This window comes from Benincasa hispida, unplaced genomic scaffold (genome assembly GCF_009727055.1).
Source record: "Benincasa hispida cultivar B227 unplaced genomic scaffold, ASM972705v1 Contig261, whole genome shotgun sequence".
NCBI classification, from domain to species: domain Eukaryota; kingdom Viridiplantae; phylum Streptophyta; class Magnoliopsida; order Cucurbitales; family Cucurbitaceae; genus Benincasa; species Benincasa hispida.
The window spans coordinates 12,554-84,642 of NW_024064775.1; the positions used below are offsets into that span (position 1 = coordinate 12,554).

Genomic DNA, 72,089 nt, shown 5'->3' on the forward strand with positions numbered 1-72,089 from the left:
TATAGTATGTTGAGATTTTAGATCTCCCCTTTCAATTCTGTTTTTTTCCAATGTATTAGTATTTCAATTTATCAATTGATTTTAAGTTAGGTCTAGATTATTCTACTGCGTTAGGCCTTTTATCTCTACAATTTACTCTTGGAATCTACCATATATAAATAAGACATGAAAGTGATAGGACTTCAAAGACTGCCTACTGACCTCATGTGTATGAGTGAATTTCGAAATATTTGACATTTTAGAACTTTTACTTATCTCTTAACAACTATTTGATAAGTTTATCCAACAATAATCACTCTGAAGTGTGGAACATTAATTGGTGTGAAGCCACCATTGACCAAGAAAAGATTTTAAGTATAAAACTAGGGTAGTTTGCAAAAATATTTACAAAAAAACAAGTGGAATGAAAATTATTTACAAAAATAAGGCTATTTTTTGCGCTCATTTCGATCTTTTGTAAAGACTGGACCTTGATATGCTCTGCCACGTGGCAGCCCTCAATTCAATGAGTTTGCTTTTACCCATTTCATCTTTATATATATATAACACCCAGTTCAGCAATTTTTTAAAACAAATTGAAATATTATATGTTTTAATCACTACTAAAAAATTTGTCATAAACAAATTGAAATATGCTTTTTTTTAATAAATAAATAAGTATATAAAAGAAAATGAATATTCGAAGTAACCAATTTCAATTCATTATTAACCTTACATTTAAAAATCATTCATGTATTAGTTCTTACGTCGGTAGACTTTTTCAAATATTAGACTAACGAACCGAACAATTAGATTTGAAAAAATTTTAAGACATGTGATATTTGTTTATTTAAAAAAAAAAAGAATAATTGCATATTTCAGGCTGTTTATTACAAATTTTTTAGTAATCTTAAAACAATTATTTTTTAGAACATTATTATTTATGAAATTAGTTATTAAATACATAGAAGTGTTAAGAAAGTGCCAAAAGAATAATTTTAATCTTAACTGTGATAGAGTTTGTATGCAATGGAATTTGAGGAAGCATAGAGGAAAAAGAATCAATGGGCCAGGAGTTGTGTCCAATATGCTTTATTCATTTAAGGTGGAGAGTTAAAAAAAATTGTTGAAATAGGTGTTATATAAAAAATGTGAAACGGATAAAAGCATAACAAAAAAACTACTCTATTTTGGCAAATAGTTTTCAGTCTACTTATTTTTTTGCAAATATTTTTGCAAGCTATCCTAATTTTATACTTAATCCGACAAAGAAATTTCAAACCACTACATCAGTTAACTGTCCTTGCTTTTGACATTGGCTAGTTTTAGAATATGTTTTACTTTAATTTTCAAAATAAATTATTTTAGAATATGTTTTACTTTAATTTTCAAAATAAATTATTTTGAAAAAAAAATTGAAGTGTTTGACTACCATTCAAAATAGTTTTTCAAAAAATTCAAATAAAAGTCTTTTATGAAAAACAATCCAAACATGTCCTTACCGCTTCACATTATATAATAATGTCACTTCTTTAATCAAAGTTTTAATGATGTTCATCCCTTCTTCAAATTTAGACATAATTTATCTTGGATGATTTAAATTCCTCCCTCCCTCTCCCTCATCCTGTTTTCTTAGTGTGATTTAAGTCATTCTCTTGATCCCCCAGCACCCCACAAAAAAAAAAAAAAAAAAAAAAAAAAAAAAAAAAAATTTTACCATGAAGTCATTTTCTTATTAATTCTTCAAAAAAAAAATCCTAGTATTTTATGAGTATCCTTTTATAAATTGTGAAAAAATAGTTACATAATAAGAAAATTATTATTACTTAACCAATAAAAATTAACATCTAAAAACTAAATTTAAGACTTATCAAAAATGCAAATTTTAAAATTTATTAAAAATACATGAACTAAAATTGAACAATTAAAAATACAAAAACTAAACTCAAAGTACATAGACCAAAATGATATGATATTCTAATCTTTTTATTATCTTGCCAGGGAAAGTGAATTGCTGTTACCAAAAAAAAATCTTGTTTAGTTAATTTTATGATAGAAGAATTGTGTTATAATGGAAAATCAAGAGCATATCACAACTTTTAAGAGCTTTCTTAACATTATATTATAATTAAAGAAATGACGTTATTATAACTGAAAAAGTTGAAGAATGATGGCAAATGTTCCTTATAAACCTGAACCGATGAAAATCATTAAAATTATCGATATCCACAGTTAATTTAAATATCATGAATCTATAGAATCCAAAGCCAAAATGAACCTAAGTTAATTGGCATGTACTAAAGTCAACGTCGTTTCAAAGAATATAGATGAATCATTTCAACATTGTCTACAGTCTATCCTAAACAATTGATTTTTATCAAACTTTGTAAAACAATAGTGTCCTTTTACAATACAGGTTTTAATATCCTGTTTTATGTTCATAAAATATGATATTCAAAAAAAGAATGGGAGCAAACTTAACATAAAAACTTGTGATAATAATCGGTACAAGACCAACAATTAAACTTGGTAACATCTTTCAAACATAGGGAGAGTGAACCATGGTAATAAAAAAAAAAATCAAAATCAAGGGTAGAAAAGGAAAAATAACAACAATATTCAAAGAACCTTTTGGTTTATTTCCTTCAACTCTCTTCATCCACAAGAATGTTAGATTTATTGCCAACACCAAGATCCATAAGAGATGTCATATCATCCTCGAGCAATATTGGCACGGGCAAATCCTGAAAATGTAAAACAAGTTCAGTTGCAGATTAACGACAGTAGGAAGTCGTTAGATAGAGATGGCTATTAGTTACTAGTTTGTGCAAGTAATTATGAGATCAAACCTCTTCTTGAAGATACAACTTTAGTCTGATAGATTTTAGTTTGAAAAAGCTTTCACAAAGCATCTTTAACTTGCCAACCTAAAGATCGCAAGAGTCATTATTTAGAGGTGAAACTAGCAACATGAAGCAACAAAATACCATGTTAAAAGTAAGGACAGTAACTGATGTAGTGGGTGGTAATTTCTTTGTCAATGGAGGCTTCTCACCAATTGATGCTCCCACACACTTTAGAGTGATTGCTGGATAAATTTATCAGACAATTATTCAGTGAGGATAAGTAACGGTTCTAAAAATGCCCCGAATTTCAAATTTCAAGTTCACTCATACATATGAGGCCAGAAGACAGTTTCTGAGGTCCAGTAGGTCCGACCGACGCCCTATTATCTTCAATCCCATAAAAATTCTTAAGCTCTTCAAATCTGATGCACTCATATATCAGCATCAACAATGTCAGCAAACAAAAACCTTTATCGGGGGCACAACAGGGGGTAAGTTTGTGCACTTTCTCATTCTTTTTGTTATTCAAAATGTGAAAAGGTGTGCCATATCTCGTAAGCATAAATAAGCCATCAATACCACTGACTCACAGTTTTACTCAGTGCAGTTACCTAGGATGCAGCCTTAATGTTTCCTCAGGATCGCTATCCATATTTGACATAACCATGCGTACGTAGCTGCACGAAAGATGATGGTTAACCAGGATCGCTATCCATATTTGACATATTTGACATAACCATGCACACCAAGTCATATTCCAATATCAAAAAAGAGATTACAATATAACAATAGTTTTTTGAGAGGCTATCTCTCTCCAACAATCCACCCACAATGACTGACTCGCCCAAGATGTGACCTCCCTTCCCACACCCTAACTCCCTCTATTTAATAAAGACTCCCTAGCTAAATACCGCTATATCCTTACAAATATCCTATGAAAATTACCAATATATCCCTACTAGTACTCTCATGGAAGATTATCGCCAAATGGTGATCAAGAATAGGAGAAGTCATGAACTAATGCTGCTTTCTTTTGATTAACAATTTCAGAGATGTATAGAATTACAAGAAAAGGAGGAAACTAATAATACAAATAAAATAAAGAAATAGACAGGCACTCAAAATATTGTTTTTCGTACCGTATTTCAGAGTCTCTTCTTTCACGAGGAGTTACCTAATATATGAGATAAAAGTCTTCCAGTTAACGATAATGTAATGATGAGAAAAGAAAAGGGCTTCAAATGCTTCCAAACAACCTCACTCCCATTTATTATTTGAACTTTGGATAATCGTGCAATTAAAACATATCTGGGAATCCCGCCCTTCGTGGGATCAGCTATTGGATTCTCTGAAAGCCTGATGTCCTTGGAAAAAAAAATGAATAAATAAATCAATGGAGAGAAGTGATTTTTTAACTAAAGCCGGACACAAACAAATAAAGAACTTAAAGTTTCATTTAAAATCTATAATGTGTCTGCCAATGTTATTATTTTTTTAATTCAACTATAACAACTATCTCTTCTTTTCTTTTTCTTTTTCTTTTTTCTCCCCTCTTTTTAGATTGGAAACAAAAATTTCATTGATGTGATGAAATTACACAAGGGAATCCTATCCAATGGATTACAAAAAAATTCTCCCTATCAGTATATATAACAATTATCTCTTGTATTGTAAAAATATATGAATTCACAAGTTAAACCATCCTAAAATCTTACAATCAACTGAGGGAATGAGTTTAAGAAGTCAATAGAAGCCAAATCATCAATATTGTTGCCTCCTGAAGTACATAGAGAAACATAAGTTAGAGAACTAATCAAAACAATCTCTACAGAGACATCAATTGTTAAGGAAACTTAATAATCTACCGAGAAAGAGGCATCGCAAATTTTGGAATAGAAAACAGTCTCCTCGTGATTCAACATCTCCAAATAACTCGTGCAATTCATCTAAGTTAGGATAAAATATAGAGCCCAATTTGTTGTTATTCAACTGAATCTGCTCCAAGCTGATAGCATAGTCAAAAGTTTCAAGGAAATATGGTGAAAAAAAACTAGGGTGTGTTCATCAACAGCCAGTTCTCCAAATAGAAGAACAAAATAATAAAACCACTACCTTGTTAATTGTCCAAGTTTCAATATTTCGTTCCACTCAGCTATACAGTTACTTTCCAGATTCAGAAGTCGCAAAAGATTAAATCCTTGGACCATAGAGGATGATTCAGGCTGAAAATGAGATCACAACAGAAATACTAGTTTAGAAAGAGTGACATAAGTGTGTAGAACTAAGTGCCACACGAGAGAAAAAAAAAAGTGACACATGAGTATAAACGGATTAATTGACTTCATAAATCCTTCTATTATTTAATTAATTTCTGCAACTCACAAGCATTGAAAGACTACTACATCATTTCCATGCTTTTTCCTTTTTCTGATAAGAAACAAGAACTGGAAGGACATCTAAGGGATAGGGAAGACAACCTCCCCAAGAGGCAAATACACGCACACTCCAGTCCCAAGAGGGTAATGAAGAAGGAGATAGTCCATTTCAATTTTTTCCTTTTTCTTTTTTTTTTTCTTTTTTTTTTTTTTTTTTTAATAAGAAACAAGAACTTGAATTAATCATGGAAGGACATCTAAGGGCAAGGGAAGAGAACCCCCCTTTTTAAGAGGCAATTACACACATACTCTAGTCCCAAGAGGGCAATGAAGAAGGAGATGGTTCATGGACTCTCATTCCTTAGACACAAAGTGCACATCAGGGGAGGAACCAATTTGGGATTTTTCTTTGCAATCTATCAGCCGTGTTCAAACTTCTATAGCCGATTATCCAAAGAAAGAAAGTCACTGTCTTTGGAACTTTAAACTTCCAAATTAACTTAATCAATGGAGCTTTCAATCTACTGTTTTTTGTGAAGAGTAGGAAAGTAGATTTGCTAGAGAACACACTGATCAAGTCTACACTCCACCCAATTTTATCTTTACCAACTCCTAAACAATAAGATTCAATTTTTCTAGTGAGCTGACTCCAAGTTTGAAGTTCCTAGTAAAAGACCCCTCTTCTGAGGCCAATATTCCAAGCCTGGTTACTTTTTTTTTTTTTTAAGTAAAAAATCTGCATTTATTGACCCCTAAAAAAATTTGTTGATCAAACCTCATAAAGGAGAAATTTTGGAAACAATGTAGTGAAGTGAGCCAACCGAAATCTACTATTCCCTTGGATTTTTACAGGTATACCAAAAAACAGAGAAAAAGGAGGAAGGCCCTCCATTCCAAGTCTGGTTAATGTCATCCCAACATTCTGTTTTGTGCACTTCGTTTTTAAATAGACTGCATATGCCTCTGGGAAAAAAAAACATTAAACAGGCGTTTCTAACTCACCTGTCACCACAAAAATGGATGTTCAGCAATTTACAGCTTTGAAAATCACAAAATGGAGAAACCTTTCGTTGTTGTCCCCCCCAAACAAGACAACTTTTCATTGATAAAATGAAAGAAGACTAATACTCAAGAGATACAAACTCTACACAGATGTGAAATATAAGTAAATGTGAAATATAAGTAAATACAGTAGTGACATTATAACAAAACCAATTCTGACAACAAAAATGATATAAAGACATAACTAGATGCTCTTTTTGTTGACATGATATAAAGACTACTTTTTATTGCTTTCCATTTTCAACAAGCTTGCAGAAGAGTTTTTCTTACTAAAAGCAACCAATTATTGGTCTAATTACATAGTTGGGGGCTCCATATAGATGAGAAGTCTAGTGATATCTCCTCTATACTCCGTCATCTTAACAAAATCAGTATTGTATTTTAGAACTCAAGGATACAATTGTACGATCTTACTTGAATAGGATCTATACAGGACCAATAGAATAGATCCTATTCAAGGAAGGCATGAAATCAATATTATATATACATAACCAGTATTGTATTGATTGAGTCCTCTATTCTCTTTTGATCTTCACTCCTTTTTATACTACTTACAAGTAACCACCTTCCTACAACGGTTGAGAAACTTGAAGTGTATGTACTAAATATAGGTTAACCACTTGCCTATACTTTAGGCTCACACTTCCCTTTACTAAGAATAGCCCATGGCCAAGTCAATCTTCCTCCATTGTGGGAAAACTTGATTTGCTCACCACTCTATTCTCTTCTCCCACTCCTTAGTGCTTCTTCACAATCAGCACTTAGTCATTCTCCCGTCCTCAAAATGACTAAGGGAGTCTTGGAATCCGAATAGCCCTTTTTATAGCTCAAAGACAACATTCTGCTGCTGCCCATTGTCTGATTCCTGCGTGCCCATGCACAATGCCTTGCCACATTTGCCTAGCGTGCACTACCCAACACCCATGCCAATGCCTTCCCAACACACCCATTGCTATGTCGTGTCTATTTGGTCATGCACATGCCTGTTGTGCCCACCAACACCCATCCCAGTGTGTTGTGCATCCACCCACACCCGTTAGGGTCCAATTGCCCCGACTATTGCTCGCCCGTGTTGGCTGCATGCCAAGCTGTGCCGCCAACAATGCCCCCTGTGGCCATGATCAAGCTCCCGCTCATCACGTGTTGCCAAGGTATGCCCTCTTCATACCCTTTTCGTCTTGAACCTCTGTGTTTTCCTTTCAAAAAACACCCTTGTGACAAACCTCCACCACTTGAGTTGCTCGACGTCGTCGTCGAGTCTGACCTCCATCCTACTCGTCAGATGATCCTTCAAGGCATGTATCCTCCTAAAACTCGTTGTCACATCCTCTCAAGGCATGTATCCTCTTGAACCTTGTTTACAATGATGATACTATACTGAAGAGTTTCTCGTAGGTGGGCACCCATTGTCTGATTCCTACGTGCCCATGCACAATGCCTCGCCACATTTGCCTGGCGTGCACTACCCAGCACCCATGCCAATGCCTTCCCAACACACCCATTGCTATGTCGTGTCTATTTGGTCATCCACGTGCTTGTTGTGCCCACCAACGCCCATCCCCATGTGTTGTGCATCTACCCACACCTATTAGGGTCCAATTTCCCCAACTATTGCCCGCCCGTGTTGACTGCATGCCAAGCTGTGCCGCCAGCAATGCCCCCTGCGGCCATGATCAAGGCTCCCGCTCATCACATGTTGCCAAGGTATACCCTATCTTAAACCTCTGTGTTTTGCCTTTCAAAAAACACCCTTGTGAAAAACCTCCACCACTTGAGTTGCTCGACGTCGTCATCGAGTCTGACCTCCATCCCGCTCGTCAAATGATCCTTCAAGACATGTATCCTCCTAAAACTCGTTGTCACGTCCTCTCATGGCATGTATCCTCTTGAACCTTGTTTACAATGATGATACTATACTGAAGAGTATGTGTTCACAATTAATAGGTAGGAAATTTTCTTTCATGAGCTTGAGCATTCTTGGCCATGTCTTGATTGGTCTCTTCCCAAGGTGGATGCTCCTCCCTTCAATTTGAATGCTACTAGTTTCACCTTCTTCTCCTCCGGAGTATTCATATAATCAAAAAAGTCTTATACGCTTTTGATCCAATCGAGAAACTCTTCCATTTCTAAATTAACATTGAAGTAAGGTAGGTCTATTTCATTATTAACCCAATTTTGTTGTTGATACCCTTAATTTCTTCGAAATATGTGATTCTCGGGTTGATGAAGGGCTTGATGATACAAAAATTCTTCTTCCTCGCTTAAAGAATCCCAATCTTGAAGTATCTTTGGGTCTTGAATCATTCTTTGTTGCGGTAATTAGTGAGCTATGTTCTGAATTTCTTCTTGGTTCCTGCAATGGGATGGGTTTGAGCAATAGGGTGGGTTTGACAATGGGTGGGTTTAATTGTCCTAACCTCAGTTCAATTCTTTCCAACTGGGCTGCCATAGTAGCCATGAGATTTTGGACATTGTCAAGGCCCCTTTCAACCAACAGCAAGCGTTGTGTTGAGGTTCTAGGAGACAAGACCGGCGAAGACTCAACCAAGTCCAGCCTTTATTTCTCCATTCCAGAGGTGGTGCTATTTTGTCATTTTTTTTAAAGCCCTTTCTCGACGGCTCTGATACCAAACGGATAATATTTTATTCAATGATCCCAAAAATGAAAGACAAGAGCAGCTTAAATAGGCAGCCACTGAAAGCAGTTTGCAACTACCCAAGAACAAGAACTAAAGAACTTCCAAGAGGTAAATACAAAGTATTCTCTAGCTGCCATAGTCCCAGAAAACTAAAAGATTATATAAAGATGTACAAGACTAACACAAGAAGTACAAAGAAAGTCAAGAACTTCAAACCTAACTAAAGATGTACATCATATTTTCATTGAATTTGATTAGGGAATAGTAGCAACTTACAAATCTCGCAATTAATTAACACACTTCCTCATTCATACAACCTTTTTAGAGGTAGTTCCTAGAGAGAACCTTTGTTATCGGGTCTAAATATAAATGGATTTCTATTCCCCCTTACCCTCGGTTCTAGTATAAAAGTCCATCCTTTCCCACTTTTCAAGATTTTAGAAGGGTTAGTAAACCAACAATATACAAATGAAATCAATAAAATAATGCAACGTAAATGCAATAAAAGACTAAATTATTATATATCCATCCAACGGCTACAAAATTTAAGGATCTCAAATCAATACCGTTATTGTGCTTATATTATTTCTCATCAAATGTAGTTCTTCAATAGTTGGCAGTGAATGTTTAAGAATTTCAACCTATCATATGAAAGTACACTTCAGATATATTAGGGATATACAAATATTAGGGATATAGAAAGGATATTGAAAGAGAGAGAGAAAAAAAAAAGTATCCCCCTCTCTCAACGATACTAACAACAAACCTCCGTCCAAGTTATTCCAGTGCTGTTTAGAACTAAAATACGAATGTGTTTCAATTGAAGGGGCCCTGAGATATCATGAGATAATGAGTTGTTCGATAAAATGAGGGCTACAAGAGCTTGTAACTGGTCACAAATGATGCTAATATCCTGCAAGAATAGATGGAGTTGACAATAAGACAAATGATTTTCATAACCACCAAACTGCCAACAAAGGTATTACAATTTAAAAAATTAACAGAAGGATGCTTGTTCTTTCTTTCCATCTTTTTATTTCTTGGATGGAAGTAGATTTAAACAATTGTCCAGTTGGATATCAGAACTTCCCAGAGTGCGTGATACAGACCAAACCTCAAAGACATTTAATTAACAATTCACCCTTTGGCCATTGGACAAGGCCACAAGGGCATACATATGTTGGACTGATTGAATTTATAAAACTACATATCAAAAACAAATGGACAACTCTCATCTGTCAAGCGAAAAAAGAACACAATGAGTCCCTACAAAGTCTTCACCCTGAAGCAGTAAACAACTGATCAACCTAACATAAACCAAAGTACTTGCTGAAAAGCAACAAAAGCTCTATGGCAGATTACAAGACTTGTCTCAATTATAACATTGAAAACGGCAATTGCATGTTATAACTGTACATTTACAGCGGGAGTCGCACTAAGAGGGCGAACAGGAATGATTTTCTTCAAATCTTACCTTCCAATCTGATAGCAAATTTCCAGTTAGGTCAAGCTGCTTCAGGTCTGAAATGGAGACATTGCACATGAAACATATATTTCTTTCTTATACGAAACACTTTGTTGATGAATGAAATAATCCAAAGAGGATAATAACAAGAAACACCAGATAGATTCAAAGAAAATCCATACAAAAAAGAACGATAAATCCATAAAAGTAAATGCAGCATAAAAAAATATACAACCAAAATGGAAAATAACAAAGCAGAGGGCCCATAAACAGAAGATTTAAGATGCCAAAGCTCCAAAAAAAACATCGCCGAGTGTTAAAAGATAGAAGGAGACACAAGATTTACATGGAAAACTCTAGAACAGGGAGAAAAAACGACTATACTTTCGCTTATACAAGAGAGAGCCTAGATATAAATAGGCTCCAAAAAACCCTAATATATATAAAAAAAATGCCCTTAAGACTAATACATACAGCCCCTTATTTTCAACTCTCCCCCTCAAGTTGGGGCATAAATATCAACAAAACTCAACTTGTTGACACAAGAATCAAAGCTTTGCCTGAGTAGACCTTTGGTGAGAATGTCAGCAACTTGTTGACTAGAAGGAATGTAAGGAATACATATACTGCCACTATCCAGTTTTTCTTTAATAAAGTGTCTATCGTTCTCCACATGTTTTGTTATATCATGTTGCACAAGATTGTTGACTATACTTATAGCGGCTTTGTTATCACAATAGAGTTTCATAGGAAGATCTCTGTCTTGATGAAGATCGGACAGAACTTCCTTCAACTAGATATCTTCACATATTCCCACACTTATAGCTCTGTATTCTGCTTCAGCACTACTTCTAGCAACCACACCTTGCTTCTTGCTTCTCCACGTGACAAGATTACCCCACACAAACGTACAGTACCCAGAAGTCAACTTTCTGTCTATAACAGATCTTGCCCAATCAGAGTCAGTGTAAGTTTCAATGCATCTTTTGCACTACTTCTAGCAACCACACCTTGCTTCTTGCTTCTCCACGTGACAAGATTAACCCCACACAAACGTACAGTACCCAGAAGTCAACTTTCTGTCTATAACAGATCTTGCCCAATCAGAGTCAGTGTAAGTTTCAATGCATCTTTTGTCAGTTTTCCTAAACGTTAGACCTTTACCTGGAGTAGTTTTTAAATATCTCAGAATCCAATTCACGACTTCCATATGTTCCTCATAAAGAGCCTGCATAAACTGACTAACTACACTGACAGTGTAGGATATATCTGGTCTAGTATGAAATAAGTAAATCAATTTTCCCACTAGACGCTGGTATCTCTCTTTATCAACAGGAACTTTGTCAATAGAATCTCCTAGCTTAGCATTGAATTCTATAGGTGTATCAACAGGTCTACATCCAGTCATACCTGTTTCTTTCAACAAATCAAGTGTGTATTTCCGTTGAGAAACAGAAATCCCCTCTCTTGATCTTGTCACCTCCATTCCAAGGAAATACCTTAGACTTCCAAGGTCCTTAATCTCAAATTCATCAGCCATTTTCTTCTTAAGCTTGATAATCTCAGCGGCATCATCTCCTGACAAAACAATATCATCTACGTACACAATTAGAACAGTAATTTTTCCTGATACTGGCCTTTTTGTGAATAAAGTGTGATCAGAGTGCCCCTGAGTAAAACCTTGGGACTTAACAAAGTTAGTGAGCCTATCAAACCAAGCTCTAGGAGACTGCTTCAAGTCAAATTGAGCTTGAAAACCAGGAGGTGGACTCATATAAACCTCTTCCTCTAGTTCACCATTCAAAAAGGCATTTTTCACATCAAGTTGGTGGAGAAGCCAGTCTCTGTTAGCTACCACTGAAAGAAGGACTCGATTTTTTGTCCATGAAACTTGTTTGGTAGGAAGGACAGTATCATTCGTACCCAGGATAGGTACAGGAAGAAAGTCCGTAGGAACCGAAGATGTTGACCAATTAGTCTCTTCACTAGTGTTCTCCCCCTGAAGAGGACTAATAGGAAAGAAAGGTTTATCCTCAAGGAAAGTAACATCCATAGACACGAAGTACTTCCATGAGGATGGATGAAAACACTTATAACCTCACTGGTGAAGAGGGTACCCAACAAAGACACATTTCTGAGCACGAGAGGTAAATTTAGTGCGGTTAGGACCATGAATATGAACAAAGGCAGTGCACCCAAACACCCGAAGTGGAATATCTAGAATAAGACGCGTGGTTGGGTATGATTCTTTGAAGCATTCAAGAGGAGTTTGGAACCGAAGAACACGAGAAGGCATCCGATGGATAAGATAAGGTGTAGTCAAAACAGCATCTTCCCATAAGTAAGAAGAAAGAGAAGTAGATAGCATGAGGAACCGTGCAACCTCTATTAGGTGGCGATTTTTCCGTCCGGCCACCCCATTCTGTTGAGGAGTATAGGCATAAGAGCTTTGATGAACAATGCCTTTAAAAGTCAGAAACTCATGAAAGGTGTTACTAAAGAACTTGCAACCATTGTCACTACGAAGGATGGCAATTTTTGTGTTAAACTAAGTCTCCTCTGTAGTATAAAATTGTTGAAATAACGATGGCACCTCAGATTTATCACTAAGAAGAAACACCCATGTAAGAGGAGTGTGATCATCAATAAATGTTACAAACCAACGTTTTCCAGAAGATGTGGTGATGTTTGAGGGACCCCAAACATCACTATGGATAAGAGTGAATGGCTGTGAAGGTTTGTAGGGTTGCGATGAAAAGGTAACCCGATGTTGTTTTGCACAAATACACACATCACAAGACAAAAAAGAGATATCAACATTATGAAATAAATGAGGAAATAAATACTTTATATATTGAAAATTTGGGTGACCAAGATGAAATTGTCATAACATATAGTCTTTTTCAAAAGTTGAAAAACAAGAAGATAACAAACTAGTCCTATAACAATTCCTACAGGAAGCATCATCATTAAGGAAATAGAGTCCCCGATTGTGTCGGTAGTGCCAATCGTTATCCCCGAGCTCAAGTCCTGAAAGAAAACATTATCAGGTGAGAAAACAACCTGACAATTCAAATCTCTAGTGATCTTACTGATAGATGGTAAATTGTAAAATATTTTCAGGACATGCAACACATTTTGCAAATTTAAACCCTCAAAAGGAGAAAGATGACCCTTTCCCGCAACAAGAGCAAACGACCCATCTACAATCCAAATTTTCTCATTACTAGCACTCGAACAATACGAGAGAAATTTATCAGACGAGCCAGTTAAATGATCTATAGCTCCTGAATATAGTATCCAGGTTTCTTACCATTGATACTAAGGAGACTAAAGGATGGAGAACTACCTAATTGGACAATAGCACCGACCCAACAACACCAGGGCTATTCTGGTTATTCACCTGAGATTGAGATTGTGAAGCACCATTCGTTGAATCACTCACGAGCGCTCGGCTAGGATTTGACTTATCGTTTGGACTTTGGAGGACGACGTCTGCCATTCGGAGGTCGACCATGTAACTTCCAACACTGATCCTTAGTATGCCAAGGTTTCTTGCAATGTTCACACACTAGAGGTGGTTTACCATTCTGCTTATCACCATTTGACCCAGATGATTTCACACCAAATGCAACAGAGTTGGTGGTAGACACAATAGGGTTGTTCATAGCACTCCATCTATCTTCCTCTAAATGAACCTCGGAGCAAACTTTCATGAGAGAAGGTATCTGCCTCTGTCCCAGTATTCGATTGTGCACTATATCAAACTTGGAATTTAGACTAGCAAGAAAGTCATAAACGCGATCAATTTCCTCAATTTTAGAGTACTGAACTCCACCACACAAACAATCCCAGACAATTTCACGACATAGAACCATCTCCTGCCAGACTAGAGACAGTTTATTGAAATAGAAAGTAACATCCATTGTTCCCTGTTTGCACTCATGAACCTATTTATGCAAGGTGTACAAACGGGATATTCTGCCTCTTAGAGTACAGTTTCTATACTACATCCCAGATATCTCGAGCAGTTGCAACATACATTAAGGGTTTTCCTATCTGTGGTTCCATACTGTTAACCAACAAGGATCGAAGTAAGGAGTCTTCCCCTTTCCAAATGCGCTCTTGTGGATCTCCTGGTCTAGGTCTTGGTATCTCTCCAGTTAAATACCCGAACTTATGACGCCCCTTGAGGGCCATCTTGATGGATTGAGACCAAGAAAAATAATTCTGGTCTTTTAGCTTCTCTCCTGTAATGAAACCTACAAAATTTCCCATAGATCTAGACATAACATTTGTTATAGGTAAAGTAGGAAAGGCGGTTATCGGATTCTTTGAATACATCGGTAGACTGGAAGATAAATCTGAATTTACGGGATTCGATTGGAGATTTGTAGTAGTCCCAAGAGCGGCAATCTGTTGTTGAAGGTTAGCTAATTGTTGTTGGACCACTATTGGAGATAGACCCATCAAACCCGAAGCACCATGGCTGGTTGAAAGAGGTTGCACGTGACTGGTCGTGGCCGACATGGTTGGTTGCTGTCCACCGTGGAAGGATGAAGATTCCCCCGTTTCAAAAGTATGCTTACAGTCGTCAACATTCGTGCGACTCAGGTGGTCGATGCTCAAGTGGCCAGCGCTAGGAAGGTTGGCACTCAAGTAGAGGAGCATCAGCGTGTGTTTGGCGCTTTGGTAGCCGGCGTTAGGGAGGTCGGCACTCGAGTAGAGAAGCGTCCGACTATGTCCGATAGCGGCAGGCGAAACCAATGGCGAGGGGGGCGACAGAGGCAGCATTGACGTCGGGCTGAGGAGAAGCGGCAGCGCCGTCTGGAGGTAGCGATCAACAGCTAGTTGTACAGCAGTGTCGTGGACTGCATCAACGGCGGTAGCGGTGGCTGCACTTGTTTCGGCAATGGTAGTGTCGCTGGTTGCTATTGTTGGTGAAGATTGAGGAACCAACAGTTGATTTTCGTCCACGACGGCTAGGGTTTCGTCACCACACTTTGATACCATGTTAAAAGATAGAAGAATGAGACACAAGATTTACGTGGAAAACCCTAAAACAGGGAGAAAAAACCACGGTAGAGAGCTACTTTTTGTTATTTCTTAACTTGCGCTTATACAAGAAAGAGCCCAGATATAAATAGGCTCCAGAAAACCCTAATACAGAAAAATAGGGCAAAGTAAAAGTACTAAAATGCCCTTAGGGCTAATACATACAGCCCTTATTTTCAACAATAAGAAATAGCCATAAAATCAATTCCTCCAGCCCCAACCAAAAACAATAGCTGTCGAGCCAATAAGAGCAAAAACAATTTGATATGGAATCTTCTCAAAGCAGATCTTCCATAATTGATAGTACTTTCATGAATAATATTGATCTAGGTCAGGTTATGGATCAATCATCAAATGATTTGGATATTCATAATTCTCTCATTCCTCTTTTTTTCTTTGTGGATAAACAGTTGGGATGCTTCCTAGAAAAGGTAGAGTGTAACCAAGTGAGGAATTCCTTTTCTAGAGAGAGAGTAAAGGATTTATCCCTAGATGCTTTAGTGATACTAATTCCATGAAAGGTTTCTATAGAAAAGGTCTTCCTATCAATGGTGAAGGAAGGCGGAGAGTTAGGACACCTCATCATCTCTCCAACAAGCCTAAATGGCCGAAGAAGTACCAGTAGAAATGAGGAAGGAGGCTAGGATGGATGAAGGAGGAGAGATGAGAGAGGAGAGAGGGGAGAGCATTTTGGAGGTCCCACACATGAAACATAGCAACGCTCGACACCACTCCTTTTCCCAAAGATACATGAAGGTTATGAACTATAAATAATGACAGAACAAAAGAACCTGTATCTCCTCTCTAAAAGATTCAGTGTTTCTTTCTATAAATAGTCCAAAGAAAGATCAAACAAAATTCATGAAATGAAGTTTGGCATCAATTTTAAAAGGGTGATCATCAATGATAAAATGCTTCAGCTCCAAATGTCTTCTTTTAATAAAAAGTAAAAAGAACACAGCCTAAAGGCCTCGAAGATGAGAGACCCTGAAGCATAAATCAAAGAGTTAACAACAAAAGGCCTCCAATCTAAATTGTTCATGTAGCGCTGTGTATTATAAAAGGAATTGTGTACAGCAAACCTCCGTTTCAAAAAAAAATGTGTGTAGCAAACCACAAAGAAGGTGCAAATGGTGCATTTTCACCCAAGAAAAAAAAAAGAGTTGTACACTCCACCAAGAAGCTTCAACTCCAAATGTATGATCATAGTCTTTTGGTGCTCTGGTTTAGTACAATGTTTTTTGTTTAAAAAAATGACGAAGAAAAAACGCACAATGGGGCATGTCTGCATATTAACAACATCTTGAAAATGAACAAGCTATTTGAATCAGTTAAGAAGACAAATGTAAACTTCATTGATGTCAAGAGACTTACTTGGCAAGACAGAGCCAATCTGACATGGATTCCCAAGAGAGCTAACGCCCATGTATGATAATGATACACTAGTTAACTCCTCAAAACGACTAAGCTTGTCTTTAATAAGATCTTTACCAACAAATTGAACAGATACACGCTTGTCACTGGCTGAGAGTACATACATTTCATCTGCAAAAGAGCAAATAGCAATGCAAAACAAGCCATTAACAAGAAATTTAGAGGTCGTTAAATTATATTTAAATATACCCAAGGCTCTTATGGAAATATGGACAAGTAGTTAAGTACCAAAACAACTAATTACACATTGAACAAAAGTGCACTTTGTTCTTAGTAAATGTACAATGCTCCAATAAACATTGAAAATAAATTTTGAGTTTAAGCAACAAGATTACACATACGATATACCACAATTAGCCAGCCATGTAAGGAGCAACTAGATAGATATTTATAGCGCAAATACATACCCTCTTCTTCTTTCGTAGAGTCACCTCTGTACCTGAGCTCCAATGCTTGGAGCAGGTTAATGCCAAAACTCAAATTCTGGACACGAACGAAAGAACCAGATCGTTCTAACTTTGCCTGGAAATATCGGACCCCATTAATGGAACCATCATGCTTGCCATTGTTGTCATCCCAGTCCACTCCGACCCAAGTTCCTGAATATCCTTCTAGGGTTCCTACGAAAGCCACAGTTCCAATACGTCGGGGATCACCAACAAAGTGGACTCGTTGACCCAGCCTAAACTCGGACTGAAGCTGAATTGAGCCTTGCATCTTTTCTCCTGTTACATGGAGAAAGAAGAATGTAATAGAATTTGATCGTTACAAGATTAGAATAGTTATTCTAAATATTGGGACAAATAGTTAGGGGTATGAAGTTATTTTACTAACATTATTAGTCTCTAATGGATAATTTCTATTTTATGGGTATGAAGATTTTGATGTTACCTATAACCATAGCACGACCCCAATAATGTGTTAATAATAGTCATGTCAATATCAATCATGTCTCACAAAATCTTAGTTTTTAGAACTCAAGGACACATTTGTACAACCTCTAGAACAGATCTTGTTCAAGAAAGTTCGTCACAAAATCTTAGGTAGCACCAAACCTCTCCATCTTAGTAAATTCTATTATTATAATTAATTTGGATTAGACATTAGTTGATACCTGCCATCTTGGTTTGGAAATTATAGAATGTAATCCCACGAAGTAATTTACTTCGTTCAGGGGAAATGTTACCTAAATTTTTACAGGGCTGCTAAATATCCAAAGTATTTAATAAATACACAGCCAATGCTATACCTCCAAACTTAAATTAGTACCAACGGGTAGGACCAAATTTTGGTGCTGTAAATTTATACCAAAAAGCCTTATAGAATTAGCAAAGGAGTCTTTTTTATTCAAAGTCCACTTCCAACCTAAAATGGACGGTACGAACCTAACAAAACTTTTCTCAAGGTCGCCCTTTCCGTACTTGTAACCAACCAAAGAAAATTTAAAAATAGAAATCACATCCAAGATTTTGATCGAATTGGAGAAAGCTTAAGGGTGATTGTTACCATGAAAACTCACCAAAGAGAACTCAATCCATTGCTGAACAGTTTCCCAAAATGCTCGAAAACTGAGATCGAACGCCGAAACCAGGTGGGTAAATCGACTCAAGGTTAATTGGGTTGAAGAAAACCCAACGTAAACGGCCGTCTACTGCTGTACGGAGCTGATCACTCACGGCGGCAGTGGCAGCGTGGTATGCCGACGGCGGTACAGGTTGCTGTGTGGGGGAGAAAATCGAGGTTAAAAGGGGAAGGAGAACCTGATGTAGAGAGAGAGAACTTCACTTCACTAACCGGCTGGTCGCGATGACGATAGACGACCGGAACGTCCGGCGGCCGGAGTCGAAGATGGGGAAGATGATCGTGAGGAGCGGACGTCAGAGAGATGAAGAGATCGAGCGGGAGAGAGAGAAATTGTTTTCTTTCATTTCTTCGTGCGTGCGGCTGGGAGAGAGAACGAGCAGCAAGTCTTGGAAATTTGAAAATCAATGAAAATATATGTTTGGGCAAACCTCCTAAATTCTATTTTTGAAAACTGGTTTTAGATTAGGGATTTAAATAGAAAAATTTATACAGATGATCCAATTTTTTTTTGTCTAAAATCTCAAGTAACCCATTTTTAAAAAATAATGTTAATTGACCATCGGCTAACATCATCGTCATATCAAATTACATAAATTGCCCTCACCTTTTTGTCTTCTTACCCTTTTACTGAAAACCAACCAAAACTAAAAACTCTTTTAAGCGTAATGGCTTCGTATCGCTCATAAGCTCCGGATGGTTTTGCTGTATTTTGAAATCCATCATTGGGCTTGCAAAAGATTCCACTGCCGCCAACAAATCGAATCTGATCAGTAAGTGATTTCAATATGTACCTTAAAATGTCTTAAACCGATCGGTAATGGGGAAAGGGTGGGTCGTTTTGGGTTTAGAAATACTATGAGCCTATGGTGTTTTTGTTTTGTTTTTTTTTTTTTTTTTTTTTTTTGGTTTTTGATGTGTTCTGTGGTTGAAGACGAGTAAAAAGAGAGAATGTGAGCAAGATAAGTGAGAGTGAAATCAGCAAAAGTGATATTAGAGAGAGCGACGTCGGAAAGGGTGGATCGTTCTGGGGTTTAGAAATACTATGAACCTATGGTTTTTTTTGTTTATTTTTTTGGTTTTCGATGTGTTAAGTGGTTGAAGACGAGTAAAAAGAGAGAATGTGAGCAAGATAAATGAGAGTTACTAGAGAGAGCGATACCAAGGAGCGCGACACTAGGGAGAGTGATACCAGCGAGAGTGGTTCTAGCGAAACTTAACAAAATATTTTTTTACAATTTCTTTCTGAAGGAGATTACTGATTGAATCTTTATTTCATGCAGGAGTGATTTAAGATGTCAACACATTTCAGAATACCTGTAGTCGGCCGATTTCTTGGTCAAGTAATGAGTTCGGCCCACATTGTTAATGCGAACAAGACTATGAAGGAAAAGCTTACCCTAAGGCAGTTAGAGATGTTCAAGAGAACAGTTTTTGGGCGATTTGTAAACATTGACATGGTGTTCAACCGCCCAATTATCCATCATATGTTGTTGAGAGAAGTGAAGAGCACGAGAACTGACTCAATGAGATTCTCTATTGGTGAAAAGTGCTGGGGTTGATGCCCTAAATCTCGTAGGGTCCTACAGTTTGTAAACACTTGTATGAACAAACATTTTTTTTATTTATAATATATGATACTTTATTCACATTGTCTATGAATATATTTGATATTTTAGTTGCATTAACCACAAACCAATAAACTAAGATCCATGGTTATCGTTGTAACTTAAACATGTATATGGAGACATACAAGTGGATCATGTTTTAAGTGATAACCTAAATGGTCTGTAGTATATGGATAAGGAGGGATACCTTATCCTGGTGACACTACAAGTATGACCCGCTTTGTAGGTGTTACAAATGTTGTAAAGTGCTACAAATGATCTGATCCTGATCATTCGTGTATTAGACATGCGAGTGGGAATATTCTATACACGGAGGTTGCAATGATGGGAAAGAACAAGCAGAAAAGTGCAGTGGACCTTAAATGTTTTAAGGACGTTCAGAACATAGAGTACTACAACAGTTTAAACTGGGGTACCATTATTTGGGAGAGGACACTCGATGCCCTAAAGATTGCATTGAATGATAAGAGTAGTTTATACAAGATGAAGGTGAAAGGAAATAAAAATTACGTCGTGAAGTACTCTTTGCATGGATTTTCACAAGCGTTCAGGGTAAATTTGCTTAACATAATAATCGTGTTGTTTGATTTAACATTACTATTGTTCTTCATATATGTTAAATTTTATTTAGGTATGGACGTACGAGATCCTAGCAGCATCGATAGCTGGGAACATTACAGAGTGAAGGAGCAAGGTGGCTTTTCCTCACATATTATGATGGTCATGCTCCCACTCAGTGTCCTTCAAAGTACTTGAGAGAGACATATTCTAGTCTAACAATGTACGTTTACTCTATGCATAATATGTTTATTTGGTTGTTAAATTGACACTAACCATTTTACTGGGTTGTTAATGCAGACAAAGGTTAAAGAGGGTCTTGTCATGACCGACGCTGAGAGGGAGTTTCAGGATACCCCAGTGGACAGACGACCTATATTCGATCTATATGCCAATGATGATAGTGCTGAAAGTGGCAGTAGGTCGAGTAGTGGGGGTAATTCTGAAAGTGACGGTGATGATCATCGTTGAGGTAATAATAATGAATACGAGCATTCTGAGCATAAGGATGCTAAATGTGGAAGGGTAGAGGGAGGGGCATACACACCTAGTGATGATATGTTCAATGATGTGGTGGGGGACGTATGCGATGAGGATGAGTTGAACCCATTTGATGTCCATCTTGCGGATTCCCATAGAGAGCGATCTATAGATGAAGAGTGTCCTGAGTGTGTTGTTTGCAAGGAGGAAGCCAATCTCAAGATTCTATTTATTCATACCTGCGGAGCATTGACAGCTCACTATTGAGGTTGGATGGTCGCATATTGAGTTTAGATAGTCGTGTATCCAAAATTGAGGAAAACATGATAGACATGAAAGGACAATTGTTGGCCATCCTGTCAATGTTGCAGTTTATATGCAAGGTTTGCATTTACTTTCATTTTATGTCTTTACGTGTTCGTGAACTCATCATTTTAATTTACTAATTGAAGGGTTCTACGTTGATTGAGAAGACGACAAGGTCACCCATCCCACATACAGGTGACGATGCCACAATGTTGCTCATTTCATATCGGGATCCCAATACCACTAATGTGACTGCCTCTCATACTCCCATCCCTCCTATAGAGCCTCAAAATACCACCACTACACCTATTCTCATCCCCCCTTTAGAGCCCGATACCATAACATCACTCACTGACGTCCAACCTATAGAGGCCGACATCCCACATATAAAGGCCGACATGTTTGACTTACTCACCATGCCACATACAGAGGCCGACATGTCTAACATCCTAGAAGTCGACACTTCTAATATTGTTACAACGACAAAAAAAGTTACATTGATGAGTAATTTATTTATCAATAATCCTTGTTTATATTTCGTGATTTGAAATTATATTTTTTTTATATTTCTTGATGAGTAATTTTTTATTATCTGTTTATGTAGGAATCTCAAAGAACTACTCGTAAAAGGAAAGGTGTTGATAAATATACACCTCCAACTCAAGTAAAGAAGAAAAGTGTGCATTCTAGGGTACACCTTCTATTTGAAAAGGTTAAGTATCCTCTCTCGGGTGTGCCTACGTCACTATTCAGAGTGATTGTCAGGTACAACGTATCACATGACGTTCCACTTAATATCTATATAGAAATGATGGGCTAGATCACAAATGAGAATACTGATAACGAGGTTTGAGAGAATTCCTTTAAGCCATTATCGAAGCAATTTTCAAGGAATTGATTGAACCGAGTTTATGGATTGAGTGCAATGTAAGTTTCCTAGTCTTGACTTCTTTACAATTGGATATCTTGTACTTTGACTGACATAGTAATTTTTTGTGCAGACCATAAATACTTTATTTCGTTTTATGAAAGAAAAGTTTTATACCTGACCTGACATGTGCATGCACAAGCATCATCTTGCCAATTGTAGTAACGGTGAATTGTGATATATTTTGTTGTGCATAGTCATTTTACTATGATATATTTCGTTACTTAACTTCTCATTTTATTATGTAGAGTCACCTTAGTACTCATAACGGGGTATTTAAATGAATAGAGAATAAGCCGAGATCGGAGGTTGCCCTAGTACAAGAGGATGAAGATATGTACAAGGACTACATCACCGATAAATTCAATGTCAAATGGGCAGATGTGGATTTCGTATATACGACAATGAACATAAGTGAGCATTGGATGATCCTTGCAATGGACATTAACAGAGGTCATATATTCGTGCTTAATTCACTTCCGTCATACACACCAATGACGAAGCTGGGGACTTGGCTGGAGCCATTGACTGTCATAGTACCATCCCTACTTCACTACTGTGACGTGGATCGTTCAAAGCTGGACCTATCCACATCCCGTGTGAAAATCACCTGACCTATGAACTTCAATATACAACATGGGTCACTTGATTGTGGCATTTTTGCAATAAAATTACTAAAACATTTGGTGACTGGTGCTGATCCTTCTATAATCACCCAGGAGAAAATGAGTGAATATAGGATGCAATTAGCGTGTCAATTGTGGGCGAACACTCCGTATTTATTATGTATATAAACATGTATTTTTTATGTATGTAAAACATGTATAAAACAATTTTATCAAAGTTAAAAGTTAAAAGTTCAATATTATACATTTTATCAAAACATATATAATTGAGCTATTGCTCTTTTCATTATATCAATGGTATATAAAACATTATATCAAATTTCAAGGTTCAAAGTTCAAACATTGAGAGAGAGTGAGACTTTGAGAGAGAGCGAGATTTTTAGGGAGAGCAACACTTATGGAGATTGAGAGAGCGAGATTTTGAGAGAGAGCGAAATTATGAAGAAATGGCTGAGAAATGCTCTGTTAAATCCTCGATGCTAGAGACTCAATACTCGATAAGTTTCTGCTCGATACTTGATGGAAATTTCCTTCTATCCTCGATAGTTTTTGTTCTTTTCTCGATGGAACACGATGAGTGTTGATCGATACTCGACTCTACTCGATGAGTATTAATATTTAATCGAAGCAACTCGAAGAGGAAAAACTTCTGACTCGATGCTACTCGATAGAAGAAAATCGATACGCGATTCAACTCGATACTCTGAAATCGATATGATTTGATAACAAGATTGTGTTTTCATGATTTGCAAGAATATTCACTTTCTTTCTCACTTGAAGATTGCTTACAACTTTTTTTTTGCTTACAGAAAAAGTAGAAAGTATGAAAAACTCTTCTTTGTTTTCTGATCAGTGGTATTTATAACACATACCAATAGACTGTTACAAGATAAAAGTTAGTTATAAACTAAACTAGATGAGAGATATTTGAGTCATTTTTGCCATTTTCAGTATGTCGCACAGTTATGGCAGTTATGCTCATAATTCTTACACCTACCTCATTTTATTTGTTTGCGAAATTCTCCTCTGGATGGTATTCTTCTCACTCTTCGTCGCCCGACTTGTGCCACAAACTTTGGAGGAAGGATAGTCTTTTCTACATATCCAGGAGGTCTTTTCCATTCAGATATGTGGCCAAGTGGATTNCTCTGGATGGTATTCTTCTCACTCTTCGTCGCCCGACTTGTGCCACAAACTTTGGAGGAAGGATAGTCTTTTCTACATATCCAGGAGCTCTCTTCCATTTAGATATATGCCCAAATGGATTTATAGGCTCCACATACCTAGTCATTAGAGAGTCCATTGTATAAAATCGACTGCAAGGACTCTGAATGAGTATGTTTCGTTCCTTGGCGACCACAATTACATGCCAACACGGGATACCAAGTGAGTCGAATTCCTTACACATGCATTCCTTCGTGTGAAGATTCATAATACCGTCTAATTGATTATCTCGCACGTGGACTCGATAACAATCAATAGGTTCAACCCGATATCGTCTGCCCTTATCGACCTCACTTGCCAATTGGGTTTCACAATAGTCAGAGTGCAATGTTGTTCGAGATGCCCAGTAATTCCTTCGTTCGTAGAACCACGATTGAAGCATTCCTCTAACATGTTCAATCAAGTATACTATGGGCAATAACCGATACTTTTTAGTTAATGAATTGAAACACTTTGCACTGTTGGACGTCATATTGTCATATCTTCGTTCTATTTAGTAAACATGTGCCCACCTTTGAAGATCGATATCTTCCAAATATTTCGTGACAGCATCGGAGTTCGTCCCATTTTGTCTGAAACTTCGTCATGCAAAATGCCCTTATTGCATCTCTAAATATCCCAACAACCGTACTATCCTTGAAGTTTGTAATAAGATTCTGTTCTATGTGCCACGTGCACAATCCATGAAATGTCGTGGGAAAAAAATGCATGAATAACATTGATGGTAGATACCATCCGATCTGACACAAACACGAAATTGGGTTCTCTGATACTGCATTTCAAATTCGACATAAACTATTTCCATGATCGATCGATTTCATTGTCCACTATTGCATATGTTAGTGGGTATAATTGATTATTCCCGTCCATAGAAACTGCAACCAACATGGTCCCTTTGTACTTTCCTTTCAAGTGCGACCCATCAACAATTATCACAGACTGAAAGCTTGCGAAACCTCTAATACAAGGCCCTAATGCCATAAACATATACCTGAAATGTACATAATTTTCAAGTTTGATCTCAAATAATGTACCCTAATTCTTTATTTTTAACACTTCCTCATAAGCATGTAGTATGAAGTATGAGTATTTTAGAGTACCTCTAGTTAGATCATATGCGGCTTCCCTTGTATACCACGTTTTATCATAACTTATGTTCACGCCATAATCTCTCCTCATATCCTCAACGATATGACAAGGTTTATAAATACATCCTCTGCCTGTAAACTTATCTTTAATCAATTGACCAACAATCGTAGCAGTTGCTTGTCTATGGTCATGATTCAGAATTCTGATGGAACATGTGTGCGAACTACAGTATTTTGTGATCTTGAATATATCAGACCCTTCCATTTTCACTGCATGAAGGCTCCACTTACAAGTCTCCCCAATACATTTGACAGTGAGCAAAGATTTTGTTGACTTCCTGACCCTAAATTCAAAATTTTTGTTGATGGACAAAATAGATAATCACATTTTCAAGTCCTTTTTACTCAAAAATAGTTGACCAACTTCAACATCTGTCCCAAATGAAGAGGTACCAGACATAATCAACTCTCCCCTATGACTTGAAGACAAGATGGTAGAACCACTGAAGCTGCTGTAGAACAACACACATCTCTACGATCACGACCCATTTCATTCAATCTTGTTGGTTGCTCATTAACACCCACTGAAAAACCACAACGTTGCTCTAGATGACCACATTCCATATAATCAAGTCTAGATTATCTCTCATTATCAACAACTGAAGTACCGCCCAATTCTGTATCACCATAATTCATTGAATTCAATCCTGTTGGATTAGTGAGGTCGTTGTCTAGTGATAATGTTGATGGTATAGTGTTGGTAGACAATAGAATATCATCCTCTTCGCGATGAAACTCATATGATTCCTTGTATTGTCTGTCCATAGTCGTATCATCATAACTCACATTTCTAAACCTCATTATAATATTTTCATCCTGATTTGATTTTAGTGTCATAGATAACTGAAGTCTACTAAGCTCTTCTCGGAAAAGAAGGAAGTAAACATCATCATTATTCCTTATGTATTGTGGAGTGGCTTCATATTCAAGCTTATATTTAACTCTCATTATAAGATCAAACTCTGAAGAACTGACATTTGTAACCCTGTAAATGTGAGATTTAAGTTCTTCATACTTCAATGTAACAGGCACAATGATTCCCGTCAACTCTCCACTAATATACAAACTTTCTTTCTTATCCCAATCACCACCATATCGAATAAGGAGACACTTTTCTATCATCCTACAAAGCAAGAGAACATTTGTCATTAAGTTGTACAAGCAATTGAACTATACTCTCGCTTTCTCCCTTAATCTTGCTCTCTCTCTCTTAATCTCGCTCTCTCTTAATCTTGCTTTCTCTCTTACTCTTGCTCTATCTCACTCTCGTTCTATCTCTTGCTCTCTCTCCCAATACAAAATTTCGTAATGTCAATTCCTACCTTTCTAGAAATAACATAGCAAAAACAATGAAACAGACTCAAAATAATGAAACACCATTATGAAAAACCTGTTCCGTTCTGAAAAAGCCTCGTCTTGGAAATCCCCGTTCAAAACTCTGTTCAACAAAATACAATTGAAAGCCAGGGAAGTAATCACCATTGAAATAGAGTTTAGAATTTACAGAAATCCCCATTGTATTGTGTTTAGGTAATATTGATTTGAGGCTTCAGTCGTGAAAATTGTCAAATCATTTGTACATTGACGAGCAATCACATCAAATCAGGGAATTTAAAGCGAGAGCGAGAGTGTTTGACCAGACAAGAGCAAGACTTATAACATGAGGCACTTGTGAGGGCAATTTACATAATTTGGTATGACGATGATGTCGGCAGAGGGTCAATTGACATTATTTTTAAAAAAATAGGTCATTTGACATTTTGGGCCCAAAAAATGGGTCATCCGTATAAATTTCCCATTTAAATGCTATAAAATTTAAAATGTTTCTTAAAATTTAAAAACGATAAACAAGAATAATTATCAAATAAGTTTGTTTTTTTTTCAAAAAATGAGAAATAGAAATAAAAATATTATGAAATGGACCCTAAATTTTTTAATTTGATTTGACTTCCTTATTTCTTACATTTAGGTTCTTTATATGATTTTTTTCAAGGCGGATAGGAAGGTGTTTAAATTTTGGAGCTAGCTATGGAAGCACCTTAGTGTTGAGTGTTTATCTAAAGCTATTGTTATTATCATCATCCCGTGGATCGATTGATTCAATCATAATTTGAGAAAACCATAATTTTACCAAGTTTCCAACATTATTGACATACATTAAAATGGCATGTGACGTGATTATCATAGGTTGGTGGAATTGGTTGGGTTGTATGTTACTTTCGAAGATAGAATTTTGTCCCATTTGAAGGCAGTGACCGATTAAAGCTTTGGAAGGCGTTGCAATCAGAGAGAGCCTGAAATTTCTCTTTAGTCTACAAAAGGAGTCGTCGGTTTCTGTGGTGGTGTCTGAATCCAGTTGGTCAAATATTTTCATTCTCCTTTAATAAAGAGAGTGCAAACCTCTCTAAAATAATGACTATTATTGAAGATATATGAGATTTAGCTCGAAAGAATCTCTAATAAATGTCTCAAATCTATAATTTTTTCAAATTAGCATTGAAATTAGTGGAATAGACCTTCTCCAAAATTTCTATAAAATTGGTTTTTTTTTTTTTTAAGAAAAAAACACACACATTGTGAAATTATATCTTACCTTAGGTTAAAAAAATCTAAAATTTCTCTCATATGTCTCTCACCTCAAATTGAGTGATAATAAGTGGTCGGCTTCCAAAATGTAGATATAAAAAGTTTACACGAAAAAAAAAAAAGAAAAAGAAAAAAAAGACCATCCAATTTGATCAATTGAACTCAAAGTTTTGGCCTCTCAAAATTTAAACTTAAATTGCTTTGATTTTTGCATGAGTATTTAAAGGTCAAGATTGTTTAACATTCTACTCATTATAAGCATGAGTTGTAAAGAACAAGAAGGAATATATATATATATAATGAATAAACATTTAACTACAACGAAAAGGTGTAATCATATTTTTGAGAAAGAGAATTCTTCTTTCATAAGTTTAATATTATCCTTAACCTTTCATAAACGTTTCACTATCACTAAAGTAGATATCGGAAATAGTGTGAGTAATGTTTAAGGATATGTTTGAAAGTGATTTTAAACTGATAAAAATCACTTTTGTTATGCTTAAAATCACTCCAGAATACACATCTAAACAATTAAAATTAATTCATATTTAATTTGACACTTTTAGATGCACTTTTCAAACTATTAAAATCGACTTTAAATTATTAAGTTCATGTTTGGGAATGATTTTGAAATTGTTAAAAATCAATCCAAAACATGCATTTAATCACCCAAAATTAATGTAGTATTTAATTTTACGTTTTAAATGCCATTTTCATATCACCAAAATTAGTTTTTAATCATTAAAAGCATGTTTCACAGTGAATTTGACTATTTTAAAATCAGTCCCAATCATGCTACAAAAAGTACTTTTTTTAGTAATTTTAAAAATGACAAAAGTAATTTTAATTATTTTAGAATCACTCTCAAACATGTACAAAGCCATGACTATTATAATATAGGGAAGAAATCTTGAGAGAAAATTGTCAGAAATAACACTATCAAGTTTTCACTTTTCAAAACTAGCACGCTTTTTTAAAACTCATTAAACTAGTTTTTTTTCGTTCGGGCGAGATCAATCACTCAGATTTAGTTAAGAAATTAACTTTTTCTAAGTTACTAATTAGAAATTAATTTTTTCTAACTTATTATTATTTTAGCCTTCTCGGTCAAATTTGTGGCAATACTCAAGATTCTACTAATTCTTTCAAATCTTATACCAATTCTTATATCTTTTCAAATTTTCTCCAAATTCGATAATTTTTACCAAATCTTATATCAAAATTTTACATATATTTTCAAAATTCCAAATGATCTTACCAATTATGATTTTTCAGATGGATATCAAGTACATGGTGATTTTTTAATTTTCTAAAAAATCAAAGTTTGCAAATAAAAAAAATTGAGAAAATATAAAGAGTTAATTTGCTCGAGATTTTACCAAGAAAACCAAAATATACAGAATCTTGGTGTAAATGTTACCTGAGATACACCAAGATTCTTTATATCTCCCAAATCTTACATAATTTTTGGCAAAATTGGTTCATTAGATCGAAATATCAGAAAAATTATGATAACTTTAGAAAAATGGATAGAATCTTGGTGTTAATTATCTACCCGAAATTTCATCGAAAAAGCCTATAATAATCAATAAGTTAGATTTTTTTTTTTTTTTTTTTTTATGTAAATCTCAATGGTCGATCTCGTACGAGATAGATCGAGAAAAACTATTGTTAAAAATTTTTAAAAAATGTACTAGTTTTGAAAGATTGAAAATTTGAGAATACTAATTTTTACCATTTCCGAGAATCTTGAGAGTGAAGAATAAATGAGATGCGTGGGAAGGAAGGAATAGGTGGGTGGCAATAATGATTATATTTGTTCCAATAATAATCATTTTGATCACAACTTTATTTTAATTTCTCTACAATTAATTCTTCCTTTATATTCAAATTCAACGCACAAGCTTTGTCCATCGTCTTCTCCGATTCCACTGTTCATCTTCATCCCCCATTTCCATTTCCATGGAGGTTTGATATTCTGAAACTAATCTTGTGTCTTTTTGTTTTCTTATTTTTGTTAATTATACTGCATGGATTTAATATTCGGCCACCGTTTTAATTGGTGTTGAATTTGACGAATAGGTTGTTGATTTAAAGGTTTGCTTGCATTGCAAGTCATGCGAAAATTCGATTCGGAAAACTCTTTGCAAAATCAAAGGTTGGATTTCTTTTTCTGATTTACTATTATTTTCACTCGATTTCTATATTTAAAATCAACTCAAAATCACTTAATAAAATTCTTCTCGTCAAAAGCCTATAAAGTTAGTAAAAAAATTTATGACATTATTCTTCCTAAATACAAATTTAGAAAAATGGGACACAACTAAAAACACCCATTATTAATAATAATAATAGAAAAAAGGGCAAGTATTCATTTGATTTTAGTCTATCTTCATAATATTTCATTAATCCCTATATTTGAAGAGAAAGTTGTACATAAAAGATTACGAAAAGCATTCGTATTAATGAAAAATGCTACTATTCATTTGATTCCATAATGTTATATTAATTGAAAAATTTAAAGAGTGAAAGTAACCAAATTATAACATGTGGTTTAAATTGATTTACTTAGGAAAGTTTAGAATTTCTATCCATAAAATGATTAGTTTAAGTATTTGAGTGGTATATAACTATCTAATTTTAGAGGTTTAATTTAAGTAGTTGAGATGTTCGGGTGGTGTTGCAATTTTTACCTCATATTTAATTTTTGATTTAAATTAAGTTTGATTAGTGCACAAATATTGACAATTGAATATGTCATTCAAAACTCAAAAAATTTAACAAAAATCTAACTTTTATGTCAAAAATTGCTTATAAAGGTAAAGTTTCCCTATTCTAAAGCAATTTATGCTATAATCATGAATGAAAGATTAATGAGAAGCATTAGAATAACTTTTTAAGCACCATTTAAGTCCTAAAACAAGACACATTATAAGAAAGAATGAAAATTTTAGAAGTTTAAAAGGCATTAATAAAATAGATTGATTTGAGTATAAAATGATATGAACAAATAGGAGTAAAATGTGTGGAAACGAATAGAGCTCTAAACAAGATCACAGTGTTGGGTTACGTGGATCGTAAGATAGTCATCAAAGAGGTACGAAAGACGGGTAGAAAGGCTGAGGTGTTGGCATCGTCGTCATGCCACCGCCCCTCAACACCACGCCGGAGGAGTGGACGAGCAGCAACTGCTTTCAAATGCATAATGCCATCTTGTTTTGTCTTAAAAGTTTCTAGCTAGGGTAAATATATGATCTTGTCTTTGATGTTTATATCAATTTGCATTTAAACGTCACAATTAATTCCTTAGTGTATTTTTTTTAATTCAAGTTTTTTTTTTTTTTTTTTTTTTTTTTTTTTTTTTTTTTTTAATATTTCAATCATATATGAAGTTGGATCATCTCTGCCATCTTGATCAAAAATACATGCGATTAAGTTATGCTCTAATAGATTAAATAATAAAATGATTATTAATAATGTGTATTTAAAATGTGTTTTCTTTTACCATTAAAGTTGTTACTTGTTAGTGGTTGGTATTATGACGTTTTTTTTTTCTTTTTTTATAATGGATTTATTTTCTATAGGTGCATATCATTTTAAGCCAAATATGTTAATACTATTAGGGGGAGTTTGGCATGAATGTTCAGCATCCTAAAGTAGTGTGGTAGATTTTGGGGAGTTGTGTAGCTTGAGTTTGGTTACAGGTTTATGTAGCCGGATGTTTGAATGATTTACTATATGTTCGACGGTTTTTGAGAACTATTGATGGCAAAAAAAAAAAAAAAAAAAAAATGTCAATATTATTTTACGTTGACATTCAAAAAGTGTCAACAAAGAGACTATAGTTATACGGTTTTTTTATATAATTGATGGCAAAAGAAGTCAATAAGTACTTTTAGTTTACTTTTTGTGGTTGTCATTGAAACCGTCTTTGTTTACATTTTTCAATACATGACCTTTGCTTTGTTGATATTTTTTGGCCGTTGACTATAATCTTCGTTGACGTTTTTGGGAAGTCAACAAAAGCCAAAATATATATAATCTTGTCTTTAATGTTTATGTAGCAACCCGGCTCCCTAGGACTTAAACTAGGCCATTACTATAGACATGCATGCATACAATTCAAATTGACATCTTTTGATGACTTAATAAAACCAAATAAATAGCATAAAATAGCTAACTTTATTAAAACTAAATAACTGAAATTCATTTTCCAGAGTATCCTTTAAACCCATAAAACATACTAGAAAATTCTTTTTAAAAACTCTAAAGCACAAATACCAAAACTTTGAGTTCAAACATTAAGACTAGAAATTTTAAAACATAAAATCCTGAAAACATGAGCAGAAGCATATGACTGGTACCCCCAGTGGCTCGATCACGGATTCCGCTTGTCATTTGTCGGTGTGTTCTTACCCTTACCTGAAAAATAAACATGAGAAAGAATGAGTATAAAATACTCAGTAAGTAATCTCATTATCGAAGTCAGGCTAAGCATATATGTCCTCTAGATACCACTCTCTAGTAGGACGTGCATAAACCTCTACTTTTCATGAGATGGTTAACTAATGGTTAGTTGAACTCACTCTTCTACCGTAGATTAGGTATACCCACAAACCTCTGATGAAGTCGCAAAGGATATCCCTGAAGGAACTCGTGTAAAGAGAACCTTGAGCAGAAGCGGATCGACCAAATTCCATTAATTATCTAATACTAAATTTACAGTAAACGTACAAATAGATATACATTTAAATAAACTACAACATGCTTTTACAAGAAATAAGTTCAAGAAATATCACCTTTGAAGAACCTTTCTTCACGAATCCCTCTTGAAGGCCTTCTGACACACCTATAATGGAGTCCTTGTTATTCTCAAGGTAAGAACCCAGGAATGGTGGGTTCTGACTATTTTGATTTAGAAGGAAAGTTTAGGTGGAGGAGGAAGAAGATTGAGACCTTTTCACACACAACTCAAAAATACATCACTCTTCTGTTAAACTATCTCAATCATTCAACAACATCAACGTAGAAGAAGAAGAAAAACTGTTTTTCTTTTATTCTCCTCTTGCCAAATTGAATAACCACCGCACTAAAGTGGATGGGAGAAAAGATGGGAAGGGAGTTATAACTCCCGTTCTTATTATTAAAAATAATAATAATATAATATAAATATATATGATAACTAACTTATCATACTATATTTATATTAAATTATATATTATATCAAATATAACATATAACCTATAGTTTTAATATTGTATCACATACAATATAAACTATAGTTTCTTTTCTCTGTTATATGACATTTAATATAAATCATATTTATATTAAATTTAACAACTATGAATCATATTCATAGAAAATATATTTGAATCTCATTCAAATATTTATTTTCTCCCATTAAACTGTAATGTATCAAATACATGACAATTATATCATATATAATTGAAACAATTTAATTGTATCATATATAATTAAATCCCTCTATTAATTTGAACAATTCAAATTAACCAATTGAAGGAACTCTTAAACAAAAGAACCGTTGAGCGAAGATCGTTCCAAACCCATTGTGAAAGAACCAAGCATTTACAAACAAACCACAACAGTTATGCATCTTCGAGTAAATTACAACATGCTTTCAAGTTAAATACAAAGGGAATCAAGTGGCATGCCTTTGAAGAACTATTCTTCGAGTATTCTCTATCACGAGCAAAGGGGATCAACAGCACTCCAACGTCCAAGAAAACTCGATCACGAGCATGAACGCAACGAACAACCAGTGCAAATCACAATCTGTCATATCCTCGAACACAATCGAGTAGGACTCGATCCTTGACCTTCGAACAGCAACACTCGATACTACCAAGAGGCTACCTTGCTATTCTTGGTGTGAGAATCTAAGAGGTGTGGGCTCTGTGTTGATTTGGTAGAGTGAAGGAGGAATTCAACGATCGAGTAAACGACCGAGTACATGGGAGAAAAGCTAAGTTTATCGTATAGACTAGGTACTCGATCGTCTAGCAAACTCGATGCTTAAGGCTTGATCGTTCACTCTCTCAATGGCTTCCGTATAGCATTTTTCTTCTCACGATTGGAAATGCCTTCGATAATGAAAAATGAAAATGTTTTTCATTTTTATCCACCAGTTATCAAAACTGATAAAAACTTCTCATTTGAAATGGTTAAAGGAGAAAATAATTAGCCACCAAACAATTATCTCATAATTGTTTTCTTGTAAATAACTATAATAACTAATTTATCATATTATATTTATAACCTATAGTTTCAATATCACATCATATGTAATATTTAAACCATAGTTTTTTTTCCTCTTTTATGACATTTGATATAAATCATATTTATATTAATTACTTCAATTAATGTATTAAATACATCAATCAGTTATATCATATATAATTGAATTAATTGAATTATATCATATATAATCAAATTCCCTCTTGTTAATTTGAACACTTCAAACTAACCCAAAAACTGATTCTCAACTTGAATCCATTGAACTACCAAGGGGACCTTTTGGACCTGTAGCTTGAAGCTCCAATGGTACGTGAATAACTGAATAAACTCTTTAATCACGATATCCACCATTCGTTAACTGCCGGGCATTCCACTAAAGATTGACAGCTGCACTCTTCGCACTACAGATATATTTCTGTGTCAATTGGATATAACCAATCAACAATACGATGACCCTTCACAAATCGCTCGTAAGTAAAGTTGGGCCAATTTATCGTTTTTCCCCTATATTTACATCTAACTTCTTAAGTACTATTGATTCTTCTAATGAACAATATATCATAGTCCTACTATGAGTGAACACTTCTCGGACCATGAGAAGGTGTGGTGCCACATTGTTCAAGCCTTGGAATCAACCCTTAAGGGAGCAATTTATCTACTTACCCATGTTTTAGGGAAGGAGTGAATTCTGTCTTGTGTAGCTGAGTTCCCAGCTCCCTAATCAGATGAATCCCTAAAGTGGTAGGTTTGAGTCGACGATCTGGCCACTCGCACCCATGTAAATCAAAGGACCGCCCTTATAGGCAGGAGTTCCTAACTCACTCAAGATGAAGGTCATGTTACCTATGGTCATCCTAGTGAAATGAAAGTCTCTATCATGAACGACGTTATATAATGAGACTAAATATTTCGTGGTCCGGTCTTATACAAACTCCTTTGTATATGATACCCCTGCTCGCATGTCTCCACATGAATGACCAGGATCAGATCATTTGTAGCACTTTACAACACTTGTAACATCTACAAAGCGGGTCGTATCCGTAGTGTCACCAGGATAAGGTTTCCCTCCTTTATCCATATACTACAGATCATTTAGGTTATCACTTAAGGCACGATCCACTTGTATGTCTCCACATACATGCTTAAGTTACAATGATAACCAGAGATCTTAGTTTATTGGTTTATGGTTAATGCAACTAAAATATCTCATATTTCATAGACAGTAGTGAATAAAATATCTCATATTATTACATCACAAATGTTTGTTCATACACGTGTTTATAAACTACAGGACCCTACGAGATTTAGGGCATCAACTCCAACAACCCCCCATTTGTCCTAAAGTTAGTGGGGAGTACAAGATAAGTACAAGTATAAAACAATAAATTAGGACACTAAGGCCTAGTACAAAATCTCCCACTTGCCCTAATCCAGTCGCGGTCAATCCCGTAGACCCATGCTCTGCAGGTGACCTTCAAACATTGTAGTCATGAGAGCCTTCATAAAAGGATCAGCAACGTTGTGCTTCGAAGCTATCTTCGTCACTATCACATTCCATCGATGCACAATCTCGTGGATGAGATGGTATTTCCACTCTATATGCTTGCCACACTTGCAACTCCTAGGCTCCCTGGAATTCGCCACAGCACCACTATTAACACAATAAAGGGTGATGGGCCTAGACATGTTTGGAAAAACTTCTAGTCAGTCTGGAACTTCCTGAGCCAAACGACCTTCTTAGAAGCTTTACAGGTCGCTATATATTCAGCTTCCATAGTGGAGTCAGCAATGCACCCCTGCTTAGTGCTTCTCCATACTACAGCTCCTCCTAAGAGTGAACACTGACCCTGAAGTGGATTTTCGAGAATCATTATGAGTCTAAAAATTAGATTCTATGTATCCTATATGGATCAAATCCTTAGATCCGTACACAAGCATGTAGTTCTTCGTCTCCGAAGATACTTTAGGATGTTCTTGACGGTAGTCCAATGACCCTACTCTAGATTAAACTGATATCTACTAACTATCCCCACAACGCAACAAATGTCAGGTTTAGTACATAACATCGCGTACATCAAACTGCCAATGACAGATGCACAGGGGACCCGTCTCATTTCCTCAACCCCTTGAGGTGTCTTAGGACACTGTTCCTTAGACAATGTAACTCCATGCCAAAAAGGTAGTAGACCCCTTTTGCAGTTCCGCATTGAGTACTTGATCAACATCTTGTCAATGTACAATGCCTGAGACAGTGCTAGCACTTTGTTCTTTCAATCTCAAAAGATCTGAATCCCAAGAACAAACCGAGCCTCTCCCAAATCTTTCATTTGGAATTAGGTCGCTAACCAGTTCTTAACTGAATTGAGTAAACCTACGTCATTCCCAATGAGTAGGATATCATCTACATATAACACTAGGAAAACTACTAAACTGTTGATGATTTTCTTGAAGACACAAGGCTCATCAACATTTTAGTCAAAGCCATAAGATTTGATCACTGAATCAAACCTTATGTTCTAAGATCGAGATGCCTGTTTCAGCCCATAAATGGACCAATTCAGCTTGCAAACCTTTTGCTCTTGACCTTGGACTATGAATCCCTCAGGTTGCACCATATAAATGGTCTCCTCAAGATTACTATTCAAAAAGGCAGTCTTGACATCCATTAGCCATATCTCATAGTCATAATATGAGGCAATTGATAAGATGATGCAGATAGACTTCAACATGGCAACAGGTAAGAAAGTCTCCTTATAGTCAACTCCCTCCACCTGGGTATAACCTTTTGCCACAAGTCTAGCCTTAAAAGTTTGTACCTTCCCATCAGCACCCCGTTTCCTCTTGTAGATCCATTTACAACCTATAGGTTTAACACCATCAGGTTGATCTACAAGATCCCATACTGAGTTAAAGTACGTAGATCCATGGCTTTGACCCACTCATCTCTGTCAACATCCTCCATTGCTTTCTTATAAGGCAATAGATCCTCAATCTCACCATCGGTTACCATAGCCAGGATTTCAGTGAAACCCATATAGCGAATAGGTGGGTTCACAACCCTCCCACTACGTCGAGGTTCCCTCAACACTTGAGGTGGAGTTGACCTACTAGATGAACTCCCATCAACAACTCTTGTTGATGTAGCAGGCTCTTCAACAACTCTTGTTGAAGTTTCAGTAGTTTTATTGGAAAGCTCACGCAACACGATTTTAGTTGTTAGACTGTGCTCCCTTATATGATCCTCCTCAAGGAAGGTAGCGTTTTTCGATACAAACTCCTTGTTATCCTTAGGATCATAAAGTAACCCACTCGTGTCCATTTGGGGTAGCCTACAAATAGGCACAACCTCGACGTGGTTCCAGTTTCTTAGGATTAGCCTCAAGCACATGTGTTGGGCAACCCTAGATGCGGAAGTGACACAAACTAGTTTTATGCCTGTTCCACAACTACAAAGGTATTCTAGAAACACTCTTGGAAGAAACACAGTTGAGGATATAAGCTGCAGTCTCTACTACAAAACCCCAAAACGAGTTCGGTAAGGAAGCGTAACTCATCATCGATCGAACCATGTCCAACAGGGTTCTGTTTCTCCTCTCTGATACATCATTCTACTGAGGTGTACCAGGTGCGAGAGTTGGAAAACGATTCCATATTTTATCATATAGTTCTGGAACTCAGAATCCAAAAACTCCCTACCCTAATCAGATCGAAGTGTTTTAATCCATTTATCTAATGCGTTTTCAACTTCAGCCTTGAACTCTTTGAATTTTTCAAAGGATTATGACTTATGTTGCATTAAATAAACATACCCATATCTCGAATAATCATCAGTAAAAGTGATGAAATACTCATAGCCTCCTCTGGCTCACACATTCATTGGACCATAAAGGTCTGAATGCATTAACTCTAGAGGCTCTTTGGCTCGATAACCTTTTCCAGTAAACGGTCTTTTAGTCATCTTGCCTTCAAGGCATGACTTGCACACAGGTAAATAATTTTCCTCTAACTCATTTAGAAGTCCATTCTTCACCAACCTCTCAATCCTATTGAGATTGATGTACCCTAATCAAAGGTGCCAAAGTTGGGCATTTTCTTTATGAGAAACTTTAAGTCGTTTATTTTGAGTTACGAAAGTTTTAAACATCTGTATGTTATGGATGGAATTTGTTGCTAACGACCTTAGCACATACAAATTATTATCCAGTTTAGCTGAACATATCTCAACACCATCTTTCAGAATAAACACTTTATTCACCAAAAAGTTGAGAGTATATTTACATACAATCAAGCACTTTACAAAATTCAAGTTCCTCTTTAACTTGGGTACTACATATACATCATTCAAAATGATAAACCTATTATGTGAAGTCAACTAGAGGCTTTCCACTACCACAACTGAGACAATGTGCCCGGTGCCAACTCGCATCGTCATCTCACTAGCCTCAAGCTGCTGCCAGGATCTAATTCCTTGAAAAGAAGAACAAACATGATTAGTGGCCCCAGAGTCTATAATCCAGGAAGAATCATCATTCTCCATTAAACAAGTGTCCAAAACCAGTAAATCACATTTACCTTGTTTGGCCTTGGCCTTAGCCTTCTTCCTTTCCTATAACCAGTGTGGACAGTTCCGCTTCCAGTGCCAATCTTGGTTGCAATGGAAACATTATCCTTTCTCAACCGATGCTGGTCACTTACCTGTTGTACGGCAGGTTGTGGGTTAGTCAGTGCCTTCCCCTTTCTCTTACTATCCTTCTTCTTCTTCTTGTTAGTGTTGGAAGTAGAAGGTGTAGACTTAATTCCTAAAGTCGAACCCCGATGGAACTTCTTAGATGATGAAGCAACATTGCCTTACCAACCTTTTTCTCCTTACTTTTCAGTAAGGATTGGAATGTCGTAACTCGTTGAGGAGAGTTGTAAGGGTGTAATCAACTTTGTTCAGAATAATATTGCTGACAAAGTGGAGGAAGCTTTCTGGCAATGTGTGCAGAATAAAGCTAACTTGGTTGCCCTCATCAATGCAAGCCCCATTCATCTCGGCCACATTAAAGTAGACCATCATGTTCAGAACATGTTCTCGAACAGATGTATCCTCTTCCATTTTGGAGTTGAAGATGCACTTAAGAGCTTCATGCTTAAGCTGCCCGGACGGTTGTTCAAAAATTCCCCTTAGGGACTCCATGATCTCACGAGAAAAGACCATGGGCTCATGCTTCTTGGCCAAGACGTTGTTCAGGCTGGCCAACTTCCCTTGTTTACTGAAGACCAAGGGGGATCTCGTTGGCTGACGAAATGGGAAAGGTGCACTCTTGGAAAGAGCTTCGCGGTCGGGTGAAACACATAATGCATATACGGAAACGAAGTGTCCTTCAAGACCGAGAGACGAAGGCGACACTTAACATTTCTTCCAATCTTTCCATGTCATCTATGTTATTCGGTCCATCGAAGCTTGGAACATAGAGGAGAAATCATCTGTATCTGTTATAGGGACACCCTTTGAGGTGTAGCACCTAGTTAAGACAAACCGAGTCTTCGTCACAACACAAATGGAATTCAAAGGAGAGATATAGAATAGAAACCAAGACGCGGTGCTCTATGGTTTTTGTTTTAGCCTGGTAATCACTGTAGGCATTTATCAAAAGGATATCTTCTATGTTCTATGAGAGTCTTCTATAGATATAGCTTGTATAGTATTCTAATCTTTATAGATTCATTTCATTACGTCCCTCCCCGGGCACTAGTTTCATTCCCGAGGCTTCGATAAACATTGGTTTAATGCTACATTCAGTGTGTACTTCCCACCTACATATAGGACATATAGAAAAAGAGGAACAATGGTCCAATCTAACAGCAAATCGGTTATTACCTTGTTACGTGAGGAATCTCCTCTCGCTAAAAGAAACGAACTTGCCCACTTAGTAACATCTCCTTTTTCCTGGGGGAGCTCGGGCCTTCTTGTTCACCCATGTCCATTTCTCATATGCCTCTCTAACATTTTGAGCGACGGTTTGAGTTGGAATAGGAGAACACTCCTCCGTAAGGACGAATCGGAGGTCATCGATGATTAGTATGGTGTTTATCGTGTATTTCTAACTAGTGTAGTTTTCACCAGTCAGTTTGTCGGTAGATAATAGAGCTATAGTGGCGGTTGCCATTTTAAAGTTGCTAAAAAACATGAACAAACTCTATTTGCATTACCACTTTTAACACCAATTTTAGGTTTTAGAAAAACAGTTTTAATATATCCTAAGTGAAAAGACATCTATTTTGCAATGATGCCTCAGCGAGGCAAGACAAAAGTCACTGTTGGGATGATCAAATGTCCTTTCACTGGGATGAAACATTCTCAACCAGTAGATAAAAACAACTCTTGTAACTGACTCTAACAGTCACCTTTTTTCAGTCTAGAATTTGTTAACCTTTAATAATTCCACATAAGTGTAACCCCTCATTTAGGCCCTAGAGTCCCGCCCTACTGCACCCACCATAGGGAAAAAGCAGATTAGGACAATAGACTAAAGCAACCCTATGCTTTTTAGGAGATCAGATAAAGAGTTGTGCAAAACTGCCATCCTTTATAGGGACACTCCCAGGGTGCCTTGAGACGATGCACGAAAACGTTATCCAACCTAATGAGAGAGACCGTGGGATATGTTGTCACACTCCTGCTCCCACTTACTATGAACATTCTCTCCATTCACCTTGGTATTGACCTACCAAAACACCAACCTTTAGAGGGATACTCCCAGGGTGCCTCAAAACCGAGGATAGATCTCACGATGTGAACTTTAGGGAGAAGCGTGTAGAGGTTTAAGTGAAGTATCATATACCCCAAGTATCTCCCACTGAATGTTTTACCTAGGGATTCATTAACTTAGACAATCCGACTACTTATTTTATTTAAGTGTGAGTTTCATTTGCTCAAAAAACAACCCTTTCTTTTGATAATTAAACAAGTTTGAATCAAGTCCCATTAAACACTTTAATAGACTATCATCAAATTTGCATGCATACAACAAATCTATCTAATTCACCTTTCCAGGTAGGTTCCCAGGTAGAGGTATTCCATTTTCGTGAGCTTAAATACCCCAGCCTAGACAGAACCTGCCTTAGACAAAAGGTCCCTTATAGATAGATTTGGTACATATTTAATCTTTTATTAGTTAATTTAATCCTATTAAACCGATTAAAAGATTAAACTTACGTTTCCAATCTCATTAGAATCGTGATCTTAGGTCTATCTCAATCAAATTTTAAAACTCTTTTAAAACATGATTCAAGCTTAAGTTTGCATGCATGTTCTTATTGATTTTAGTTCTAATTTCCAATATCACTCTTATAAAAGGAAACAGCTAAAACCATCCACATTGCTAAGCTAGACTAGGTATTTATAACTTATAAATTAACCTATGTGTCATGCTTCATGCAATGTTCATTCATTACTATATATAACTCTTATATAATTAAGTAATGAACCAAGCATACATGCTCTCATACACCCTTATACTATAACACTTATAATATAAAGATGATGCATGAATATGCTTAATGTATGCATAAATATAACTCTTATATTATATGATGCATGAGCATGCTTTAATGTAAATTAATCATGCAAGCTACTATATTATAACTCATATAATATATAGATGATGCATGAAAAAAATGCATAACCTATGGTGGGATTTAAAACTATATGGCATACTTTATGACATATAATTTAAACATACATCATATGTACATTCAACAAAATTAATGGACCGGGATGATTAGCCTTAAGAATTGGAAATTAAAAACTAACTATTACATAAACCATCAAGTCAATTGGTTCAAACATGCGAACCGGTCTTGAACTGTCCTGGCAAAGCCTCGCTTCCTGATCATGTACCTTTTCCTTGTGATCGTTGAGTAACGTTGGTCGAGTAACCATGATCGTGTAGCATGGATTGGTGCCTTTGACTATGTGATGAAGCATGAAGGCTACTCGATCGTGCAGTGCACCGAGTATCACACATGCCTAAATGATCAAGTAGACGACAACTATGTGATGAAGCATGATCATCTAAACGATCGAGGAGTAAACGTCGAGTATCACATACCGAGTGATCGAGTAGCCAGTGACTATGCGATGAGCATACTGGCCTACTTGACCATTTCGTGTGTGCCTTACCATGCAACGAGTATCCCATACTTAGCAATTGTTTACCCCCCATCGTTTACAAGATAGAGTAGCCAACGCAACACGATCGAGTAAACTCTTTACTCGATCACGTAGTATTAACAACGGGTAGAAATGCACGTTATTACAACGCAAATAAGTAAAACAATGAGAGAATGCGACGGTAAAAATATACAAAATCATGTCCAAAAGTGGTAAATTGAGAATATTGCAATCGCATGCGCCCATCACATAAAAGCAACTAATTTACTTATTTTGTGCAGGAAAAATGCGTTGATCTGGTGACTTACCTTCATTTTGGCTTGCCCCCACGGGTGTCATGCAGACATCCAACTACAGGTAAGTGCCTTTCATAACTTAACTCTTATCAATATGGGTTTTCCCATTGTGTTGACAGTGGAGTTTGTTATTTTCAAAAATCTTCTTCATTTTTTTTTATAAAAATGATCACAATATAATGAACAAAATTCTCCGAGACCGCTGTCACCCCCAAACTTAGAGGTTGGTAGCGTTCTCACCGCAAGCTAGAAACAAACTCAACAGGAATGCGGTAATAAATGTTTGAGCAAGGGTTTGCACATAATAAAAATCAGATTGTCAAAATTTGAAGAAGCTATAGTAAAGAGCGCCTTGCGATGCCGAGTTAACAGATGCGATGTACCATTCTCGATGCATCGCAAAGGAACGTAATCAGACAAGGAGAATTTCAAAAGGATAATGCATAAGAGATAACAAGAAATGAACCTCAAGTAGAATAACGCATGCGACAATGTGTTGGAATTTATGCAATCGAAGCCATGCGTTGAGGGATGGAGGGAATTCTTCCATTGTAATTGCGCACCGAGGAGAGTTATTATCGCACCTACAAGGAGCAAACGCACCACAACCAAGGAAGCAGTCGTATATCCAAAATAACAATAATCAAATAAATAAAGTTAACTAGGAAAGCAAAGTAAAGATAGAGCAGAAGACATCCCTGGAGAAATTGGAGTGAAGCCATTGCAAGGAGTCTTCCATGCAGGAGATTGATCTCAACTTCTTAGGTTGAAACTCATTGTCCTGACCATTGGAGGTTCCAGCGATTGTTGGACACATATTGGCTGACATGCGCCTAAGATTGCTTCCAGCTCATGCGATAGATAGCCTTTCTATCTCGGGGTCAACATTGACTTTCGAGGAATCGCCTTCATTCAATTATTGTTTGCAACTTGGTCACACAAGCTACAATACACCTGAGACTAAAAAGGGTGCCTACAAAAACACAAAACTTAACAAACTATTAGCTGCCATGTCCCCGACAACGGCGCCAAAACTTGTTGAGGAAAATGGGTGAACGCAATTATGTGCGTTGCATGTCTTAAGCTATGCGTTTATGCCCATGTGTCGGAGGTCATGCGTTGGAATGGAAAATATGCGCTAATCTAGTAAGCAATGACCATGCGTTCCTATCACAAGTTTTCTTGCCTTCTCGCCAAGTATAACGAGAACGCAAGTTTCTCGGGTAATCTAAGGTCGAACATAGGGACTTGTCACTCAATAATGCCTGTGAAGTAATGCATTTGAGGCGATGAATAAAAGTGAAAAGAAGAAGTTTAATGGATTACACACTACTCCTACACCTAACTAAACAGATTGAGCAATGGAAGATTTGTGATGAGAATTGGTAGATACACAATAACTGTTAACGTATATTAATATTTATTATCTTAAATCACTCGAGTAATCCCAGCTCATCACATTAACGCAACGCACACCTCTCGGTGGGCAGACTTCTACTGGATGTCCCTCTCCACATTGGGCGCAATTCATTGCGGCCACGTGAGTCAACGTATTAACTTGCGCTGATCCTTGCGAGAGAGTTTTCTGTTGGTTAGCCATCGTCTGGAGGAGTGCTGTCTCTTATACACATCTAGATGTGTATAAGAGACAGTTCTTGTTCTAGACCTCTTACCTCGAGCCCGATATCAATCCACTCATCAGAATGTCGCAAGATGCGATCCAATATCTGTCTCTTATACACATCTAGATGTGTATAAGAGACAGCAATAGAATGTCGCAAGATGCGATCCAATATGTTCTTTGCTTCCGTATATGACTTGTTCATTAATCCTCCTTCTGCGGAGGCATCAACAACTGCTTGCATTGATTGGTCTAAGCCATTGTAAAATATTTCCATCAGAATACTATCGGGAATTTTGATATGCAGACAGTTCTTCACTAACTGTCAGAATCGCACCCAAGCGGTGCTCAAGGTTTCATAACCCTTTTGTTCAAAATTCAACACATCCCTCCGTCTCATTGCATTGATGGCTGGAGGAAAGAATCTGTCCATGAACATATCAACCAACTGCTTCCATGCATTAATCTCATCTGGCTCTAACGCTTGAGCCCAAATTTTTGCTTCATCCCATAGTGTGTATGGGAACAAATATAGTTTAAGCCCTTCTTGAGTTACACCAGGCATGGAAAATGTGCTGCACATGTCTACAAAATTTGTCAAATGAGCGTGTGGGTCTTCCCCTTGTAATCCTTCAAATTGTCCCACATTCTGAATCATCTGCAGCGTAATAGGTTTTATCTCAAAGCTTACATTCTCCTCAACCATGGGTCTTGAAATTCCTGGTGAGAAATTATAAAAATCCGGCGCCGCATAATCCCTCATAGGGATATTATGGTTAGTAGCAAGAAAAACTGGATCTTGCAATGGCAAATTTCCCCTTTGGTTTCCTACAGGTGCCACATTCTCATTGCCCATGCTTCTTCACCAATTAATTTGGCCCTGATGAACCATTGCGTTAATAATACACTTGATCTCTGGGTCCGCTTTGAATTACTAAATCATTCCAGCACTCATAAGCTGTCAGACTACTCTCCACATTGAACAGTCAGCACAAAGAGATCTGTCCTGCACATATCACAAAAATATTCAACACTAACCGTTAACCAGTCCCCGGAATCGGCGCCATAAACTTGATGAATGCATTATTAATGCGATGCTTAGATGATGTGCTACAAGTTCATGTTGCCATAAACTTATTGCCATGAATTGAGATATACAATGCAAGCATGGTTCAAGTCCAAAGATATACAACGATGACCTGACTTGATTCAATTTATGCGATACTACTCTAGATATGCGTTATTAATGGATGTTCTTGTAGTATGCTGTGCGTTGTCACAAGTTTCCTTGCATTGGAACCAAGTATAATTCCACCACAAGTTTCTCGGTGTGATCCGAGGTCGAACACAGGGACTGATTGAGGTTATTGCATTATGTTTAGTGTGTATACCTCTCGGTGATCGGCCGCGTACCCACATTTCCGTGGTGAAACAAAGACGAACGTAATGAACGTAAGGTTACTTCCTTGTCTGGAAGTACTACTCGCTTTAGTTAACGCATTCTTCTAACCTTCTCTCGATAGATCAGAATGACATCTTCACTTCTGCTCTCATAGGTGAAGATTCCGTCTAGCATGCCTTAGCTAAAAGCATTTATCTCTTTAACCCAGATTAAGTTACTCGTTTAATCCATATTAACTATCAAGGGATTAAGAAGACTTTATGAAGAAAATGATGAACGGAGGAACGAAAATAGACAGAGAAGGGAATATAGAAATGATCGAGACATTCAATATTTCTATTCAGCGTCTGATACATGATTTGTGAATGAAGAGATAAAGAAGATGAAATACAATGATGAATAGAGTTAGAAACAAATACAAATAAGCGCCAACGTCTTGGCGCCGATCTGGATGGAGATTTGCTTGCCGGTGTGGATGGATCATGCGGAAGGATGAGCTTCCCTCTCAGGCTTGCTTAACCAGTAGCAGGGATCTGAGTATAGAGCTTCGCGGCGGGAATCTGGCAGAATAGCACTGAGACTCACCTTTCGGCCTTGTCTCTTCTTTTCTCGGATTTCTTCCGATTAGTACTCAGCTCAGCCTCTCTCTCAATAATCTAGCATCAATTAGCCTCATATCAAGTATATTTTTCTCTGAATTCTATGGGGGTATTTATAGGTGAAAATCTTTGACTCTTGGCTGGTGGACCCCACTTTTTGTTATGGAAATTTCGAAGATGGTGGGATAATTATTCCTTCTGTTATTCAATCAGACCGTCAAATCTGCACAATCATTGGTTGTACACGTGTCACAATCCTCCGCGTTTGCGTTGCTCAGCTGCATATTTCGATCAGGTGCTCGCATGTGGTGTTGTTTTTATTACCGCATGCGGTTGAAATTCAGCTCTTGATCTACTGTCGCATTGCGTTGATTGTCTCTTCATTATTGATTGACGGGCGCAATGTGACAGAGATGCGTTAGTCAGTTCGTCTTGAGCCTTGATCGCAAGCGGTGACTTGATTTCCTGCAAAACATAGTAGAAATCTCCTTTTCTTCCATCTTAATGATGTGGGTGTAATTGCAATAATTCATAACAATTGTATTTCTAAGCTAATTTTCATACAATCGATGCATATTTACTCACTTTTGGCCGCAATATCTAGATACGGCGGCATAAATAACTTGTATTTCTATAAGTTATCAAATGGCTGACAGCTACATTCTTCGCACTAGAGATAGATTTCTGTGTCCATTGGATATAACCAATCAACAATACGATGACCTTTCACAAATCGCTCATAAGTAAACCTGGGCCAGTTTACCGTTTTGCCCCTGTAGTTACATCTGACTCCTTAAGTACCGCTGATTCCTCTAATGAACAATATATCATAGTCCCACTATGAGTGAACACTTCTCAAGCCATGAGAAGGTGTGATGCCATATTATTTAAGCCCCGGAATCAGCCCTTAAGGTAGCAATTTATCTACTTAACCATGCTTCGGGCAAGGAGTGAATTTTGTCTTGTGTAGTTGAGTTCCCAGCTCCCCAATTAGACGAATCCCCAAAGTTATAGGTTTGAGTCGGCGATCTGGCCACTCGCACCCATGCAAATCAAAGAACCGCCCTCATCGGTAGGAGTTCCCAACTCATTCAGGATTAAGGTCATGTTACCTATGGGCTGTTGGGGATGATGCCCAAAACACTCGTTAGGTCCTGTAGTTTGTAAACACAGTTTTGAACAATTGCTTATGATGTAATAATATATGATATTTTCTTCACTTTTGTCTATGGAACATTGGATGTTTTATTTGTTTTACCAAAAACCAATAAACTAAGATTCTTGGTTGTTGTTGTAACTTGAGCATGTATGTGAAGACAAACAGGTGGATCAAGTTTTAAGTGATAACCGAAATGGTCTGTAGTATATGAATATAGAAGGGAAGTTATTTAGAGTGTTACGCTTGAGTATTTAGGCTGCCAAGTTAATTGGGGTCCGAAGGAGCTAAGGTTGCGTTGGTGAAACATTGGAGCCAGCCCGAACGCACAGCCAGCCAACGCATCCAGCACACAGCGTGCACGCCTTGCGCCTTGCAGCGCTGCGTCCGTCCATCAGCGCGCCTCGCACCAATGTATCACGCACGTCAGCCCAACACAATAGCCTACCGTGCGACGCATCACGCACGCCCAACGCAGTAGCCACCATGCGATGCATCACGCACGCTCAACGCATCAGCCCACTGTGTGACACAACACACCCACCCTGCACACAGTCAAACGCCCAGCTGCCTGCCACAGTTCAAATAACCTCTAAAGGGGTTGATTTTAGGATTTTGGCTAAGTTTGGAGTGAGGTAAGCTGGTACTTTCATTATATAATGGTATTTTGGCTATTTTAGCATTATTTATTGATATAACAAGTGTTAATTTAGGAATTTTCATTGATATGGAGGAACTCTCAGGAAGGTATTCTCAAAGTGGTTTTAGTAGAAAATCTTGCTTAGGTGAGTGGTTATTTAGTTTTATGCAGTGATGTGTGAATAAATGCATGGGTAAATACAAGATGCATGCTTATAATGTTACGTTACTTGCCATGATATTGTCTATGTTATTTCTATGGAAACTAAGATTATACCCGAAATACATAAGTTAGCATGCTTAAAAAGGGTACTTGGAGGGAAAAATATAGTCGGCCTCGGTTGGCGGGAAATAATAGTCGGTGACGACCGACGGGAAATATAGTCAAGATACCTAAGCATGACTAGCGGGAAAGAATTGTCGATGTGCACATTGGCGGGGAAAGCGGGTTATAGGAAAGTTTCCATAAAAAGTTAATATGATTATGTATGATGGGAACATGCCAAGTATAGCATAGGACTGGAGAATAATGATTGAATGAAATTACACATGTTCATGCATAGATTATATTGAAATTGTGATCATGTGATTGACTTCCCAAAAATATGTTTTGTAAAGTGATTGTTATTTTAAAAAGCACCACTCACTGGGCTTATTAGCTCACACTCTTTCAAATGTTTTCTTCTATTTTCCCTCCCCCCCCCCCCCCCCCTCCAGGTTGCAAAGCAGAGCGTTCAGGTAGGAGTCTACAACCACTAAAACACCAGACTTGGTAATTTCTCAGGGCACGACTTGGATCATGTAATAGAAGAGTATAGGAAATTGAGCTATATGTATGAAATTTAGATAGATTACTGTAAACATGTTTAAGGTTTTTAATAGATAAAGATGGAAATTTAAATTAAAAATGTTGTCTTGGAATGCTACTACTACATCTTCATGCTCTCTTCCAAGTCTTGGGCTAAGGCTAGGGAGGGGGTGTGACATCGCCAACTCAAACCTACCACTTTAGGGATTTGTCTGATTTTGGAGCTGGGAACTCACTATACAAGATAGGAATTCACTCCTTCCCCGAACCAGGGGTAAGTAAATAGATTGCTCCCTTAAGGGCTGATCTCGGGGCTTGAACAATGTGGCACCACACACCTTCTCATAGCCCGAGAGGTGTTCATACATATAGTAGAACTATGTTGTTGTATTTTCATTAGAGGGATCAGTGGTACTTAAGGAGTTAGATGTAACTTCAGGGGCAAAACGGTAAATTGGCCCAACTGTACTTACGAGCATCTTTGAATGGTTATCATACGTTTGATTGGTTATATCTGATGGACACCAAAATTATATCTGGGGTGAGAAGAGTGCAGCTGTCGGTCTTTAATGGAATGCCTCGTTAACGAATGGTGGATCTCTGTGGCTAAAGAGTTTAGTCGGGTCTATTCACATACCGTTGGAGCTTCGAGCCATAAGTCTATAAGTTCCCCTTGGTAGCTCAAAGGATTCAAGTTGAGAATCAGTTTTTGGGTCAGTTTGAAGTGTTCAAATTAACAAGAAGGAGTTAGATTATATATGATATGATTGAATTGGTCAATTATATATAATATATTTGACATGATGTATGAGATACATTAATTGGAGGAAAATGATATAAATATGATTTATATTTAGTGGAGGAGAAAAAGACTATGGTTCATATGTTGCATTTGATGTGATATTCAATCATAGTTTATAAATATAATATGATTATATTTATTTTTTAATTTAAACAATTATAAGATAATTGTTGCCCGACCTTTTCTCCTTAACTGAATGAGTTAGTGGGAAGTTGCTTTCAATTTTCGTAACTGAAGGATAAAATGAAAATGGTTTTTATTTTAAAAAGGATCAGACATTCGCTCACCGGATAGTGTATACTACCTATCGCATAGCAAATCGAGAGCCTACACGACAGCTCAACGTTTCTAAACGATTGTATACACACGCGCGGTTAACTAAACGATCGCATAGGTTTTACTAAACGATTGTCTAGCTTTTTCCTAAACGATCATGTGCTTGAGTATTTATTAAACGATCGTCTATACGATCTCGCCCCTTTTACTACACGATTGTGTACCTCTACCTAAACGATCAAACATCATCTATATGATAGACACCCGATATCTCCCACTTGCTTGGTCGTGGTAAACAATTGTGCTTTCCTCCTTTCTTCTACTAAATCCAACAGAGCCCATACCTCCTGGATTCTCACTTTGAGAAAACCGAGGGTTCCAACTGGTGGTGTCTTCCTTGCTGTCGAGTTCGTTAGGAGTCCGTTTGTGGGTAGACGATTTGGTGGATGATTGCTTGGACGATCTCAGTGAGAGTGAGAGGAGCAGTCCTTGGATGAGAACGAGTTTTGAGGCAAAGAAGGGTTCTTCAACTGGTATGTATTCTGTTCTCTTTGTTGACTAAAGTTTCAAAGCATGCATGTAATTTGTTGTTTAATGCATATCTAGCCTGTTTGATTGTGACTATGGTAATTCTATCACAATGAGTTTGAAACGACTTTGCTTTCGCTCAGAGGCATTCATTGATAAGAGTTCCTTCAATTGGTATCCGAACCAGGTTTTGATATTCCAAATTCATTGATGCAAAGAATTGCATTTAATTTCTCGGTGGGTAAAAGCATGTCTACATTCTGTTTAAACATTAAATAGTTTTGTGGATGTGGATTAAGGAGTTTCTGGGATGAAGCCTCTGATTGTTTAAATTCTTTTACATTTGAAGTTAATTGTAAGGGCCTCTGCATTTTGAGCATATTAACTTGCTATTGAGTCTGTACATTCAAAGTGTTTGAGTCGTTGAGTTGTTCGTGCTGAGGCTTCAATGCAAGGAGTTGCTGTTCTTCGAGGATGAAGATGACCAAGTGTTGGGCGGGTCATGTAAACGATGGGGTAAACGATCGTTGAATATCGAATATTCGGGAGCAGGTTGACGCGCGCGCACTAGACGATCGTGTAGCTCAGCAAGCTTCATCGCTTAGTTTCTGGCTACACGATTGCAGAGTAAAATGTTTTCTTAAGCACTTGTTATGTGATTGTCTAGACGATCGTGCTTCATAGCAACGTTGTCGCTTAACCGATCGTTTAAATTGCGCGTGTAATGTCTTGTGCGCTAAACGATTGGGTACCTCATGCTTCATCGCATAGTTATTGGTACTCGATCGTAGCTAAATGATCGTGTATACCTGATGATGGGCAAAAATGCACGTCATTATACGCCTTTTATTTAGAATTATGAAAGTTGTTAAGTAGAATATATGGCGATTATGTTAGGAATTCATGAGAAAACGAGTTTGCGTTATTATGTGTTCAATTATTTATTTTTGTAGCAACTGCAGAAAGCGATCGCATGCACGGAAGCCAGGCTATTGATAACTTGTAGAAATACAAGTTCTTTATAATATTTTATTTAGATATTGCAGCTAAAAGAGAGAAAAGTTGCATCAAATGTATGAAAATTTGCTAAGAAACGCAAGAATTATAAATTGTCATAAATACACCCACTAACACCATTGCGATGGTAGAAAAGGATATTTCCAATCTGTTTTGCAGGAAATCAAGTCACCGCTTGCGTTCGTGGCTCAAAGCTAAAATGAACAACGCATCTCCGTTGCATTGCACTCATCAATCAATAATAAAGAGACGATCAATGCAATGATGTCGCATGCGACAGTCGATCCAGAGCTTAACTTCAACCACATGCGGTAATAAAAAAACAACACCGCATGCGGGCAAACGATCGAAGATGCAAAAGAGCAATGCAATTGCGGAGGATTCAGACGCGGGTACAACTGACCGTTGTGCATTTCTGACGGGATTGATTGTGTAACAAAAGGAATATTCATTCCACCATTTTAGGAACTGCCTTAATAATAAATTTGGGTCCACACTGCAAAGAGTCAAAGCTGAGCCTATAAATAGCCTCTGCAATTCCATTGTAAGATATACTTGATACGAGCTTAATTTGATACTTGTATATTGAGAGAGAGACTGGCCTGAGTGCTGATTGGAGTAGATCCGGGAAGAATTAAGAGACAAGGCCGAGAGGTAAATCTTAGGGCAAATCCTTTCAATCCCTGTTGTTGAAGCTCTATACCGAGGTCACTTCTACCGGACGAGCAAGCCTGAGAGGGAAGCTCTTCTCTCCATCCACTCCACATGCCGGCAAGCAAATCCACCGTCCAGATCTGTGTCAAGATGTTGGCACTCATCTGTATTTGTTTCTATCTCTTTATCATCAATTGTATTCATCTTCTTAATCTCTATCATTCACACCATGTATCAGATGCTAAATCTTAGTATTGAATGTCATGATCATTTCCATCTCTATCTTTCTATCTATTTTCGTTCTTCCATAATTCACCTTCTCCACGATGTTTTCTTAATCCCTTGGTAATTAACATGAATCTAACAAGTAAATTAATCTGTGCTAAAGAAATAAATATGTTTAGCTAAAGCATGCTAGATGGCATCTTCACCTGTGATAGCAGAAGTGAATATGCCATTCCGCCTGTCGAGAGAAGGTTGGAAGAATGCGTTAACTAAAGCGAGAAGTACTTCCAGAGATGGAAGCAACCTTGCGTTCATTACGTTCATCCCTGTTTCACCACAGAGATGTAGGAACGCGACCGATCATCGAAAGGTGTACGCCAAGGGAAAGCAGAACCTTAGTTATATCTTTAACACAATTAACGAACTTACGATGTTTGTACTAATTATCCTTTCTATTTCTGATTCATACATAAAGACTTGCCATTGCATAACACGATCCTTTGTATAAACTTCACAGTCGGTCTCAGACTCAGTATCATGTATCAATATCTTGTATCTTGTATCATAATAGCTTAGGTTTACTTTTCTTGCACTTTATTTTATTATCGCAACTTTATCTTACCGCATAATTTTACTTTACTGTACTTTAAATTCATGTACAAACCACTCTCTTTTATTAATTGTAAAACCGGTCGCATATATCACGAACATAATGCATTAACCCAAACAATCCCTGTGTTCGACCTCGGATCTCTCCGAGCAACTTGCGTTGGAATTATACTTGGTTTCAGTGCAAGGAAACTTGTGACAACGCATAGCATACTACAAGCATTTCATTAGTAACGCATACATCTAGAAGTAGTATTGCATAAAGTGTGCATGAGCAATCACATAGTAGAACATACATTTTCCCATTACAAGTTTTTGGCAACATGAGCTTGTAGCGCATTATCATGCATGCACATTACGCACTTCAATTTCTGCTTGTCAAGCTTATGGCACCGTTGCCGGGGATTGGTAATGGTTATTGTTGAGTACGTTTGTGATATTTTGCAGGACAGATCTCTTTGTACTGACTGTTTATCACGAAGAGCAGTCTGACGGTTTATGAGTACTGGATGATCCAGAAATTCTAAGCTGACCCAGAGATCAGGAGTATTTTTCGCGCAGGAGCACATCAGAACCAGATTAAGCACCGGAATTTCAAGACCTACGGTTGCGGAGAATGCAAGGTTTGAGAAATGTGCAATGCATTCTCCACACCTGGTGTGACTCTCGAAGGAATTAGATTGCATATCTTCCCGTACATATTGCGGGACGAGGCAAGGAAGGAATAATGTCCTTGACGACATTGTTCAAGCAGGATTGACCGCTTACGGGGATGCTATTGCGGTAGTTCTGAAAACTTCTCCCAATCAGCATCCCTATATCTATGTTTAATTGCTTCTTTTACAGCTTTCATTTACTACTTTCTAAATTGTGTTATTTACCGCTTATTAGAATTAGCCTTTAATGCTTTCTGTATTTACCTTCAATTTAATTCATTAGTGTATTTCCATGTTTGTATGCTTTAGTAGCGCTGTTCTTAAAATTTTTGTGAATGACTGGATGAAATATTGAACACCGAAAAGTCTTTTCGATTTGCATTATTGATGAATTAAAAAAATAAAAATAAAAGTTTGTATGTAACGCGATGATGGGTGCATTTTGTGATAACACGATACACCTTGCATCCATTATACCCAAATGCATCGAGCTGAGGGGTGTGTTGTGCGCGTATGTATTCTTTGCCCGTCCTTAGCGAAAATGCACTATGTTGAGGTAGTGTTGCGCTGGTAGAAATACCGTGCGCCTGTCCTCCAGAAATGCGTTGAGTTAGGGGGTGTGTTGCAGGGATACATGCGTTGTTACCTCTGCAAATATGCATTTGTGTTAATGGAAGCACGGTGTTAATTTTTAATCGTGACCCGTCTGAATCAAATACAAAAGATAACTTCACTTATTATTTTTCTATGTATAGAAACTAAATTCTTTGATTCTTTGTACAGGCAAAAATTTCTGTATTGCGATATTTGTGATTATTTGTATACTTAGTTAAGTTTCAATACAATTGAGTAGCAATTCTCTCTATATGCCTTTTCCTCTTCTTTATCATCCTTTGTCAATATTAGCGATATTCCTGGTCTTTTATTTTTGCGTTATTCATTGTGCTGTCATGATGTATAATATGCATACACTTAGTAACATTTCCTATACTTTGTATTTTCTGACTAACACTTAGTTAATTCGTAGCTTAGCAATGCTTTACCTTTTATCTTTCAAAATTCTGCTCAAACCTTCTTTTCAAAATTTTGTCTAAGTGTTTGTCTATTCTGTCCAAACAACGCAATGAGGACCTTGCGCATCTCTAAATTTGGGGGTGGGGAAGGTCCGTGCAGATGAGATCAAGATTATGCGATCATTAAGAAAATGCATTCCCAACCTGATAAGAGTTAGTTGTGAAAGGAACCTGCTCGTAGTTGGATGTTCGCATGACACCCGTGGGAGCAAGCTAAAACAAAGGTGGGTTTCCAAGAACGACGCAATATGAAAAGAGAAAAATGAATAAAAGAAAAATAAAAGAATACAAGAGACAACTCCTCTAAAAATCAAGAGTTAAAGTTGAGAGTGGCACACAACTATAGTTGGATGTTCGCATGACACCCGTGGGAACAAACCAAAACGAAGGGTGTAACCATGATCAACGGTCTCTAATAAATGACGCAAATTTGACCACCGCATCCGGACGCATCAAGTTGTTTTGACAAGAAGAGGTAAACATTCTTTTTAAAAACTAGAAAAGATTTTTTTAGCAGAAATTTGTTGTATAGAAGAATAAAGTAGGGTTTTATTAGGAACTAGCAAGGATAGAAGGAAAGTGCGTTGTCAAGTAATGTTGTCTAAGTGGAGCATTCGGAGCAACCAATCGACGCAAAATTTAGGATAGGAATTGAGCATTATTGCCTTAGTAGAAGATATGCTTGAAGACAAGCATATATCTAAATTTGGGGGTGTGATAACTTGTAGAAATACAAGTTATTTATACTGTTTTATTTAGATATTGCGGCTAAAAGAGAGAAAAGTTGCTTCGTAAATACACCCATTAACACCATTGCGATGGTAGAAAAGGATGTTTACAATCTGTTTTGCAGGAAATCAAGTCACCGCTTGCATTCGTGGCTCAAAGTTAAATTGAACAATGCATCTCTGTCGCATTGCGCTCGTTAATCAATAATGAAGAGGCGATCAACGCAATGACGACGCATGTGACAGTCGATCCGGAGCTTAACTTCAACCGCACGCGGTAATAAAAAAACAACACCGCATGCGGGCAAACGATCGAAGATGCAAAAGAGCAACGCAATTACTTTACTGCACTTTAAATTCATGTACAAACCACTCTCTTTTATTAATTGTAAAACCGGTCGCAAATATCACGAACGTAATGCATTAACCCAAACAATCCCTGTGTTCGACCTCGGATCTCTTCGAGAAATTGTATTGGAATTATTCTTGGTTTCAGTGCAAGGAAACTTGTGACAACGCATAGCATACTACAAGCATTCCATTAGTAACGCATACATCTAGAAGTAGTATTGCATAAAGTGTGCATGAGCAATCACATAACAGAACATACATTTTCCCGTTACAAGTTTATGGCAACATGAGCTTGTAACGCATTATCATGCATGCACATTACGCACTTCAATTTCTGCTTGTCATTTATCGCAAAGAAGACCGCATGCGGGGATATCTCCATCACAGAGGCGAACGCATACGTTTGACGTATGGATGATACGACCATTAACTGCATGCGTCCATCGCATAGAAGTTTCGACCGTCAAGCAAATGCGGTCATCACAGAGAGATTGCGGCTACAAAATAATAACCATAATAGAGGGATGATCACAAGGATGGTGGAATGCAAACATGAACGCATACCTCGGGAGTATCAAAAGATGATGTTGACATTTCACCTACCATGCCGTTAGTAGCAGAGATTCAGAAAAGGACCATTATGCCGCGAGTGTCAGATTCAGAGTAGGTCCATAAATGCTGTCGGCGATCAAGCTCTATAAATAGAAGCCGTTGAGTAGAATTTCAAATCATCCAAGTTTCTACCCTCGGGTGGATGCTTGTGATCCAGACCAAAGCATGAGAAGATAGCTTGAGAGTTCTTCATCCCCTTAACCATTCCAAGTGACGATCGAATCCTTTGCCGGAGTTAGAGATCGAAAGAGTCTAATCCACCGCCCATCCATTGCACCACCGGCAGCCGTGACACATATCTGTTGGTAGCAAGACATTCTTCCAACTAGTCCTCCATTTCTCTTTTTTCCTTGTATTGTATTACATTTTGGCTTAAGGAATTAATACTTTTTGTGATCAATGCATTTCTATATTTTCCTTCGATTCCATCTCCATCTTCATTTACTTAGCATCCTTAACTTTCATTACATCATTAAGTAAGACTGCTAGAATATCGCATACTTATTCATGTGACATAGGAATATGAAGCATGTAGCAAACCACTGGGAGATGTGCGTTGCGTGAGTGTTGTGAGAAAACCTTATTTGCTTAGTGTGAAACTGTAGCAACGCTTGTCTATAAGCGGACACAATGCTTGTCTATGAGTAGAATCAACAGCAACTAACTGGCTGTGAGGGTAAGTGATTGGTCGCATTAAGCAATGTAAGCAAGTGTTCATTAGGGATAGGAATAATCTTATGTCAGCCAGGTTTATGCGATTACCTTGTCTTATGAGCGCATCATTCATGATTTAGGCATACTTGGGAGAGTAGTCTAAAAACCAAATCTAAGTCTCGGGAGAGTGAATTGGATCGCATAAGCAAGAATGGGGAACTTAGAAATAAGCTCTATTTGCTACTACACAACGTATGCACCCTTTAAGTAGGATATGGTGGTATACAATCATCTCACTTACGTGTGAGAGCATGTGAGTGGAATATAGAGGCTTAGAAATAGGCTTCTCGACACTATCACATATACATCGCATGTGTCTACATCAAGTGTGTATAGCATGATCGCATAACATACGTTGGTTAGGGTTGCCCTTGCGATCAAGCTTAGTGTTGCAATTAAGACATCCTCACCTTTTCATCTATTTTTCAATGCATTTTACTATGCGTTAATAGTTGTCGTGTCTCTATCTCTCATTCATACTTCCGCCACTTAATCTGTTAGTTAGGAGTAGGAGTTGTTCATAGCGCATAACCCTCATCATTCTTTTATTTCTTCGCTACAAACACATCACCGCATAACATTTAGCTATAAGTCCCTGAGTTCGACCTCGGATCACCCGAGAAACTTGCGTTCTTTTTATACTTGGCTAGAGCGCAAGAAAACTTGTAACAGGAACGCATGGTCATTTCATATAAGATCAACGCATACATTCCATTCCACCGCATGACCACCGATGCATGAGAACCAACGCATAACCTATACATGCATCGCATAATTGCGTTCACTAATTTACGTCATCAATACCCGACCGCGTTTACTAAACGATGGGGATCTTCGCCCGGGCGGTTCAAGACTCGGTTTGCCTGTGAATCGATTTGCTCGATGGAAAATGTAATAGATAGAGTTTTTTTTTTCGGTTTTGAGGCGGTTCATCCCGGCCCATTAATCTTTGTGAATGTACATAGGATGTATGTTTATTTATATGTCATATGGTATGCCATATAGAAGAAATCTCACCTTATGTTATGCATTGGTCATGAATCATCTCTTTATTGTAAGTGTTATGATTTAGAGACACATGATTTAAATTACATAAGAGCATGCTCATGCATCATATAATATAAGAGTTATATTTATGCATGCATAAAGCATATACATGCATCATCTTTATATTATAAGTGTTATAGTATAAGGGCGTATGGAGGCATGTTTGTTTGGTTTGTTACATGTATATAAAAGTTATGTATAGTAATGAACGGACAAGCATGATACATAGGTTAAATTTATAAGTGTTATAAATACCTAGTTGTGTGGCAACGTGTATGGTTTTAGTTGTGTTTCTTTTATAAGGGTTATAAGGAAATTAGAACTAAAATATATAAGAAAGACATACATGCGAACTTAGGCTTGAATCATGGTTTTAAAAGTGTTTTAAATCTTGGTGGAGATAGACCTAAGATCACGGTTCTAATATGATTAACAACCGAGGCTTTAATCTTTTAATCAGTTTAATAGGATTAAATTGACTAATAAAAGGTTAAAGTGTAGCAAATCTATCTATAAGGGACCTTTTGTCTAAGGCGGATTCTATCTAGGCTGGGGTATTTAAGGTGACGGAAATGGAACAACACTACCTGGGAACCTACCTAGAAAGGTGAATTAGATAGATTTGATGCATGCATGCAAATTTGAGGACAGTCTATTAAATAGTTTAATGTGACTGCTTGAACTTGTTTAATTTCAAAGAAAAGAGTTGTTTAGCAGATTAAACGGACTTAGATTAAAATCAGTAGCTGGATGGTCTAAGTTAATGAACCCCTAGGTAGAACATTCAGTGGGAGGTACTTAGGGTATCTGATGCTTCATTTAAACTTCTTGCGTTTCTCCCTTAATTGTTCATACCGTGAAATCTATCCTCGACCTCGTGGCACCCTGGGAGTGTCCCTCTAAAGGATGGTGTTTGGGTAGGTCAATATCAAGGTGAATGGAGAAAATGTTCATAGTAAGTTGGAGCGGGACGTGGGACAACATATTCCACGGTCTCTCTCGTTAGGTTGAATAAAGTTTCCATGCATCACCTCGAGGCACCCTGGGAGTGTCCCCCTATAGGATGGCAGTTTTGCACGTTTCTTTATTTTATCTCCTGTATAGGATAAGGTCGTTTAGTCTCTTGGGCGCGTTAGGGTGCGATTCTAGGGCCGAAAATGAGGGGTTACACTTACGCAAAATTGTTAAGGGCCAACAGTTCTAGACCGAATGATTGGTGACTGTTAGGTGTAGTTCCAAGAGTTGGTTCTACCTAATGGTTGAGAGTGTCTCATCCCAGTGAAGGGGCATCTGATCACCCCACCGGTGACATTTGTCCTGCCTTGCTGGGGCATCATTGCGAAATAAAAGTCTTTTCACTTAGGGTACCTGGAAACTATTTTGCTAAAACTAAAATTGGTGTTAAAATGTGGTTAAAGCTTGGACTTATTAAGTTTGTTCGTTTTTCAGCAACGTTTTAAATGGCTACCGCCAAAATAGCTCTACTTAGCGCTGACAAACTAACTGGTGAGAATTACGCTAGTTGGAAACACACGATCACAACAATGCTTATCATCGATGATCTCAGATTCTTCCTTATGGGGGAGTGTCCTCCTATTCCACCTCCTAACACTGTTCGAAATGTTCAGGAGGCTTATGAGCATTGGACACGGGCGAATGAGAAGGCCCGGGCCTATATCTTGGCCAGTCTTAACAACGTTTTGGCCAAGAAGCATGAGCCCATGGTCTCAACGCATGAGATCATGGAGTCCCTGCGGGGGATGTTCGAAAAACTATCTGGACAGCTCAAGCACGAGGCTCTTAAATGCATCTTCAACTCCAAAATGGAGGAAGGCACCTCTGTTCGTGAACATGTGCTTAACATGATTGTCCACTTCAATGTGGCGGAGATGAATGGGTCTCGGATCGATGAGGGCAACCAGGTTAGCATAATCAGCCCTTAAGGGAGTAATTATCTACTTACCCCTGCTTCGAGGAAGGAATTCCATCTTGTGTAGCTGTATTCCAAACTCTCCAATCAGACGAATCCCCAAAATGGTATGCTTGTTGAGTCGGCGATCTGGCCATCTCACCCATACAAATCAAAGAATTGCCCTCATAGGCAGGAGTTCACAACTCACTCAGGATTAAAATCATGTTATCTATGGTCATCCTAGTGAAATGAAAGTCTTTATTATGAACAACGTTATATAATGAGACTAAACATTTTGTGGTCCGGTCTTATACAAACTCCTTTATATAAAATATCCCCACTCGCATGTCTAATACATGAATGATCAGGATCAGATCATTTGTAGCATTTTACAACAATTGTAACATCTACAAAATGGGCTATACTCGTAGTGTCATCAGGATAAGGTACCCAGTCTTATCCATATACTACAAACCATTTAGGTTATCACTTAAATATGATCCACCAGTATGTCTCCACATACATGTTTAAGTTACAACGATAACCTTGGATGTTAGTTTATTGGTTTATGGTTAATACAACTAAAATATCACATATTTCATAGAAAAAGTGAATAAAATATCAAATATTATTAATCACTTCTAAGTTTGTTATACGATGTTTATAAACTATAGGACCCTACGAGATTTAGGGCATCAACCCCAACAATCTCCCACTTGTCCTAAAGTGAGTGGGGTGTACAAGATAATAAAATACAAGTACACAAAACAATAAACTAGGGCATAACATGCCCAGTACAAGATCTCCCACTTGCCTTAGCCCAGCCGTGGTCTGCCCATATACCCATACTCTGCAGGTGACACTCAAACACTACGGCCATGAGGGCCTTTGTAAATGGATCAGTAACGTTGTGCTCCAAAGCTATCTTCGTGACAATCGCATCCCCTCAATGCACAATCTCCCGGATGAGATGATACTTCCGCTCTATGTGCTTGCTGTGCTTATGAATCCTAGGCTCACGGGAATTAGCCGCAACACCACTATTATCACAATAAAGTGTGATGGACTTTGACATATCTGGAACAACTTTCAGATCAGTCAGGAAGTTCCTTAGCCAAACGGCCTTTTTAGCAGCTTAACAAGCTGTTACATACTCAGCCTCCATGGTGGATTCCACGGTGCACCCCTGCTTGGTGCTTCGCCATACTACAGCCCATCCGTTAGAAGTGAACACTGATCCTGAAGTGGATTTTCGAGAATCCCTATCAGTCTGAAAATCAGAGTCTGTGTATCCTATAAGAATCAAATCTTTAAACCATACACAAGCATGTAGTCCCTTATTCTCCGTAGATACTTGAGGATGTTCTTAATGGCTGTCTAGTGATCATATCTTGGATTAGACTGATATCTACTGACTATCCCCACTACGTAGCAAATGTTAAGTCTAGTACATATCATCGCATACATCAACCTCTTTAGGTGTCTTAGGACACTATTCCTTAGACAAAGTAACTCCATGCCTGGAAGGTAATAGGCCCTTCTTGGAGTTCTGTATCGAATATTTGATTGTCATCTTGTCAATATACGATGCATGAGATAGTGCTAGTATTTTGTTCTTTCAATCTCGAAAGATCTGAATACCAAGAACAAACTAAGCCTCTCCCAAATATTTCATTTGGAATTGGGTCGTTAGCCAGTTCTTAACTGTAGTCAGTAAGCCTACTATTGGGATTGGTGTCCTAATTCTCCCAGGGTCTTGTTGTTTGTATTGATACACATTGTTTGATGAATAAAATAAGTGTTATTTCATTCTAGCATTTGCTCATATCCAATAAACAAAGCTCCTTGGTTATCTTATGTGAACTTAAGCATGTATATGTGATATACAAGTGGATCATGCCTTAAGTGATAACCTAAATAGGTCTGTAGTATAAGGATTAAGGTGGGATACCTGATCCTGGTGACACTATGGATACAGCCCACTTTGTAGAGGTTTGCAAGTGTTGTAAACTACTACAGATAGTAGATCTTGACCATTCATGTGAAGATGTGTGAGCGGGGGTGTCCTATACAAAGAGTTTGTATAAGACCTGGACCACGAGATGACTAGACTCTGTATATAACACCGTTGATACTAGAGACTTACATCTCACCTAAACGACCATAGGTGACACGACCTCAATCCTGAGTGTTTTGGGAACTCCTGCCTTTGAGGGCGGTCCTTTGATTAGTATGGGTGAGAGTGGCCAGATTGCCAACTCAACATGCTTACCTTTTTAGGGACTTGTCTGATTTGGGAGCTGGGAACTCAATCCACAATATGGAATTCACTCATTCCCCGAAGCAGGGATAAGTATAAAGATTGCTCCATTAAGGACTGATTCCGGGGCTTGAACATAGTGGCCATAACTTCTCTTTGGAAGAGAGGACTCAGTCATAGTAGGACTATGACTTATGTTCATTAGAGGAATCAGTGGTACTTAAGGAGTTAGATGTAACTACATAGGCATAACGGTTATTGGCCCAACTGTACTTATGAGCAATCTGTGGAGGGTTGTTGCACTGCTGATTGGTTAAGATGGACACATAATATATCTGTGGTAAGGAGAGTTTAGTTGTTGGTCCTTAACGGAGTGCCTGGCAGTTAACGGATGGTGGATCCCATGACTAAAGAGTTTAGACAGTTATTCACGTACCATTGGAGCTTCGAGCTATAGGTCCATAAGGTCCCCTTGGTAGCTCAATGGATTTAGTTGAGGATTAGTTCTTGGTGTTGATTTGAAATGTTCAAATTGACAAGAGGTAATTCGATTATATGATATGATTGGTATGATGTATGAGATACATCTATTGGAGGATTAATGTAAATGAGATTTACATTAAGTGCCATGGAATAGAAAAAGAACAATGATTTATATGTTTTATGAGATGAAATATTAAAACTATAGGTTATAAATATAGTATGATAAGTTGGTTATCAATTATATTTATAATAATATTAATTATTGGATAATTAAATCTTTTTCTCTAATAACCAATTGAGTGGGAGGTTATTGGTGGTTTCATTGTAATCGTGAGATAAAAGAAAAATTGTTTTCCTAATTTTAGTAAGGTTGAAAATTTGATTTTTGAGATTTTCTCTCTTGTAAAAAGAATCTCACGGAAGTTGTCAAGTAAACACGGATTTACTTAGCGATAGCTTGACTAAGGTAAATGATCGTGTAGTGTTTTGTAAGCAACATACACGGAACTAAGCGATGAGCTAAACGATTGCTTAGCTTTTGCTAGACGATCGCTTAGCTTTTGCTAAACGATTGGGCATTGACCTATACGATAGGTTCAGTCTTCTCCCACTTTCTCAATCGTTTACACGATTGTTGATTCCTCATTCTTCTACCTAAAACCAAGTCCAAACAGAGCCCACCCTCTGGATTCTCACACCGAGAATACCAAGGTAACTTTCTTGGTGGTGTCATACTCAACTCGACGCCGGCGAGGTTCTATGGAGGTCGTTCGTGCTGTTGAGGTGTTCGTGATCGAGGCGATCACTGAGGACGAGTGTGCGGTGTTCGTGCTGTGTAGCAGCCATGTTGTTCAAGCGTTCAAGGTTGCTGTGTTTGAGCATTCATGATCAAGGAGCTTGGTGCTGGAGAGTCTACAAACATGCATAGAGTTGCTCCTTGATTCTTTGTTGTATCATGCTGTAATTTCTATAATGAATGCATAACAACATGTTTCTGCTTTTGACTGTAATTGTAATGTTCATACATGATTGTAATTTGGAATGATCTTTTTCGCTGCTCATGGAAATCCTCGTGATCGATTTCCTTCAATCAATGACAGAGCCCATAGGACGTGTTGATGATCTTCTACATACAACACTAGGAAAAGTACTGAACTGTTGATGATCTTCTTGTAGACACAAGACTCATCAACGTTCTGATCAAAGCCATAAGATTTAATCGCAGTATCAAACCTTATATTCCAAGATCGAGATGCCTTTTTCAGTCCATAAATGGACCGATTAAGCCTATAAACCTTTTGTTCTTGATCTTGGTCTATGAATCCCTCGGGATGCACCATATAAATGGTCTCATTAAGATTTCCATTCAGAAAAGCAGTCTTGATATCCATTTGCCATATCTCATAGTCATAATATGATGCAATGGTTAGGAGGATCCAAATAGACTCAACATGGCAACAGGCGAGAAAGTCTCCTCATAGTTGACTCCCTCTACCTGGGTATAACCCTTTGCCACCAGTCTAGCCTTGAAGGTTTGCACCTTCCCATCAGCACCTCGTTTCCTCTTGTAGATCCATTTACAACTTATAAGTTTAACCCCATCAGGTTGATTTACAAGATCCCAAACTGAATTGAAGTACAAATTCTATTTCGAGATCCATGGCTTTGATCCATTCATCTTTGTCAACATCCTTCATTGCCTTCTTATAAGACAATGGATCCTCAACCTTGCCATCAACTACAATAGCTGAGATTTCAGTTAAACCCATATAGCAAATGGGTGGGTTCGCAACCCTCCCATTACGTCGAGGTTGCTTCAATAGTTAAGGTGGATTTGACTTACTAGATGAACCTACTTTAACAACTCTTGTTGAGGTACCAGGCTCTTCAATAACTCTTGTTGAAGATTCAGTAGTTTCTTTGGAAAGCTCATTCAACACAATTTTACTCCTAGGTCTATGCTCCCTTATGTGGTTCTCCTAAAAAAAAAGTAGCATTTGTCGATACAAAGACTTTGTTTTCTTTAGGATCATAGAAATAACCACCTCTCATTCCCTTGGGGTAGCCTACTAATAGGCATAACCTCAAACGTGGCTCCAGTTTCTTAGGATTAGCCTCAAACACATGTGATGGGCAACCCAGATTCTGAAATGACGTAAACTAGCTTTATGATCATTTCATAACTCAAAAGGTAAACAAGACGAAATTCACTCTTTCCCTGAAGCAGAGGTAAGTAGATAAATTGCTCCCTTAAGGGCTGATTCCGGGTCTTGAAAATAATGGCCACACCCTCTCTTGGGAAGAGAAGACTCAGTCATAGTGGGACTATGACTTATTATTCATTAGAGGAATCAATGGAATTTAAGGAGTTAGATGTAACTATAGGGGCAAAACGGTAAATTGGCCAAGCTGTACTTACGAGAGATTTGTGAAGGGTTATCGGACTGTTGATTGGTTATATCCAATGGACACGAAAATATATCTGTAATGCGAAGAGTACAACTGTCGGTCTTTAGTGGAGTGCCCCGCAGTTAACGGATGGTAGATATCGTGATTAAAGAGTTTAGTCAGCTACTCACCTATTGTTGAAGCTTGAAGCTACAGATCCATAAGGTCTCTTTGGTAGCTCAATGGGTTCAAGTTGAGAATCAGATTTTGGGTTAGTTTGAAGTGTTTAAATTAACAAGAGGAAATTTGATTATATATGATATAATTAAATTGATTCAATTATATATGACATAATTGATATAACGTATTCGATACATTATTTGAATGGAGGAATTAATACAAATGTGATTTATATTAAATGCCATAAAATAGAAAAATAACTATGGTTTATATGTTGCATATGAGGAAATATTAAAACTATAGGTTATAAATATAATATGATAAGTTAGTTATTGTATTTATTTATAATTATTAATTATATGATAATTAATAATTCTTTTTCTCAATAACCGACTTGAGTGGGTGGGTATTTGTGATTTTATGGTAACCATGAGATAAAAAGGAAAAATTGTTTTTCAAATTCATCAAGTGCAAATTCAATCGGATGTATCTCATAAAATCACTATCGAGTAAAAACTAGTTTTACTAAATGATAGAATTAGAGCCTAAATGATCAAGCGTCGAGTTACTATACGATAGTACTCGCTACTACACGATCAAGTAGCAAGTCTATACGATAGGCTTCTTCTTCTACACGATCGTTTGATCGTATACTCGATCGTCTACTCGATCGTTTACCTCCTCCATCCCTCTATACAAAATCATACAGAGCCCACAACTCTTGAATTCTTACACCGAGAATATCAAGGTACTCTTGTGGTGGTGTCTTATTCTATTCGAGGATGGAGGATCGAGTTCTACTTGCTGGTGATCGAGGATCTTCCAGTTGCTCGTTGAGATCGAGTTCTGATTGTTGCGTTCGAGTTTTTGTTTGGACGTGTTGGAGACTAATCGAGGGAAATATGTGAAGAAGGAGTTCTTCAAAGGTATTATACTCGATCCCTTTGTATTTACTTTGAAGAAACATTTTGTAATTTAGTCTTTATGCATAACTGTTTCTGTTTGATTGTGAATGTGTGTGTTCTTTCTCAATGGAGTTTGGAACGATCCACTTCCGCTTACTCGTTCTCTAGTTTTAGAGTTCCTTCAATTGGTAGCATCCACATACAGCACAAGGAAAGCTACTGAATTGTTGATGATTTTCTTGTAAACACACGACTCATCAACATTCTGATCAAAGCAATAAGATTTGATCGTAGTATCAAATTTTATATTCCAAGATCTAGATGCTTGTTTTAGTCCATAAATAGACCGATTAAGTTTGAAAACCTTTTGTTCTGATGTTGTTTAATGAATCCTTCTGGTTGTACCATGTAGATGGTCTCCTTAAGATTACCATTCAAAAAGGTAGTCTTGACACCCATTTGCCATATCTCATAATCATAAAATGTGGCTATAGACAGGAGAATCCTGACAGATTTTAACATGACAACAGGTGAGAAAGTTTCTTCAAAGCCCACTCCCTCAACCTGGGTATAATCCTTTGCCACAAGCCTAGCCTTAAAGATTTGTACTTTTCCATCTACACATCTTTTTCTCTTATAGATCCATTTACAACCTATAGGTTTTACCCATCAGGTTTATCTATAAGCTCCCTGACAGAATTGAAGTACATAGACTCCATTTCTTGATTCATGGCTTTGATCCATTCATCTTTGTCAACATCTTCCATTGCTTGCTTATAAGACAACGAATCCTTAACTCCATCATCAGATATGATGCTTTAGGCTTCTGTTAAACCCATGTAGCATACTGGTGGGTTCATAACCCTCCCACTACGTCGAGGCAATATCAACTCTTGAGATGGTTGACTAGATGAACTGACATTAATAACTCTTGTTGATCTATCAATCTGTTCAACAACTCTTGTTGAAATCTTAGTAGTCTCATTAGAAATCTCATTTAAAACAAGCTTACTTTGTGGCTTATGATCCCTTATGTGGTCTTCTTCTAACAAGGTAGCGTTTGTCGATACGAACACTTTATTTTCACTTGGATCATAGAAGTATCCACCTTTCATTTCTTTGGGGTAATCAACAAATAGAAATACTTTTGAACGAGGTTCCAACTTTTTAGGGTTAGCCACAAGCACATGGGCTGGACATCCCCAAATTCTGAAGTGGCATAAACGACCTTTACAGCCTCTCCAAAACTCAAAAGGTGTTTTAGAAACACTCTTTAAGAGAAAATTGTTCAAAATGTAAACTACAGTCTCTACTGCATATCCTCAAACGAGTCTAGAAGATGAGCATAACTCATCATAGACATAACCATGTCTAATAGGGTTATATTTCTCCTTTCTGATACACCATTCTGCTGAGGCATACCTAGGGCTAAGAGTTGAGACGTGATTCCATGTTCTATTATATAGTTCTGGAATTCTAAGTCCATATACTCTCCACCACGTTCAGATCATAGTGTTTTTATTTTTTTACCTAACAAGTTTTCAACTTTAGTCTTATACTCCTTGAACTTTTCAAGAACATCAGACTTATGTTGCATTAGGTATAGATACACATATCTAAAATAATCATCTATGAAAGAGATGAAATATTCATACTCATCTCGTGCTCTCACACTTATCGGACCACAGAGGTCTGAATGTATAAGCTCCAAGGTTTCCTTGGCTCTATAATCTTTTTAAGTAAAAGGTCGTTTGGTCATTTTACCTTCAAGGCAAGATTCACATACTGGCAAAGAGTTTTCTTCTAAACCATTTAGAAGTCCACATTTCACCAACTTCTCGATCCTATTGAGATTGATGTGACCTAACCTTAGATGCCAAAGATGGGCATTTTCTTTAGAAGAAACTCTTGGTCTTTTTACAGTTGTTGCTATTTTGAACATTTTAGTATTAAATAAGGCTTTTATGACTAACGACCTTAGCACATACAAGTTATTTTCCATTGAACTAAAACCTATCTCTATACCATTCTTAAAAATAAACACTTCATTCTCATAAAAGGAGATGGAATAATTTTGTTCAATCAGACAAGAAACTAAAATTAAGTTCCTCTTGATATGGGGAACTACAGAAACATTATCCAGTAATAGATACCGTTTCTTGTCCAAAAATAACTTAAGCCAGCCTAAAGCAACAGTTGAAACGGCCTCACCAATACCGGCTCTAAGAGTCAACTCTCCAGCTACTTATTGTTTCTAGGAACTAAATCCTTGATGGGAAGAACACACGTAGTTAGTAGCCCCTGAATCAATTATCTAGGCAGAATCATCATTCTCTACCAAACACGTCTCTAAGACAGATAAATCACATTGATCGTCTTCAGATTTTTTCCTTTTATGGAGAGTAGTGGGATCAGTATTAGAACTTATATTATAAACTCCAATTCCATTTAGAAGAACAATTCTCGTCGATGAACTTCATCAGAATCAGCAACAATTGCTTTCTCTGTTAGTCCCTTGACATTCAATAAGGACTGGAGATTATCTTGAAAACTGACACCATTAGTTCCATTGTCATCAATCCCATTTTTCTTAAAAGGTAAGAACTTATGTTCAAACTATTCTTGCAACGAGTCCATGATCTCATGTGCAATTAGCATGTTCTCAACCCTTTTGGCCAATGCATCAGGTATGCTTGCCAAAATGTGAAGTCGGACCATGGAATTAGCTTTCATCCACACTTCATATGCATTACGAACATTTCGCGGTGCATCAGGGTTGGGACTTGAGGACACTCCTTAAACATGACAAAATCGAAGTCATTTACCACGAAATATGTTTTAATAGACTATTTCCAACGCATGTAATTAAAACCGGTCAAAGTAGAAAAGGCAACTAATGGAAAATAAAACATTAATATGTTGCTGAAAAAACAAACATATTGATCTACGTTAGATTTTAGCATTACTCTTTTAAAACAAATCCAATTAGGTTTAGCAAAATGTAAATGAACCTCGTATAATATCTAGTTTTGCAATGACTCTTTAGTGGTTTAGGACAAAAGCCACCGAAGAGTAGTCAATTTATCCATCTACTGAATTGAGACACTTTCAACTGATCATTACACCAGAATAACTCTTATTCCTATAAAGAACAACCATCATTGATTTCGTCAAGAAATTATTAACTTGCTTAACAATTTCCCGTAAGTTTGACTCTTCATTTTAGATCCTTGAGTTCCGCCTCAAGCAGCCAACCGAAGGGAAAAACCGATTGGAGCAAAAACTAAAGCAACCCTATCCATTTCTGGAGTTTGCCTTGATATTGATCAATTGCACAAACCATCCGAAGGGGGATGCGCCTAGGGCGCCTCGAGGCCGTGCAAGAAGGTCTCACAGTGCAAACCAATGAAAAAGACTGCAGGACATGTTGACACACATCCTTCTCCTACTTACTATAAATACTCTCTCCATTCACCTTGATATTGACCCATGCAAACACCACCTGAAGGGGGACGCTCCTAGGGCGCCACAAGGCCAAGCATGAATCTCAGGGTATAAACATTAAGGGAGAAACGTGAGTGGAATTAGCATATCATATATATCTTTTCCTCCCACTGAGTATTTTAATAATCTAGGTTTTAATTTACTTAGAAAAATATGGCTAATTATTTTTACTAAGTGACTGTTTAAGTTTGCCCAAAAGTAACACTTACTTTGGAAAGTTAAACAACTTTGATCAACATTCATTAAACACTTTAACGAATATTAATCAACTGTTGCATGCTTGTAGCAAATCTATCTAATTCACCTTTCTAGGTAGGTTCTCAAGTAGGGATGTTCCGTTTCTGTTAGCTTAAATACCCTAATCTAGCCAGAACCCACATTAGACAAAATGTCCCTTATAGATAGATTTGTTATAAATTTAATCTTTTATTCAAATCATTTTAATCCTAATAAACTGATTTAAAAGATTAAACTTAGGTATCTAATCTCATTAGAACCGTGATCTTAGGTCTATCTCAATCAAATTTTAAAACTTTTTTTAAAAAATGATTTTACCTAAGTTTGCATGCAACTCTTTCTTATTGATTTTAATTCTAATTTCATTAATATAACTCTTATAAAGAATGAAACCATTAAAATCAACCCCATTGCTAATCTAGACAACTATAAGGCATTTATAACTTTTATAAATAAACCTAAGTGTCATGCTTCATGCAATGTTCATTCATTACTAATTTATATAACTTTTATATAACAAGTAATGAACTAAGCTGTAACGACCCGAGTTTAGGAGGGGTATATGAATGAATCGATATCACATCTAAATGAGAGGGATCCTGAGGACATGAAAGTATGGTTAAGAAAGGCTTAAAAGAATTGAAAGCTACTATCGATACCAACAAGGTGCACCTTCCTTTTTGGTGACTCAATCATAGGAACTCCAAAGTTAAGCGTGCTTAAATTGGAGCAATCCTATGTTTGGTGACCTCTTGTATGCATGCACATTATAACATATAAACAAACATACATCTCATGTACATTAAATAAAAATTGATGGACTAGCATAATTGTTTTTGTTTTATTGTAAATGTATGTGTTCTTTCCAAATTTCAATCATATATGAACATACACAATTACAGTCATAAATGGAAACAATAGGGCGTAAAACAGACATTACAACATGCTTTACTACATGATCAAGGGAAGGAATTAACATACCTTTGAAGACTTGTCTTCAAGATCCCTCGATCACCAACGCTCGATCACAACAACACGACAGCACATGAGCGCACACTACGACTGCTACACAACACGATCACAGCAAACTCGAACACCATGATATCCAAGATCACGAACAACTCGAACACCACAAATGGCCTCTATAGAACCTCGACTAGTCTCGGTTACCTTGGTTACCTTGGTATTCTCGGTGTGAGAATCCAGAGTGTGGGCTCTGTGTGGACTTGGTTAGAGGAAGAGACTGGAGGAAGAACAATCATGTAAATGATTGAGCAAGTGTGAGATGTCAAAGCCTATTGTATAGGATGATGCCCAATTGTTTAATAAAAGTTATGCGATCGTTTAGCTCATCGGCCAGCTGAGTATCTATCGTGTAGAAACACTCCATGACCGTCTAGTCTCTCCAAGCTGTCGTTTAGTAAACCTGATTTACTTGACAACCTTTCGTGAGTAATTTCCCGAGAGTGGAAATCTCAATTCAACATTAACTAAATTTAGGAAAACATTTTTCCTTTTTATCTCACGGTTACCATGAAATAACAGATAACCTCCTACTTAATTGGTTATTAGATAAAAAGAGATAATTATCCAATAATTAATATTGTTATAAATATAAATGATAACCAACTTACCATACTATATTTATAACCTATAGTTTTAATATTTCATCTCATTAAATATATAAACCATAACTCTTTTTCTATTTCAAGGCACTTAATGTAAATCTCATTTACATTAACCCTCCACTTGATATAACTCATACACCAGACCGATCATATCATATATACTCGAATTACCTCTTGTCAATTTGAACATTCATACTCAACACCAAGAACTGATTCTCAACTTGAATCCATTAAGCTACCAAGGGGACCTTGACCTATAGCTCGAAGCTCCAATGGTACGTGAATAACTGACTAAACTCTTTAGTCAAGGGATCCACCATCTATTAATTGTCGAACACTCCACTAAAGACTGACAACTAAACTCTCCTTACCACAGATATATTATGTGTCCATATTAACCAATCAATAGTGTGATAACCCTTCACAGATCGCTCGTAAGTACAGCT

At 37.2% G+C, this 72,089-nt stretch overlaps 3 protein-coding genes across 3 annotated transcripts; 1 reads left to right on the forward strand and 2 right to left on the reverse strand.

Moving 5' to 3' along the window:
- Positions 1-2,445: 2,445 nt before the first annotated feature.
- Positions 2,446-18,838, reverse strand: LOC120069171 (tubulin-folding cofactor E). Its single transcript, XM_039020845.1, has 17 exons — positions 18,650-18,838; positions 18,375-18,573; positions 17,263-17,580; positions 16,796-16,966; positions 10,376-10,422; positions 9,668-9,814; positions 9,468-9,542; positions 4,938-5,047; positions 4,691-4,830; positions 4,541-4,602; positions 4,082-4,189; positions 3,965-3,999; positions 3,437-3,502; positions 3,156-3,247; positions 2,991-3,067; positions 2,829-2,906; positions 2,446-2,723 (listed from the first exon to the last, which is right to left on the reverse strand). The coding sequence occupies exons 3-17, from the start codon at positions 17,570-17,572 to the stop codon at positions 2,625-2,627; spliced, it is 1,617 nt and encodes a 538-aa protein (XP_038876773.1). The 5' UTR covers positions 17,573-17,580; positions 18,375-18,573; positions 18,650-18,838; the 3' UTR covers positions 2,446-2,624.
- Positions 18,839-24,058: 5,220 nt separating this feature from the next.
- On the reverse strand, positions 24,059-24,658 carry LOC120069155. Its single transcript, XM_039020831.1, has one exon. It carries the CDS (start codon positions 24,656-24,658, stop codon positions 24,059-24,061), a length of 600 nt encoding a protein of 199 aa, XP_038876759.1.
- A 5,185-nt stretch (positions 24,659-29,843) lies between these two features.
- On the forward strand, positions 29,844-31,210 carry LOC120069154 (heavy metal-associated isoprenylated plant protein 20-like). Its single transcript, XM_039020830.1, has 3 exons — positions 29,844-29,888; positions 30,003-30,078; positions 30,935-31,210. The coding sequence occupies exons 1-3, from the start codon at positions 29,883-29,885 to the stop codon at positions 31,159-31,161; spliced, it is 309 nt and encodes a 102-aa protein (XP_038876758.1). The 5' UTR covers positions 29,844-29,882; the 3' UTR covers positions 31,162-31,210.
- Positions 31,211-72,089: the final 40,879 nt, after the last annotated feature.

Excerpts from the sequence above, each read along its gene's own strand:
- LOC120069171 (XM_039020845.1), bottom strand. The coding sequence starts at position 17,572 with ATGCAAGGCTCAATTCAGCTTCAGTCCGAGTTTAGGCTGGGTCAACGA. Across the intron at positions 4,831-4,937 it reads AAACTTGGACAATTAACAAG|CTTGGAGCAGATTCAGTTGA; the intron begins GTAGTGGTTTTA and ends CTATGCTATCAG. Across the intron at positions 2,724-2,828 it reads AGTTGTATCTTCAAGAAGAG|GATTTGCCCGTGCCAATATT; the intron begins GTTTGATCTCAT and ends TTACATTTTCAG.
- LOC120069154 (XM_039020830.1), top strand. Across the intron at positions 30,079-30,934 it reads AACTCTTTGCAAAATCAAAG|GAGTAAAATGTGTGGAAACG; the intron begins GTTGGATTTCTT and ends ATGAACAAATAG.